The 72,089-nt window shown below is 44.2% G+C and overlaps 2 long non-coding RNA genes across 4 annotated transcripts; both read right to left on the minus strand.

Moving 5' to 3' along the window:
* Nucleotides 1-1,706: 1,706 nt before the first annotated feature.
* LOC135186577 (uncharacterized) lies at nt 1,707-4,321 on the minus strand. Of its 2 annotated transcripts, none has more exons than XR_010307033.1 (3): nt 4,251-4,321; nt 3,704-3,820; nt 1,707-1,893 (listed from the first exon to the last, which is right to left on the minus strand). It is a non-coding gene; the product is annotated as an uncharacterized LOC135186577 (long non-coding RNA). The 2 variants fall into 2 exon arrangements; XR_010307034.1 differs by lacking the exon at nt 1,707-1,893 and adding an exon at nt 1,907-2,054.
* A 511-nt stretch (nt 4,322-4,832) lies between these two features.
* On the minus strand, nt 4,833-59,013 carry LOC135186579 (uncharacterized). 2 transcript variants are annotated; one of them, XR_010307035.1, is made up of 4 exons: nt 58,903-59,013; nt 15,217-15,277; nt 12,804-12,978; nt 4,833-4,870 (listed from the first exon to the last, which is right to left on the minus strand). It is a non-coding gene; the product is annotated as an uncharacterized LOC135186579 (long non-coding RNA). The 2 variants fall into 2 exon arrangements; XR_010307036.1 differs by lacking the exon at nt 15,217-15,277.
* Nucleotides 59,014-72,089: the final 13,076 nt, after the last annotated feature.

Here is a 72,089-nt window from a genome sequence, read left to right on the forward strand (position 1 = left end):
AGAGTGAAAACTGGGGGTGAACAACAGCAAACTAAAATCTGATCTCTTGTCGATTGCTTGCCCACAGCTCCTGCACACATTTATGCAATAAATTCACTCACTGTACTATGTTGAGTCCTGTTAAATCCTGAACGCTCTGGGGCAGAAGTTGTAGCTTTTCCCTGCCAGGTAGGTGTTTACGACCCTGGTAGCACCAGAAGCATTTCTGGAGCCCACAAACATAATTTAGTCTCAGTAATGTGAAATTACTGAGCCTGTCTCGTGCCGACATGTGTTACACCCAATTGTAAAAAGGGGAAAAAAGTTTAACAGCTTAGCCACAAAAGAATGTTTATATCTGATTGCACTAACTGCTAATTTAGTGGTAGTTAATCAGTGGTATGTAACACGAGCCAAGCAGCCCAATGGGTTTATTGATGAATGGCACTTAAAGAAAACTGGAGCAGTAGCTACCTTCAGCGAGCAGGCACGGAGCCCCTGCAAACAGCATCACAGCTGCTAAGGGCAAATTTCTGTTTCAGGTTTACACTGACCCAACAGGCTAGTGTGTGAGCTGAGGGTCCAGTCCTGCACAGTGCAGAAGACATTCCCTGAAGTTGAGACCAGTATGGGCCACTTTGCTGGGAAGAGCTCTGAATGTGCTGGCAGGGAGTCAAGGTTACAGTATCACAGTATCACAGTATTATCAGGGTTGGAAGAGACCTCACAGATCATCAAGTCCAACCCTTTACCACAGAGCTCAAGGCCAGACCATGGCACCAAGTGCCATGTCCAATCCTGCCTTGAACAGCTCCAGGGACGGCGACTCCACCACCTCCCCGGGCAGCCCATTCCAGTGTCCAATGACTCTCTCAGTGAAGAACTTTCTCCTCACCTCCAGCCTAAATCTCCCCTGGCATAGCTTGAGGCTTTGTCCTCTCATTCTGTTGCTGGCCACCTGAGAGAAGAGAGCAACCTCCTCCTGGCCACAACCACCCCTCAGGTAGTTGTATACAGCAATAAGGTCACCCCTGAGCCTCCTCTTCTCCAGGCTAAAGAGTTGAGTGAAGTCTTGAGCAATCACATCTGGTGGAGGGTGTCCCTGCCTATGATGGGAGGGGGTTGGAACTAGGTAATTCTTTAAGGTCCCTTCCAACCTAAACTGTCCTATGAATCTGTGAGTTGCATAGCAAAGCAGGCACTGTCCTAGGGTCTGGATGCTGCCTCTGCCTGCCTACAGCCACAGGAATAAAAATTGCCACAAACAGCAAGTCGCCAGGGTGACAATCTGAGGTTTAAATACTGGAGTGGGATTTTTGTTCTGCCATTTTCAGGTGTGCCCGTGCTGCTTCACACCAGACACAGATATATAAAGTACAAGATACATTTCTTCCTCCTCAGGTCGGCAGGGGCTGAGGAATGGTTGCAGCCTCAGTGCGAATGCAACTCTGGCAGCTACACAACAACATCTCTTCGCAGTGTGTGAGCCTGGGCTGAGGGGGGCTCATTTCAGGGAGAGGGAAGGAAAGGTACAGCCTCCTTATCCCCTCTGGCAGCTATTGATTTGCCTGGATGCACACTTTTCATCTCTCCAAACCTGACCCACACAGCTGCTGCATACCACACAGCTTGTCTTCGTTAGCATGAAACGTGAGAAAAGGGAGCCTGTGAAGCAGTGTTGGGAGCAGATTCCCATCCATGCTGAATATTGAAAAAGCAGAGAGAAGTTTTTTAAAGCAGGAAAACCTGGACACTTTTTATTCACAAAGGGTTCTTCAAGAGGCTGCTGCTCCCTGCATCCCTCCAGAGTGATGCAGCATTTAGCCTCAGCCTCTTGACCCTTTGGCCAACTGAAACCATTGTTTTTTTCTCCTGTCTTGGCTGGGATAATGCCAGTTCCCAAGTGAGAGGCATCTGCAAAGCAGTGAAAAAATTGAAAATTATGTCAGTTGTTTATTAATGGGAGACACTTTACTGAATGCTGCCAAAATCTAAGAGCTTCTGTTTCTTTGTGTGCTTTGGTTCCTTCTTGTGTAAGTGTCAGGAATGTGTCCACGTTTTCTTCTAGCAATTAACTGCAAAATGCCAAAGACACAGGATGGTGAGCTTTCAAGCTCTTATCAACAGACAGAGAGAAAAAAAATGAGCACTTGGAGAGACTTGTCAAATGAGCTGCCTTGTGAACCAGTGTTGTAATGATGGGGTGTTTGAGAAGGGCTCACTTGAAACACAAAACCTGGTCAAAGCCTTGATACTGTATGAGATTCACCCTGGTGATATTATTGAAGGGAAAACAGAAAAACTTGCATGGCATGAATCACAGAAACATAAAATCGACCAGGTTGGAAGAGACCTCCAAGATCATCCAGGCCCACCTAGCACCCAGCCCTATCCAGTCAACTAGACCATGGCACTAAGTGCCTCATCCAGTCTTTTCTTGAACACCTCCAGGGACGGTGCCTCCACCACCTCCCTGGGCAGCCCATTCCAATGCCAATCACTCTCTCTGTGAAGAACTTCCTCCTAACATCCAGCCTAGACCTCCCCCAGCACAACTTGAGACTGTGTCCCCATGAACTTCTGGGTCACATTTCGGTGTGCCAAACCTGAGGGGAGGCCGTTTATGAAATCACCTCTTGGCATGGAAACAGTAAGCTGTGCTAAACCAGCTGCACCCTCCTGGAGCAATCTCTTTATTAGTTAATAAAATCTATTGTTAGCATTATCATTCCTGTTTTATCCTGTATGACACAGGTATAGAAATGCACATCTGGAAGTAAAAAAAACAAAAACAAAACCAACCAACCACCAAACAAACAAAACAACAAAAAAAACAAAAAAAAAAAAAAAAAAAAAAAACAAAAAACCAAACAACCCAACCAACCAATATAACAACAAGACAGGAAAAAGAGGAATTAGATCTGTTAGGCACTGGATCTTGGCCATGGAGCTACCAGATGACCCTCCTGTGGTGGCAGGATTGGGCACATTAAGTCATTATGGGACCGATTAGTTTGGAAGACTCACAAATTCTGCATGCATCTTTGCAAAAGGTGCCTGCAACTCTGGTACTTGGTAACCTCAGGACTAAGAGCTGCCAGATAGGATTCCTCTGCCTTCATCTTAGTCTCTGAGAAGTCAGATACCCAATACAAGCTACTCGTCTAGGCTTCGTCTGTCACTTGTAGTCAAGTGATGACTTGACTACATAGATGAGGTGTGACGGGACACAATGCTCATTTCTGTGTCTAGTTGGAAGAGCTGCCCTTGGGAGACACCACTTCTCTCCAGCAACTCTTAATGGTGCTTAGCTGAATGGCAATAGATTAAATAATCCCCTTCTGGATGGTTGCTGATCAACCTTATGCTCTACCTCATTGCACTTCTCCCTAGGGTCACAGCTGGGAAAGCACAAAGAGAGCTGCCACGGTAGTCAGCGGGGTGCTGAGACTCAAATTATCCTTCACTTTTGGATGAATTTCATAGGGATAGACACTGGCAGCTCAGATCAGCAAGAGGTTGCTAAGAACAAGACAGAAACTCAGATTGTCCCACAGCTTTACAGCAACCTGTGGTGAAGACACTTGTTAGTAGTATTGCAAATGTTTATCGGTGGTTTGGAGGATAAAAATTGCATTGCTCGTCCAGGGTGGGAGACCAGAGCTCTGTACACAGTTGTCACAGCAACCTGTGAGGTAGTTGAGTAAAGAAACACTTGACTTACATGGGAGTCTGTTCATTCCTGGAGCTGGAACCAGCTACGCCCGGAATGAAGTGTGCCTCAAGCCTCTGTCTTCAGCTCAGGGTGCCCAAGTGCTTACAAACGACTCTTCTGCGTTCCCTGTAGGTGGAGACAAACATCAGCTCGGTCCATTCGCTTTCTTCTCAGCTCTTCCCCATCGTTTGCCACTCACGTGGTGCCAGGTTAATTCCCTGTGCTGTGTTTTCGAACACACCATCACTCAGAAGTGAGCCTCTCGCCTGGTCATTTCTCAGGCAAGAGGGAATACTTTGTGCATAGAGGGCTTTGTTGCTTCTCTGTTTCCAAAGCCGAGCTTTGAATTTCTTCCCTGCTCTGCACGTAGGAAAAGGCAGCAGCGGCAAACACAGGCTGTGCTGCAGAGTTCTTTGCTGGTCTGATATAAACAGCCCATTCTGTGTATTGACCTAATGTAAACAGCCAGTAGCCTGTATAAACAACCAGCAGTTGAACTCAGGCTAAACGAAGCCCTAAAGTCTGTTTGAAGCAGCATGAAACCAAACATCAATACCTGCATTTCCTACTTGTAGACTGCTGCTTCTTTGCTTGCCAGGAAGGGTCTCTTTTTCACAAATGGTATCATGCAGTGTGCTAGTTTGAAGCAAGCTGGAATGTTTTGGTAGAAGAACTAGATAACAGGCAGTGAAATGAAAAACAATTGTGTCTACTTCTCTCACAGTCACGCTGAGAACTCTGGGAAGAAGAAGAAAACATTCTCCATTTTGTCTCTCACTCTTGCTTTTGCCTTAGACCTGGTCACATCTCATTAACCCTGCTCCTACTAACCCTGCTCCCTAACCTCTTGGCTGCACCTCTATTCTTCCTGAGAACTGGGGTAAGGTTGAGAGGGCCGGGGGGAGGTGTTGGGGTGGTTTGAGAGCCCCTCCTGGGGACTCAGGTTTCTGGGAGGGGAGTTGTGCTTTTGTATTGTTTATCCTTTGTATATAACTGTATATAACTGTATATATTGTAAATAGCTGCTTGTAAATTCTGCTAGCTGTAAATAAATTGCTTCATCTATATTCCCAGAGGCCGTCTGAGTTAGCTGGGGCAAATACAAAAGTGTGGGAGGGGCGGGGTAACCCCCAAACCATCACATGCAGTTTGCCATTTCCCCCAAAATCCACGTTGCTGCAAGTTAAAAAGCTTCCTTGAGATACAACTCTCTTTGAATATCCCAACCATTCCTAAAGAAATACATGACATAATATTCAGTTGATGGAAGAAAAGCAATCTTTGCTGTTGGTTTGACTGCGTAGCTATTTCATTGCTTTGTTCAAAGGCAAATACTGAACTGAGCTGGAAATAAACGGAAAGTACAAAAGAGAAGGGAGGGGAGGGAAAGGGCAAACAGATAGAAAAGAGGGATAAGTGGGAGACAGGATCACAGGCTCACAGGATGTCAGGGGTTGGAAGGAACCCAAAGAGATCACCAAGTCCAACCCCTCTGCCAGAGCAGGACCATACAATCTAGCTCAGGTCACACAGGAACACATCCAGACAGGCCTTGAAAGTCTCCAGGGAAGGTGACTCCACAACCTCTCTGGGCAGCCTGTGCCAGAGCTCTGGGACCCTTACAGAAAAGAAGTTCCCCCTTGTGTTGAGGTGGAACCTCCTGTGCTGTAGTTTACGTCCACTGCCCCTTGTCCTAACACAGAGTGCAACTGAGCAGAGCCTGTCTCCTTCCTCTTGATCCCCAGCCCTCAGATGTTTATAAACCTTTTAGGCTCTCAACCAGCTCCCTGAGTAACCCATTCCAGGCTCTCACCACTCTCATGCTGAAGAACTTCCTCCTCACATCCAGTCTGAGTCTCCCCACCTCCAGCTTTGCTCCATTTCCCCTAGTTCTGTCACTCCCTGGTAACCTCCCCATCTTTTTTGTAGGCCCCCTTCAGATCCTGGAAGGCCACAAGAAGTTCACCTGGGAGCCTCCTCCAGACTGAACAGTCCCAACTCTTTCAGTCTGTCCTCATAGCAGAGGTGCTCCAGCCCTCTGATCATCCTCCTGGCCCTTCTCTGGACATGCTCCAGCATCTCCAGATCCCTTTTGTAATAGAGGTTCCAGAACTGGATGCAGTAGCATCCAGGATCCAGGATTTGCAGCAGAATGTCATTTTAAAAGGAGAGGCTAATCAGTGTGAAATTAGGAATAACTGAATTGAAAGCTTGAGTAGAAAGTAAAGCTTTTGCCATTAAAGTTGTTTCAGTATGATGGATATTTCTGATTTGCATAGGCAGCTCTGTGAGCATACATCTGGGTAATACCAAACTACTGTCCAGAAAATATGTCAGATGCTTTAGATTAGGGATTATATTTTTAGTCTTGTCTTAGTTCCCTTGTTATACATATCATTTCAAGGCAGTTGATTTGCCAGTTGCAATAAACCATGTATAAATATTCTCCATGTCTAACAATATCACTAAAGGGAAGCTGAGCACTGAAAATCACCCTGCCCCAGTGTGACCTTTTTCCTCTGGAGAGCCTGTAAATCCTGCTCTCACAGCAGCAGACCTGACTCTGCAGTGGGCTTTGCAGGACAGTTATGCTTCCAGCAATTCAGATGCTTCAGATCTAGTCACATATGTATTGGTTCAGAGGTTCCAATGACAGATCCAAATCTCGAAACTCTATACCGAACATGATGCTTATCATATGGCAAAGGAGGAGAGATTCTTGTTTATTATGAATAGTAGCCCATGTAAACACAAGCCAAAGCAGGCAGAGATGCTACTCCCCAGCCAGCATTGCTGTAGATTACATTTGCCTGATGCTTTTTACATTACCATTATTCATGGTCCTTCACTTTGCTTGTCTGAATGATGGACAGAAACGGACAATGCACAAGGGTTTGGAGTGTGGATTTTAAAACATGTGGGAAGAATAGAAATGATATATCTGTGGATACTCCCTCAGAGGTCTCAGCTCTAGCACTATGAAAGAGGGACTCAGAGCAGTCTGTATTTTCTGGCAAGGAGGCTGAGGCAGGGAGAGATTAGAGCACCTGGTTTACACTCTTGGAGACTCGGCAGATTTTCACTTGGCAGACACTTGGGCCATTAATGTAAGTCTGGCCCATGTTGTTTGCCTGGCCAGGTCTTCTGTCTGCCATGAAAGAAAGTAAAGATATGTGTGCAGATGCCATTATACACACACATACATATGATTCAGCCATGGGTCATGGGTTTCCTTATATATAAAATACTGAGTTTCAAGCCTAAGCATGACCCCTATTATTAGACTCTTTGTCCTCTGAGGAGGCCACAGTCTACTCTGGAAGATTTTTCTTCAAAGAACATCATCTGAATGTGCACATATTGTCTCTCCATAGGTATATATATTTATGCCTCTCTCTTTCCATATATATATATATATAAATGATCTTTAGTACTCTGTTGTCAGCTTTTTAGCTGCTGTGCACCACCAGCACAGGCAATGGAAACAAATTCATAATATCTCATAAGGATCAGAGCGTTACATATGTAGCTACAAATTCATCTTACTGGATTTTGGTTTTATAGGCTACTTATCAGCTAATGATGATGTATCTGAACAGATATAATGCTTTGAGATAATAAGGTCAAGCTACCATGCCAAGGAGTACAGCATAAATCTAGATAAGTAGAAAAACTAGGATGGGATTAGTGATGTTTTACAGCTCAGGGAAGACAGGAAAATATACACCAGTAAATTACAAGAAAGTCGTACAAAGTTCCAAGTTCAAAACCTGGTATTCATGCTCAATTGCCTGGCTCCTTTCAGCCTTTTTACTTATACATGCAGTTTTTGTCTGTGTCTTCATTAGTCCAATTTGGGAATAATCTTAAAAGGTTGATGTGTTCCAGAATGTTTATGATATCAATACAGGGTGTTTAAAAATATTAAATGTTCTGCTACCCATGGGAGCAGGTTGGTCTGATGGGTAAACATTTCAAGCAGAGCAGACAGATTAGATTTTGCTAAGCTTGCAAGATGCATCCAAAAATGGGGTGTTTTTAGGAGACAGGCTTGGTGAAGACCACAGAATCACAGAATCACTCAGGGTTGGAAAGGATCACAAGGATCATCCAGCTCCAACCCCCTACCACGGGCAGGGACACTCTACCCTAGATCAGGCTGCCCACAGCCTCATCCAGCCTGGCCTTAAACACCTCCAGGGATGGGGCTTCAACCACCTCCCTGAGCAACCCATTCCAGGCTCTCACCACTCTCATGCTGAACAACTTCCTCCTCCTGTCCAGTCTGAATCTCCCCACCTCCAGCTTTGCTCCATTCCCCCTAGTCCTGTTACTACCTGAAGATTCTGTGCTTTAAAACTCCTTTTATTTAGAACCTGTGATTTGATTAGGCTGTTGGATACCAATCATTCCAGGAGTTCATGAGCTGTGTAATTTTCCATAAAGCAGCAATTTCGTGCAATATGTATTAGTAAAGGAAATACTGTAACTGGGAGGGAAAGGGTGGATTTTGTTTGTTTGTTTTCCATAAAGTAAATAAAATGTCAAAATTTCAAAGTGCCTTTTTTTTTTTTTCTTTTAATGTATAATTTGGTCAATAATCATTAAATAACAATTAATAATTGACTATGTAAAACTGCTGAGCACAAGAGAGATTCTTTAGGTGGTTATAGAGCGAGGAAGAAAAAGTACTAAAAGCTAAACAGAGAGTGAATTACATCCAGGACTCTCCCAGGAAGAGTGAGATGATGCTGTATAAAAATGCTTTCTGTCTTCTCTCCTGACTTTTCAGGCAGCAGGTCTCTAACAGCTGCAGCTCTTTTCTTTCTCTGTTACCTATGTGACAGATCCAGAAGGAAATCAGCCTGGTTGTTGCAAGACATGGGTTTGCTTTGCCCAAGCTGCAATAAGTGTGTCTGAGAGGGGACCTAATAAATGTCTACAAATGTCTGAGGGCTGGGGGTCGACAGGGGAGACAGGCCCTTCTCACTTGCTCCCTGGGATAGGACCAGGAGCAATGGATGGAAGCTGCAGCACAGGAGGTTCCAGCTCAACACAAGGGGGAACTTCTTTTCTGTAAGGGTCCCAGAGCTCTGGCACAGGCTGCCCAGAGAGGTTGTGGAGTCACCTTCCCTGGAGACTTTCAAGGCCTGTCTGGATGTGTTCCTGTGTGACCTGAGCTAGACTGTATGGTCCTGCTCTAGCAGAGAGGTTGGACTCAGTTATCTCTTTGGGTTCCTTCCAACCCCTGACATCCCGTGAGAGTACATTCCCTGTATTATGTCCTACTAAGGGCAGCTCTGCACCTGCTGCCCCACTCTGTGGAGTACATTCCATGGCCTATGCCTGTATCAGAGCCTGGCAGCACTGGAAACAGACCACCTGACACTTTTTCAGAGTACTTAGCTGTGTATCTGGACATTTTTAAGATAGTGAATTATACCCATGACTGACTGAGAGAAAATTCACCAGCTTTCTTCTCCAGATAACTTATGGAAAGGGGTTTGAACTGAAGAGGCTCAGATGACCAGAATGCCTGGCAGGAGTAAAGATAATTTTCCCCTTTCTCTCAAACAGCTCATTATTCCTATGCTGATTTGAAACATTTGCAGATTCTTGAGACCAGACTGAACCTGACATTCTCAACCTTGGCAACCGTATTACGCCTGGCGTGCATGTATGCACGTGTGTGCCTTGGTGGAAAGGCAAGGAAGGTCTGAAAATAACCCAGTAAAGTAAGATTCCTCTTCCACTCCTTCTAGGTATAAGGTGCCAGCAACATCCCAGTCCTTCTGTCTGGGGTCAGCCTCATGTCCACATGCAGTAGGACTCAGTCCACAAGAAGTGTGAAAAACTTGTCTTTCCTTAGAGATAATTTGTGCCATGTCACTCAGGAGGTACTGCCTGCCTTTACCACTACTGGATGACAGATCCAAGCTGAAGCCCATCTGGCTACTACAAGCAGTATTCCTGCATTTCCTTCCCAAACAAAGCAGGTATCTTCTCTAGCAGCATCCTCCTACTTTTCCAAAACCACGTAGAAGCAGCAAAAAAAAATTCAACTGAAACTCCAAATGTTAATAGAGAGCAAGAAAAAAAGGGGGAAAAAACCCCTTATTTCCAACATAATAATTTAAAGCCTTGCAAAAATGAAGGCAGCTCTGAACTAATGACTTGTTTCTGGGTATCATGAAGGCATGCTGTAATGGAGGGGTAATTAATTAATGTGAGATGATATTTTCCCAAAATTAATATAATTAATTTTGATATTCAAAACTCTCACCACCCCTGATCATTATTTTTAATAATAATAGGTTCTTCCCACGGTCATGGAAACATTTTACAGAGCAATAACTAGGTCTAGAAATAACTTGCAAAAAGATATAAACATTAACTGAACTGAAGAGAAGGTTCCTGCAGTCAGACACTGCTTGTCCACTAGATGGACTCAAGGAGATCCTTTCTGCTCATGGCAGAAGGCAACGATGAATTATTAGAGGCTTTAAGTATTTACTCACAAAAATGATGTCCCGACTCGTGGGGCTAGCTACAGCTTCAGACAGTACCCAAATGCTTTCAGGGAATCTGTTACTGTCTTGTCACTGCTGAGCCTTCTCATTCTTCCCAAGCTGCTGAGGAAAGGAGGCAGGCAATCTGTGACCTTGTCCCTGCGTCTCTGTGTATCCAGGGCTTCTCATCTTGGCAGGAGACTTTCAGGTGCGGGCAGGATGTCTTGTGATGTGCAGTCTCAGCTTGATGTCACGCTGGCTATGCAGGCTGATCGCATGGAGGCATTTAGAGCCTGCTCCTGGTAAACTTGTGGCAGGCGGTTTCCAGGCAATTCAGGATGCACTGAGGCAGTAAGCAATGGCAGCAGGCAAGCAGCAAGCATGACTACAACAGCAGAGCGCACCGCGTTACCTGCTCAACTCTTTTTATCAACATGGCCTGTGACTAATGGGCTTTTGGGCACAGAATATCCAATCAGAATGGCAGTTTGCCAAGCCTGACCATATTAGGTAAAGCCAGAGGCTTGCTTTACCCAAATTTGGGAAAAGCATAGGCCTTGCACAAGGCAGGCACAAGCTAAGTGTGTGTACCTTGTTTACCACAGGAGCAAAATAAGTTTGGGCAGGCCAGAGTCCTTAGACTCAGTGGCTCCAGGTTCTTTGTCCTCTTTCCCGTGGTTGCTTCTCCCCAAAACAGAAGGAGGGAGAGCAGAAAAACATGCCTGGGCAAGCCAGGACATATAATGAGCCTATTTTAAGCCATCAGGCCTACCCCAACACATGCCTACTGCCAGGTCTTTGTATAAAAATCCAAAAATCCTTGAGGAGGAGAAGATATATTCTCAGCAAAATAAAACGTCATCAGCTCTTTAAGCCTTAGTGGGAACTGCAAATGTCAAGCTTATACCTATTAAGCATCATTTAAATTGAAATATGGACCTTCTTCAGTCTTCAAAGTAATGCACTTCAGGTGATAATGATGGATTAATGTTGAGAGAAAATTACCTAGCAGCCTGTTAGTTACTTTTTTTCAACTGAATGGGAGCACACCAAATTTTTCATCATCTGCCAATTGAAGACAGCTGAGAAATGACGACTTTGCTTGCTAGAGAGTTCCTACATAAATATTCACTGATGAGCACATTAAAATATGGGAAAGCAGAGGAACAGTTTGTTCAGATTCCGCTGTGTTTAGACTTGTGTTCAAACCGCTCTATGTTTCTAACCAGCGAGGGCTCACGAGTTCAAAGAGCTGCCCTTTTCACAGTCAGGTTTCTTACAACATCACACGAGTGCATTTTACAAGGCAGCTCTGTTACTCACAGGATTAATTCAGTGCCCTTTAAACCGTGGGACTGGTATTCAAATGTGTTTTATATTAAAGTGATTTAACGTCATTCCAACATCCAACAACCTGGATGTATGTTTTTAATGGATGAATCTGAAATCAGCTGTTCGGCGTTGTTAAGCCTCTTACTACAAGCTGTTTGGATTGCTGGCTGCTCAACACCACAAAGGGACAGATTAATCTCTGAACTCTGTGGCTGACTCCTATTTAGAGCTCTCAAGCGTCTGCTGTTCATCTGGGCAGCCCTCCGACAAATAGGACAATTTACAGAAATCAATAGCAAGCAATCCCAGCTCGCAGTGATTTGGAGATAGCTCTCCCCTAGGCAGATGCAGAGGTGATAGCTGTACTCTTTGCTTTGTAAAATCCACCCTTGGAAGGCACCTGGACTACTGAGTCTCCACAGAGGGAGGAGGGGTTTGCCTGAAATGAGGCATGTGCCACGCAGCCTGAGTTGATACTGTGAAGAGCTCATTCACTCGGTAGTGTAGCAAAGAGCCCCTAACTGCAGTCATACACTCCAGCAGCTGCAGCCAGAGCAAAGATACAATGGAAACCCCTTCATAATGTCGCTAGTCATAAGTAATAAAGTAGGAACAAAAGGGAGTTTCTTTCAGAAAGGAACAGTTAGTTTTCCACTTCAGAGAGCAGAGAGAGACAACTTTTGTTACCTGGAGCACTGAAATGTGAAGGAAACCAGGCTCCATGGATCACTCAGGCATTAAGCCTGTGAACCCAAGACCTTTTACAAAGAACAAAGCAAAAAGCAGAAGAAAATAAATGTAATTTGATAACTGTTCAGAGGAGAAAAGCTTTGCCTCTGCTCATCAATGAAACCTAACAGTAATACCAGATGCATGAAATGCAAATCCACTACACACAGCAATATAAAGCAGCAACTCCTTACTAGTATACTTGGGTGAAAATATGAGGGGGACCCTTTTAGATCACTGGTAAGCAAGTTTACCAGTCTGTTGAGAAATACTTCTTCTGGAAATACTTCTTCCCAGAGAGCATTCTCAAACATTGGAATAGTCTGCCCAGGGCAGTGGTGGAGTCACCATCCGTGGAGGTGTTTGAGCAGTGTGTGGATCTGGTGCTTAGGGACACAGTTTAGTATTGACCCTTCAGTGCTGGGTCAAAGGTTGGACTGGATGAGCCTTGAGGCCTCTTCCAGCCAAATGCTTTCCGTGATTCTGTGAAATAGTTTGGATTTAAGATGGCTGTTGTTTCAGACAGTCATATCACTTACTGCTGTTGGCTGCTGAGATGAATTCCTATTTGCAGCTCCTGCAGCTTGGCATTTCTATCTGTTGAGTGTGGAGATTTTGCCAGAAGGATCTTCCAGCACTGTGTACATCACTTCTCAAAGGGTCCTGCTGGCTTTCTTGGTGCTCTGAGTGCCTCACTGAGGGTTTTTGAAAGCTCTGAAATAAAAGTTGGAAACATAAAGCATGAGACTAAAAAATAAACAAAGCAGCTACAGAGAACTACTAAATTTACAAGGCAAACATCAGTCTTTCTTTTTTGAGTACCTATTACTAGCTCAGATGACATTAAAGGTGGTGGAGTAGTGAGGAAAGTTTTCCTGGATGTGAGAGTAAGCAGCTTTCAGTGGGTTAAGCCAATGACTGACCAAATCTGGTCTTTCACTTGCCTGCTGGTGCTTCATGGATTTGCTCCCTGCAGGCAGGCACCAGGCTGATGCAGAGCCAAGCAAAAAGTCAGGTTTTCTGGTGAAGCCTGCAGGGAAACTCAGATGCACTGAAATGATGGGGACATGCTAAACAATACAATGCAAAGGTTCCTTCTGTAGACCTAGTTTGGTCTTTTAATGATCTAATTAATAATGAATGTCAATCAAGTTTCTACTGAATAATACAGAGCGAATAAATAATAAACACAAGCTGTAAGGAAGCAATGAATATGACTTCTTATCAGACATGGGGGAAGTTTGGTACTCTATTGCCCTTTTTTCTCCACAAATGTGGTTTGTGGGGGTGTGGATGGTTTTGTTTGCTTGTTTTTCTGTAGAACAAGCAACTTCTGATCAAGCTAAAGGAAAAGTACTCAAGCCAAAGACAAGGTCCCCAGGACTTCTTTTTTATGAGTGCCCTTTTAAACAGAGTATCAGATTCTAATATCCCACTGATTGTAGAAGAGCAAGGATGAGTAGACAGGACTATGAAACTTCCTTGGGATAGTGAAAACCTTATCCCACAGCCCTGCACTTCTGCTCAGGACATCCTAAACATTAGTCCTTTAAGATATCTTTTACTCGTGCTGCCATTTCTGCTACATCCAGTCACAGCAAGGAGATGTTACGTGACAAGACATGATGCTGCTGTTCTTTATCATGTAGACAACCTGTCATGAAGGGAGCAGAGGCCCCTTGCCCTATTGCAAAATTTTCATTTATACACAAAATTGTGGCTCAGAGGCCTTCTGTCGGAAAAGTCAAACCAATATTTTCTATCTGCTTGCACTGACGTAGCTGCTGTGCCAGCAGACGTCCAGGCCTTGGGAGAATCTCTCCCTCAGAGAAACAAAAGACATAAACATGGCTATGCTTTGGAAAGAAGGTTCGAATATTCAGACATGGTGACCACCTGACAAACAGTATCACAGTGTCACAGTATCATCAGGGTTGGAAGAGACCTCACAGATCATCAAGTCCAACCCTTTACCACAGAGCTCAAGGCCAGACCATGGCACCAAGTGCCACGTCCAATCCTGCCTTGAACAGCCCCAGGGACGGCGACTCCACCACCTCCCCGGGCAGCCCATTCCAGTGTCCAATGACTCTCTCAGTGAAGAACTTTCTCCTCACCTCAAGCCTAAATCTCCCCTGGTGTAGCTTGAGGCTGTGTCCTCTCGTTCTGGTGCTGGCCACCTGAGAGAAGAGAGCAACCTCCTCCTGGCCACAACCACCCCTCAGGTAGTTGTAGACAGCAATAAGGTCACCCCTGAGCCTCCTCTTCTCCAGGCTAACCAATCCCAGCTCCCTCAGCCTCTCCTCGTAGGGCTGTGCTCAAGGCCTCTCCCCAGCCTCATCGCCCTTCTCTGGACACGCTCAAGCATCTCAGTGTCCCTCCTAAACTGGGGGGCCCCCATCTGCTGGGGGCTGACCCCTGGGTGGTTCCATAAGTTGTTTTTGGTGAGAATTAGCCAATTGTATAAGTTGATTCTAACTTTGTACCAATCTGTAAAGCCAACGCAAGTCTGCCCGAGTTGGCAGCTCTGCGTTTTCAAGAGCAATGGCAACTTTGATCACTCCAAGAGAGAATAAAAAAGGGAACCACGACACTTAGTCTATTTTTTTTTTTTAAAGGAGCCATCTAAACTTTCCCAGCATTATTCATTAGTTGTTTGGTCAGCTCAACACTCAGAACCCCGCCTGCCTTTCCTGCAGGGATATGCTGGTGGAAGCATGGGGAGAGGAGCAGCAGCGCCAGGCCTGAACTGATAGCTGTGAGTGTGCATGAAAGGCAACAGCCTTGCTCACTGCTTAAGACAATGCAGATAAGGGGGAGCAGGGTTGTGAAGCTGGCCAAGCACAGCAGAGAGGAACAAGAACCACAAATGCAGCCCATCCTTCTGCCTCCACCACATCCTTCCCCTCAGTTCCCTAGGCTAAATTGCCCCATAGATGTCAGCACACTTACCTGTGACCCTCCCGGGCAAGAAAGAAGCCAAGCTCCAGCTGTGACTGAAACATTAGTTTCTCTAAGAATAACAACGGAAATTGAGAACACAGTTACTCTCTCCTGTCAGAAACTTCCCTCAAATTCAATGCAGTAACATTGCTCTCATACTTCCACTCCCACCACAAGCATCGGGCAAGACCTTCTGGAGTTCATCAAACACTGAGCTTGCACAGTAGATCTTGCAGGCACAGTGTAGGGCAGTCATTTTGATTTGCTGGGAAAAGTCACAGTCTTAAACAGCAATAAAATACGTCTCTGTGGCTCAGCCTGTGTTAGCAATTCTGTTCAGATTTCTTACCATGACTTTCCCCCACAGCACCACCCCTCCCCTCCAGTCACTCCACGAGCAGTCGCAACAGTAGGAGCACTTTTATAGACCACCAAACTGTTTGCAGCTGGTGCCTTATCACAGGAGTGCTTTTCCCACTACTGTAGATGATGCAGCTTATGTATAGAATTGGATCCCTTTGATACACTGGCCTCTGACAAATGTCACAGCTCCCAGGTTTCTAACTGTCTGCTTTCTTTCAGAATTTACCACTTTTGAAAATGTTTGATTTCAGAATGATTGTGAAATATGGCCAGCACAAATGCTACCCTGAGACAATAAATTAGATCCGTGCAGTAATGACAGTCTTGTTCTTCCCAGCTGCGTGAATACTCCTATGGGAGTCAAGCAGACCTAAGTTAGAACTGTCTTAAGGAAACTCTAATATGCACCTAGGAGGTGGATGGGTTGAAAGGCTGGCACAGGAACAGAGAAATTTCATGATTACCATAGTTACTGTTTACTCACCATCCCTGGCCCTACACAAAGCACAGATCATGTGGAATTAGGGATGAAAGCCAGAAACTTTAATACAAAATTAAGTTACAGCTGGCAAGGAACAAGCACCAGAAGTTTGGCAATTAGTTCAGCTTACATAATCTCCTCAAAGTCCAGCTGCTTAGCAGAATTATCCAAAGTAAACTACTGTTGGTATTCCTTCTTTAAAATCCCCAAAAGCAAACCAAAAACAACAAAAAAAACAAACCTAAACCCAACCAACCCCTCTATTTTGTTTAAAGTAACCAAAAATAATCCCTGTCTGCAGACTTTGTGCCTCATTGGACATCCCTGTTTATTTTCATCCCAGCAAAACTTGTCTCGTTGAGAGGTTTCTCTTAGACACAGCATTTCTGTCATACACTTTAACATTATACCACCCATCACAAAATGCATTATTTGTCCTGTACCCTGCCACATCTCAAGCCCTTGATGCAATAACATGATCAATATGTTCTACCAGAGAGAGGATACACAAATAGGAAGGAGAAAGATACTCAGGAAGTTATTTTTTTCCGAAGCAATGAGAAAAGAATTTGAATCGCATTGTTTCCACATAGTGCCCTAAATTGGCTTACATTAGTAAGTGCCTGAGTCCCGGGCTGACAGGGGGCTGGTGAACCTTGGAAGACCCGGGGCTGCTTTGAATTTCAATTTGGAAGTGAAATCTGAAACTGAGCAAGTTTCACCTGGTTTCAAGTTTCACTGAAAATGGGGGAAACGGATGAGGAAACGCAGGTAGCTGTCAGGAGGCAATTACAGTGACAGACGTGAGGCTGTGAGCAGCTGCAGCACGGGAAGCATGTTCGTGTCCCAAGGAGAAGTGCATCGTGAGGTGTGGAGCATCCACATCCCTGAGTGCACCATGCTAGTGCTGCCGCCTCTAAATAAGGACATGCATAAACTGGGCTCAGCAAAGTGGTTTTGGCAGCACGGGAAGCATGTTCGTGTCTCAAGGAGAAGTGCATCGTGAGGTGTGGAGCATCCACATCCCTGAGTGTACCATGCTAGTGCTGCCGCCGCCTCTAAATAAGGACATGCATAAACTGGGCTCAGCAAAGTGGTTTTGGCAGCACAGGAAGCATGTTCGTGTCCCAAGGAGAAGTGCATCGTGAGGTGTGGAGCATCCACATCCCTGAGTGCACCATGCTAGTGCTGCTGCCTCTAAATAAGGACATGCATAAACTGGGCTCAGCAAAGTGGTTTTGGCAGCACGGGAAGCATGTTCGTGTCCAAAGGAGAAGTGCATCGTGAGGTGTGGAGCATCCACATCCCTGAGTGCACCATGCTAGTGCTGCTGCCTCTAAATAAGGACATGCATAAACTGGGCTCAGCGAAGTGGTTTTGGCAGCACGGGAAGCATGTTCGTGTCCCAAAGAGAAGTGCATCGTGAGGTGTGGAGCATCCACATCCCTGAGTGCAACGTGCTAGTGCTGCTGCCGCCGCCTCTAAATAAGGACATGCATAAACTGGGCTCAGCAAAGTGGTTTTGGCGGTCTTTAGCCCAATGTCTGTCTGTCTGTGACCTTTCTAAGTGACAAGGAGACAAACCATTTCAGCCTGTAGCCTATCAGAAGGTGCTGCCAGACTCCACAAAACTTCCCACAAATATTGTCTACCCTGCAGCTCCGTTCCAGAGAAAAAGCTATGGGATGATAAAGTATTTGCCCCATAATAAGATAAATGCACAACAGCTGGGATGTGAGAACTGGCACCAGAGGGCTTTTGCCAGAAAGCCAAGGAAAAGTGTCTAAAAGCAGGGAGGAATGAAATTACATGCTTCATCTGTCCACGTCGCGTCAGGGCGCAGGGCCGGCTAACCCCGAGTGGTAGATTGGTAATTATCATCGGAAGGGAAGCAGCCTACAAAGAGCACCAGAATCCTTGGAAGATGTACAGCACGTTGGTTGAATCCAGCAAATAATATTGTACATATAGCCCACAAAAAAATAAAAATCATTAAGCATTACAGCTGCTTCATTCCACCCCTCCCAGTTGCTGATTTTTATCATCAAGGTACTTCCAGCTGAAAGGCTGATTAACTGATTTAATGTTTTCTGCCTGTCCTGATCACAGGGGAAGTCTACAGCCCAAGGAAAGCACAGTTAGAAGAAACTGGAAGGATTATTGCCTGTGCTGTGTGATTTCCAATGAATTGGAATATGAAGCCTTCAGCTTTCCATCCTCCTGTCTTACATTTGAGCACTCAAAAGCTGCAGTGTCGGTCCCCTAGCTGATAGTGCTTCTTTTTTGCAAGTTCCTCCCTGCTAAACAACTTCTCCCTGCACAGATCTTCTTAGAAGAACTCAGCTGAAAACATGGAAAAGATCAGAACCCCCCTGCTTTTGCAGGTATACGAACACAGCAGGTCATAGTGCAGCCTTTCAGAGAGTGAATGTGTTTATTAGTGCAGCACCAGAGCCTCACCCCATGCTCTCTCTCTAAAATACTAATGGCTCCTATTACACTTTTTACATTTTCCCAACCGCTCTCCAAATATTACTATGGAAATCTGTTAAGAGTTAACCCCTCCTGGGAAACAGTCTGAACCTGACTAGGTCAGGTCCTCCTGGGGGTGGTCTTGAACCTGACCCCAGGTGCAAAGCTTGGCCCACTCACACATCCTGTTTGGACCCCTATAAAAGTAGAGGAGCTTCCTATTTCTCACTCTCTGCCCTGCTTCACCTGACAGTGCCACCGTGTTCCAGCTGCTCCTGCCTTGCCATGTGGCCAGCCAACCATGTGGTGGACCAACCACCTCCTGAATCTACCTCAAATCCATTGCTATCAATCTGGTTTTGTTTATATTTTGTTTCCCTTCCCTATGCTTTTTTGTAACTCCCCTTATCTTAAATACCTTTTGGTTATTGTTAAAGTTTTCCTTTTAACTTCCAGACTGGAGCAAGACTATTCTTTGGGTGCTTTATGCCTGTTCATTCTCTATACCTAATTATTTTCTTTCCAAAGTGGGGAGAAGGGGAGGCATCCTCTCTATATATAATTGTTCCCTCCTTCCCTCCTTCTGCAGAACTGCTGTAGACCTCTGAGCATCTTGGTGGCCTCCTCTGAACTGGCTCCAACAGTTCCATGTCCTTATTGTGTTGGGGGCTCCAGAACTGCACACAGGATTCCAGGTGGGGTCTGAGGAGAGCAGAGCCAAGGGGCAGAATCCCCTCCCTTGCCCCGCTGGCCACACTGCTCTTGCTGCAGCCCAGCACAGGGTTGCTGTCTGGGCTGCACTCACACTGCAGGCTCCTGTTGAGCTTTTCATCAGCCCAGACCCCCAGGTCCTTTTCCTCAGGGCTGCTCTCAGCCATTCCCCACCCAGCTTGGAGTTGTGCTTGGGATTGCACCCACCCAGGTGCAGGAGCTTACACTTGGCCTTGTTGAATGTCATGAGGTTGGCCTGAGCACATCTCTGCAGCCTGTGCTTCTGGATGGATCCCTGCTCTCTAGCAAGTCACTTGTGCCACACAGCTTGCTGGCATCTGCAAACTTGCTGAGGGTGCACTCGATTGCTCTGTACACTTCAAAAGCCCAATACAGGCAGGAACTCACAAAAGTTGTACATTCCCATGGAGAGTTTTGTTTAAAAAATTAGTAGCCTCTTTAGATTTTTTTCTTTCTTTCTTTTGAATGCATTTTGTTGAATTTTGGTTTAAATCTATGAAATGCCTTGATTTCTAGCACTCTAAAGTGGTTGCCCTAGCTTCACAGCCTACTGTAAATTTTCCTGTGTATGGACACTAGCATTTGAAAGAAGAGCCACAGTGCTTCTGCCTAACATATTCATTGCCTCTGCTACTAGAAATTTATCTTTTCCAATGTCTGCATAAAACAAATCACTCACAATGGCAACAGAAATAGCTATCAAATATACAGCACTGTCCCACTCTGTATTACTAAAGCCTCGTTTTAACAACGTGAGTGCAGATCCTGTTGGTCTCACCTGCTCAGCCGTTCGTTTCACTTTGTCTCCCAGTGCTTGCCAACATGCTGGGGTGTGTGAGCAGCCCCAGAAGACCTCTTTGGAAAATCTCACTACATTCTCACACCTCTGACAATATTTCACAATACCTCAGGGTAATGCTAAACAATCTTTGCATTGTCCTGTGCCATCTGTTCAGCATTTTTAAGCATGACTGTTCCATATTGGCAGCTCATGCATTGTAAACAGTTTCTGTTAGACCATACCATTCGTTTTTGTCATACTCTTTCCTTCCAGTTCATTTCTTTTTCATCACTAGCCAGCACTGAGTATCACACAAATGTGCTACATGACGCAGCCAGGAAACTGCAGCAGTGGAGGGAGCATTGCCTTGCTCGTTATTGTTGCTAGAAACAGTACATTCTCAGCTCCCTGCTAAGGGGGGACCAGCCCACATCCCTGCTCTCAGAGCCAGTGAGTACCATGTGGCAAATCCCACAGCTAATTCCACACAAGAAGAATATAGCACAGGCACTGAATCAAATGCAGGTAAGGCACTGCTGCTGAAACTCAACACAGATCATCACCATCTATCCAGTACCTTGCAGCACGGGGAGGGATCACTTCCAGCTGGATGGTGCTTCAATCCAGCAGCTACAAGGTTAAACTGGGCTTTAAAGCTGCTGGAGTCCCAGTGCCTCTGAACAGCCACAGGCATCCCTTCTGCTCGGCAACTCGATTCTCCCCAGACTTGATGCTGTGGAGCACAGAGACCTGCTCTCCTTATCCCTGCTAGCAGCTGGCTCTGGGTCTTTAGCCTTGCACTTAAACATAATTAAGTCATGCTTCCTCGTTTGTGAAATGAGGATGTGCATCCTTATTTGGGAAGTGTTTTGGGGCTGGAAGTGAGGATAGTATATCAATGCTAAAAATATTATTATTGCATTTTCACTGCTTGAATTAGTCTAACACTTTCAATGGAAGTATGTTATTTAAAACCTCCTGGCTTTTAGACTCTTTGGTAGATTATATCAGTGACTATTTAACCTGCCCAGGGAGGTGGTGGAGTCACCATCCCTGGAGATGCTGTGTCCAGTTCTGGGCCCCTCAATTCAAGAAAGATGTTGAGGTGCTGGAACATGTCCAGAGAAGGGCAACAAAGCTGGTGAGGGGCCTGGAACACAAATCCTATGAGGAGAGGTTGAGGGAGCTGGGCCTGTTTAGCCTGGAGAAGAGGAGGCTCAGGGGTGATCTTATTACTGTCTACAACTACCTGAAGGGGCATTGTAGCCAGGTGGGGGTTGGCCTCTTCTCCCAGGCAACCAGCAATAGAACAAGGGGACACAGTCTCAAGTTGTGCCAGGGTAGGTATAGGCTGGATGTTAGGAGGAAGTTCTTCACAGAGAGAGTGATTTCCCATTGGAATGGGCTGCCCAGGGAGGTGGTGGAGGCACCGTCCCTGGGGGTGTTCAAGAAAAGACTGGATGAGACACTTAGTGCCATGGTCTGGTTGACTGGATAGGGCTGGGTGCTAGGTTGGACTTGATGATCTTGAGGTCTCTTCCAACCTTGTTGATTCTATGATTCTATGAAAAGACTGGACGAGGCTCTTAGTGCCATGGTCTGGTTGATTGGATAGGGCTGGGTGCTAGGTTGGACTGGATGATCTTGGAGGTCTCTTCCAACCTGGTTGATTCTATGATTCTAATGATTCAGGTCTTCAAGTGCTCAACTGGTATCCTAAATGAGTATGTTTGCAGTACTTGAGGAATATTAGAAGGACTTGTTACTAAGCTGAGATCAAAAGCTCCTAGAAGAGATGGAAAGCTGTAGCCATATTTGATATCAAGACAGCCTCAATATTAATTTTCCAAAAAGCCCAAGTAGTTCTGAATGCTCATTCATCGTTTATCCAGTTCTGAAGCAAAACATGATTTAAAAGCCTGATGACTTTACCTGATAAACATCTTGAACTGAGATTTTTGAAACCTTCACCACATCCCAAACAAGTTGTTTGTTGGGTTATTTTTTTTAATTGATTTGCCTCCCCATAACACCCTTCACTAACCTAAAGCCTGACCATCACCATTTTCCCCAACAAGTACATGGGATGACATTCATCTCCTGTAACTGCTGATCTCAAGAAGTTAAAAAAACAAACTCTTTCAGAACCACACTGTGCTGTGTTGGCTGCTAATATGGCCAACACATTCTTCTCATTTTTCATTAGCCTCTCCTATAGCTGTCACAGGACAAATCACCCAGCAGGAAACAGCAGATGGGTCTTGATACAGTGTAATCTGGTTAGACTTAGATCTGTAGATAGTCTTTTTCCATAAACCTTTGTGGTAGGAAGTAGTATCTCTTGGGCACATCCAAATCCCAGTGTTCAGAGGAAAGTGAGTGGAGTTGCAACAAGGGCTCCTCATGGAGTCATTATCCCCTTGTGGTCCCAGAGCTGCTCTTTGAGTGAGCCAAGCATCCCACAGAGCTTGTGTCCCCCAAGAAGCCCAGGGAACCGCTTGAGCAATGTCACCTTAGGCTCCTTACCATCCTGAGTTTGAGCACACAGAAAGGGAAGTGGATTTGACAGTTTGGGTTTTTCTGCTCCATTGGTAAGATTCTCTTTCATACATGCCTGTGCCAGTGCAGCTCAGTTTCACTGTGGTGTTTCATGTGAGAGCGAGATGGAAAAAAACTTTGCTGTCTCTCCCTTTCTAGTTCTGCACAGGCATCTGCATTACCACAGCATCAGCTGCCTTGTCTAACACTTTTATTTCCTCCTGTTTCCTGATATTGTGCTGTAGAAATACATGAATTCTTGTGCTGGCCATGATGCTCTGGAACTCTCAGCATGTGCAGGCCACCAAAGGTGGAAGGAATGGCAGCCCTCAGTTTGCAGAAGGCAAAGTGAGATGTCACCATCCCTTGAGGTTTTAAAAAACATCAACACGTGGTGCTTGGCAGTTGGACTCAATGATCTTAAGAGCCTTTTCCAACCTGAATAGTTCTGTGATGCAGTAAGAGGGAAGGAGCAACTTACTTGCCTTTACCCAGGAGTGAGTGTTGCAGCCCTGCCTGAAGGCCAAATCACACAGCCAGGTACTGTTGGGGAACAGATCTGGGGCCAGGATAAATTATTTGGCAAGGATGCTTGCCTGAGAGAGAAGGGACCAGCTCTCCTGCACAGGTGGGGCACTGCAAAGCAACCCCAACAGGCATTAATGGTTTCAACCAAGGGGATACTCAGTATTAGCCATGTAGCTTTGCTCCCAATAACCAAAGATAGCTCTGTTGTAGTGTGAGTCTACCTACTTGTACCTGGAAGCTTGTGTCCTTAAGGCAGAAGCCTTGTATTTGGGCATTTCTCTCTTTTTTTTTGGGGGGGGGGATGGGAGTGGGAAGAATATCCATAGGGAATCTAATGAGGTTTATTGTTTAACTGTTATTTTAATCAGTGACGTTGTAGTTAGGCAACTTCCAGAGGGAATATCCAGACATTGAGGAAGGATGGATCAGAGGAAGCCACTGAGGAAAACAGTGCTTCTCACACCTAGCAAGTGGGAAGCTCACAGACAGAAAGGCTCCAGAAATTGTACCTTTGATCTAGCTCATAGTCTCAAAGTAAGTGCTGAGCAAGCAGGTGTTCAGGTCCATCTGAGGTCATCAGTTTTTCCACAGTCAGAATGACCACATCTTGCACAGAGTAAGGGGCCAGTATTTCTCTAATTGCTTGTGCCAAGAGATGAGAGTCACAGGTCTTGTAATGTCCAGGATTATAAGTGCTGTGCCCACTATGAGTATTCCCAACCAAAGGAGCTAAAGAAAGCCTTATAATGTCTAACCTGAGTAATGTTGTTTCCAAATCAAAGCCCATTTCCATAAACTACTGCTAAGTGTTGGATTGAAGAATGCATTTGAATGTCATTAGGCTGCTCAGGATAGTCCAGTGCCTGCCATTATAATTCATAGCTATGCTTATGAGATATGAAATGCATAAATGTGACTAATTCTGTGCAAACTCCTTGGAAATAAAACACATGTGTTAGCTAACAGCATGTTTCAATAATTAGAGGACAGGAGCCAAGGAACAGCATAGTGGTATTCAAAATGTCTAACAACCACTTTTTGTTTCCCTTTTTCTGCCTAAATCTTCCTCTCTCATTTCTTTTGCTGTCATCTTGCATTTCAGGAGGAAAGGAGAGCCTTTCTAACCATTGGTGCCTGAGGCAAGCTCATCACCAGCTTCCAAACTGTGCTTCTCTCCCCCTAGGTGGGACTAAAGATTCCTGTGAAGCGCAGCAAAACCAGATCGGAGAACAGCACAACAGGCCAAATTCTGCATGCTTATGTGACTTGTCTTTCAAAGGCTTCTCAGAACCAGGCCAGGGAAAAGCCAAAGGATTCAAAAAAATGTTGAATCAGTGTTTAAAAATTCAGAAGAGCTGCCTGAAAATATCAGTGTCTAAAAAGCAAACCACAGCAAAGCAACAGCCCCTTCTAATTCATCATTTGCCTTCTAGTTTCTGAGCAATTTGTACTGACACAGTACATTTTAGATCTTCTCCTTAAGGACTAAATGTGCTCAAGAGTATTAACAAGAAGACACAAAAATAATCCTAGGGGAGTGTCTCACTGTTAAGGGTTAACTCCTCCTGGGGGTGGAGGTGGTCTGAACCTGACCTGAGGTCCTCCTGACTCCACCTGGGGGTGGTCTTTCAGAGAGTAATGTGCTTATTAGCGCAGCAGCAAAGCCCCAGAGGCACCAGAGCCTCACCCCATGCTCTCTCTCTAAAATACTAATGGCTCCTATTACACTTTTTACATTTTCTCAACCACTCTCCAAATGTTACTATGGAAATCTGTTAAGGGTTAACCCCTCTTGGGGGTGCTCTGAACCTGACCCCATGTCCTCCTGACTCCTCCTGGGGGTGGTCTTGAACCTGACCCCAGGTGCAAAGCTTGGCCCACTCACACATCCTGCTTGGACCCCTATAGAAGTAGAGGAGCTTCCTGTTTCTCACTCTCTGCCCTGCTTCACCTGACAGTGCCACCCTGTTCCAGCTGCTCCTGCCTTGCCATGTGGCCAGCCAACCATGTGGTGGACCAACCACCTCCTGAATCTACCTCCACCCATTGCCATCCATTGGGTTTTGTGTATTTTTTGTATTTATTTCCCTTCCCTATACTTTTTTGTAACTTACCATCCATACCTGTTATTATTAAAGTTTTCCTATTCCCTTCTGAATGGGAGCAAGACTATTCTCTGGGTGTTTTACCCATTTTCACTCTCTATGCCTAATTATTTTCTTTCCAAAGTGGGGAGAGGGGGAGGCATCCTGTACATATATCATTATTCTGTTAGGCTTTGGGCCCCTGGGCAGCTTAAAGCAGGACACTCTACATTATCACACATGTCCAGGAAGTAAGACTTTAAAAAACAGGAGAACAATATTACCAGCAATCTCTTTTTGGTGGTACCCAGCAACAGGACAAGGAATAACAGGTATAAGCTGAAGCACAGGAAGCTCCACCTCAGTGTGAGGAGAAGCTTCTTTACCGTGATGGTGATGGAGCACTGGAACAGGCTACCCAGAGAGGTTGTGGAATCTCCCTTCCTTGAAGACTTTCAAAACCTGTCTGGATGCATTCCTGCATGGCCTTTCCTGGGCAATTTGGCTTTGGCAGGGTGCTTGGACTAGATGATCTCTAGGGGTCCCTTCCAACCCCTAACATTCTGTGATTCTGTGATCTGGATACCCTAATAGCATTGCAAGGTGGCAGTAAGCAGCTCATCCTCCCGTTGGTCACGTTTCAGTGCAGATTTTGTTCACACCACTAGCAGGACTCTCTCCTGGCACTTGCACTAACATCTGTATTTTCTGCTAAGACATTCAATGGCATATCAGAATGACATATCCCATCAGCCATACATCTATCTAACAGTAGTTACAGTGCCTTTTGGACTAGCACAATAATCTTAAAACTAGTTGTTTTCACAGTCCACAAATTGTGTCCTTCACAGGGTGGTAGTTTTAATTCAGACCATCTCTTCTTCCCTTAGTGGTTTTAGCCCAAGATGTAGTTGTCCTCTGTATGTTCAGCTCCCTCCTGTTTCACCTTGGTGGCCCATGCCACCTGCATTGGCATAATGGAGCTGGCAGACTCGAGTCTCTACCAGCAAGGCTTGTTTGTCAGTGAGCTACTTCATCTCACAGATCTGGTCCTGCATGGTCTGTGTTTGAGAGCTAGGATCTAACTCACAGGCCTTGATCATAACCCTGCTGCATCTTTGGCAATTTTGCTGTAAGTGTCAGATACCAGACTTCAAGTAGTGTGCAACTGTGATGAACACCAGCATCATTTATTTTTCATGTGGGCTAAGGACCAGCATATAGGCATGACAACAAGATAAATCAGAGTTCTTCTTTCCCTTCTGTTGCAAAGTTAGAAGAAAATCATAGTATCTCTGTTATTCTATCTGGTGTTTTATTTGTCCTGTATTGCAGGCTTTCTTGGGATAAAGACTACCTCACTATCTGCCTTCACTATATTTGCATGCTACAAAATCATTTGAATATGGACATATTACAGTACAAGTCACCAGAATTTGGGAGGAAAAAGAAACCAACACAAAACCCAGCCTACCAACTACAAACCCATCTTTTCCTCAGATGCTCAGATTCCTGGTTGGGAGAAGCTCAAGGATGAGGAGACCTGCACTATGAACTACAGGAAGTTCAAACAGCAAAAGCCTGAAACAAAGCCTTATTTACTGCAGCTCTAATCTATTTCTAATCCACCACTGTACGGAATAACAGAGCTTTCAGATAAGTTACAAAAAAACATTGATTTCTGTGAGTGGCATAAGCTGCCAAATATGCATTCAGCCTCTGTGGAAAAGACCTTCACCTCTGGATAGAGCCTGTCGGTGCACACCCTGTTAGCAATTGCCAGCTCTTAGGAAATTACTTTCATCTGGCTGCAGAAAACTCATATGTAAAAGCAATCCTGGCAGTCCTTCTCAGAGCTTTATTCACTGCAGCTGAAATGAGCTAACCAGCCCTCACTCCACTGTGCTCACCAGCCCTCCACCTTGATTGCAAACAGCATCTGCTGTATGAGGCATGCTTTGTCCTTCCTACTGCCATTTCACTGACTTCCAGGCAAATACTCATGACTGCCACTTATTCTTCCACCCTACAGGTAGAGATGGGAGAGGGGCTTTCAATCTCCCTTGGCATTCCCCTTGATAATTAAAAGGGTTTGATTTTGTTGGCTTGTTTTATTACAAGATGATACACAGTGAGTGGATCCTTAAAGCTATCTGTGACAGCTTTATCACCTGAATCACCTAGTGATTCTTTTCTTTATTAAAGATCACAGAATCACAGCACTTTAGAGGTTGGAAGGGACCACAAAGATCATCTAGTTCCAACCCCACTGCCATGGGCAGGGACACTCTACCCTAAATCAGGCTGGCTAGAGCCTCATCCAGCCTGGCCTTAAACACCTCCAGGGATGTGGTCTAAACCAGTCCCCTGAGCAACCATTCCAGGCTCTCACCACTCTCATGGTTCTGTCACTCACTGTAAAGAAATTTCTTCATATGTTGAGGTGAAACCTTCTCTGTTCTACTTTTTAGCTGTTGCCCCTTGTCTTATTGCTGCACACCACCAAAAAGGGATTGAGTAGTCCAATCCACCTGGCACCCACCCCTCAGATATTTGTACACATTGATCAGATCTCTCAGACTTTTCTTCTCCAGACTAGACATCCTCAGGCCTCTCAGTCTCTCTCCATAGGGGAGATGCTCAAGTCCCCCAGTCATCCTGTGGCTCTCTGCTGGACACTTTTCAGCAGGTCCCTGTCTCTTAAACTGGGAAGCCTAAAACTGGACACAGTATTCCAGGTGTGGTCTCACCACGACAGAGAAGGAGGGGAGAGGAACCTCCCTAGACCTGCTGGACACACTCATCTTAATGCATCCCAGGATGCCATTTGGTCTCTTGGCCACAAGGGCACATTGCTGTCCCATGCAGAACTTACTTTCCACCGGCACTCCAAGGTCTTTCTCCATGGAGCTGCTTTCCAAAAGGCAGTCCCAGCCGGTACTGGTGCCTGTTGTTATTTATTATTTTTATATTTAAATATCAATATTTTCTATTTATTATTACTACTACTACTACTACTACTATCTTCCTCCACACTTTGCCACGCAAAGATTTCTTCACTTGTGATCTATCAGGAAATGGTTTTGACTTTCCATGCACTAATTCACTGGCTGCCATGTTCATTGGCTATAACTAAGTGCAATTTTCACCTGTCTAGAAAGCAAATGGAATCAGTCAGTGAGTATTTGGCTAAGCCATTTCGCAGGTGAACCCACAGAGGAACAGCCTATGATGAGCAATGGTCTAATCCTGCAATGAGCTTTTTCTTCATGTTATGGACTTTGCACTCCCTGCCGTTTTGTATCTTCTTAATCATAGTTTAATCTCATAATCAGTCACAATGATAACTAATCCCTTCAGACTGATAACAGATTTACAGCTCACTTTCCAAGATAGCATTATGGAAAGGAACTAGGGACTAATCTTCAACATCCTATCTCACATTAACAGGGAGAATGGTAAACCTCAGTTATCTGTGCATGTAGTCTTTGTTCCCATGGCTCTCACTGAGCAGTAACACCAACTTCAAAAAAGAATCAAAATATAGTAATCTATCAAGGTACATGACAATTAAGATCAGCATGAGCTGAAGCTGAAAAGTTCAAATCCAGATTGAAATTAATGCAGGTCTTCAAGGTATAGTTACAGCTGGAGCTTATGTGGAACGATATCAGTCCACTCTAATGCAGGATGAGCCAGGCTGTTGCTTGATAACATCTGGTTTAGATATTACATTGCCTAACATGGAAGGGGTCATGGACTTGCTTCCTACCTTTAGGGTGTTATCATAGTCAATGGATTAGGGAACTAAAAAACATGACAAAACAAAGCCCACCAAAACAGAGCTCTGCTGACAACGCTCGGACCCTTTCAAAAACTGGCTCCCCAAGTTTCCCTTTGATCATAATTCTGTTTTCCTTATCTTTTTTGAGGCCTCTGATGTGACAAACCCCTGTTCTGCTGCATGCATCCAGATACAATTTTATGATGAAAAGCTTTGTTCTTCTCCAGTATTGGAAGATTTGTGATTGTTAATTTACTATGTTATTCATCTCTGCAAGCAGTTATCAGATCATTTTCTTTACTGGCTTTCACTGATGTACATCAGGAATCTTTCCAAAGATGTGACACTCTAATACTGAAATAAGTGAAAGAAGGTCCAGACCTTGCATGCTTCCTAGGAGCTACTTCAAGATGAGAAAACTTTGTTCTTCATTTTGTTGTGATTATCCTTCACCAATGAATGTTTAAAACAAAACAAAACAACAAAAAGTTTCTAGGCAATTGTAGCTGGCATTCAGCCACTGCTCTGTAGTGGGTAGGCAAGGTGTGTGTCACCACTGCACACAAAACAGTACAAGCACAGCCATACTTTTTATATTGCTAACTTCAAGATTCAATGTCTTGACATACCAGTGATGCAAAATGTCTTACATGCTGGCATTGCTCACAGTAATGCTCTCTAACTCATTCCTGTTGAACCATACAAAGCAGATGACTGGAAGCAATAAAAGTTCTCATCTGCCCTCCAGCCCCGGCAGTGCTATTCAGGCAAGAGGTTCTGAGCTCTTTCAAGACCACCACACATTCCCCAGCTTGGAGATGTTTTGAGGAATAAACTCTCATTTTTAGCACAAAACCACTGGATGTCAAGAACTGCCATTGTGCAAATGACACGCTCCAAGGTTCATTTTACCATTCAGATCCCAAATCTCCCATTTCCTGTTGGCTCTCATTGCTTAAGCTAATATCATTCCGCCTAGTCTTTCAGATGGATAGGAGGGCTTAGGCAAACCCCACTACAGTCAGAGGAACACAGTGCACATGTGTAACAGAGTAGAAATTGTTGGCTCAAAACATATTCATTTGTTGTGTGTAACTCAGTAATAAGAAACAAATGCAGAGCCTTCATTTTATGTATATAATAAAAAAACTGCAATATTTTATGTGTCTCATTTGAGCAGCCTGTTTTTAAATAACAACCTTTTTTTTTTGTTGTTGTTGTTTTTCAATTGCAAATCTCTGAACAGAGGAACAAAACATTTTAAAGTGTTTTTTAGTTTATGGGCTAAAAGTCCAGTCCAGCAGTTTTATACTAATGTATGTATGTATCTATCTATCCTGATTATTATTATTATGTATACACACACTGATAATAACCACAACTAGTAGGGGGTGCAATGTAGCCCCAGTTATTTCTCTCTGCTCTGCAGAAGCATACTCCTTCTCTTAAGAACTCAAATGTCAGCCAGAATGGCTAACTGTATTGGTTGACACTTCTCTGAAGAGAATGAAAATGGTAGATTGCTCTTTGAAATACTGTTAAGTCTTTCTGCATGCCTGTTATGAATGATGCTAAATTAATAATCTATATTAATTTTGCTATCCAGGTGAAGATTGTTAATAACTAGGAAAATTGTTTATTAACATTAAATCTCACCAGAAAACTTAGAATCATACAATTATAGAACCAACCAGGTGGGAAGAGACCTCCAAGATCATCCAGTCCAACCTAGCACCCAGCCCTGTCCAATCAACTAAACCATGGCACTAAGAGCCTCATCCAGGCTTTTCTTGAACACCTGTTATTTACAATGTTTGAAACACATCGTTTGGATACTTACACACACAGGGAACAGGCAACTTTAAGAAATAACTAGCAAATGCAAACATTAAACTTAGAACAGGAAAGAGGTTCTATCTGGACATGTTTTAGTATACCACTTGGATTGGAGAAGAGTAATGATCATCCTCTAAACAGCATAATTCAGTGCCTACAGAGGCTGATTTGGGAGAACTGTAATTGAATGGCTTCTTTTTGTTTCCCCAGCCAGAGGGTCTGAAGCGAGCATGGTGTATTGTTTTCCTCTGGTCTCTTTGGAGGTGAAGACAAATTAGCCTTTGTTTCTGACAAATTGGCTTCCTGTTTTCAACAATGAAGTCTCCTAATTGAAAATGTAAACCCTGATTTGAAAATCCCTTCTTTTCACACTCTGCTTTTTATCTTCACTTTGAAGAAGCATCAACTTTGAAAAGCTCTATGAAAAGTGAGACAGTCCCAAGTGAAGATAATGATAATTACCACTAATAGTCACCACTGAACAGATGGAGACAAATGAAAGTGTTCAGAATCACAGACAGAAAACAATTTTTACCACCAGCCTGACTCTTTCTCTTCCTGTGTACTTTTTGGAACAGTGAAGTTGTCCTGTGTGTACAGAAAGGAGTGTCCCACAATAAATTATTGGTCAAAGTGGGAAAACACTGATGAATGTCTCACCAGGAATGTACTACAGCATTGTTAGTTTCCTCCACTTAGGTGTTAATACCAACAGAGCCACACACTACAGTGGAGCGTAGCTAGAAAGTGCTACTGAGCTTGGCACACCCAGGCCCTGCTCTTTCTCCTTCTCCTCCCAGTATGATGTCAGCAAGCCAGCTCCTGATCTGATCCTTGGTTCAAAGCAAGGGGCTGAGAGGGCTATGCTGAAGTTTGCTGTGTCAGGTAGTGACAGGACTGGAGGGAATGGAGCAAAACTAGAAGTGGGTAGATTCAGATTGGATATTAGGATGAAGTTCTTCAGCATGAGAGTGGTGAGACATTGCAACAGGTTTCTCAGAGAGATGGTGGAAGCCTCATCCCTGGAAGTTAAGGCCCAGATGGATGTGGCTCTGAACAACCTGATCTGGTGTGAGGTGTCCCTGCCCATGGCAGAGGGGTTGGAGCTGGATGATCCTTGCAGTACTTTCCAGTCCTGACAAATCTATGATTCTAAGATGGTATAAAGCAACTCACTCCTCTTCCAAAAGACAGGATCAAGAGAAAAGTGTTCTCTCCTCACAGTGGTTTGCTTGGTGCAGGGAGAAAGGGTGCTCCTTGAGAGAGAAAGGCAATGCCATGTCTTCCCTTCCTGTTTCCTCTGGGCCCTGGAAAGTGTTCACTGCTCCCAAGAAACAAAGAACAAATGATCCAATTAGCCCCAATTTGTTGTTTAAACTCTAAGCCAACCCACAGCAGCACTTCTCAGAGAAAAGTCCCTCACTGATGACTCTGTTTTGCTACCATATTTGCTGCTGTTTAATTAAAACCACTGATGACTAATTGCTTCATTTATCATCGAGTTTACAGAGCACACACTGCAAAACTAATTAGAGACCAGGCATTGTGTTTCACCCTCGTTTTCAAATACTGCTGGCATTTACATGGAATTCCAATTCATTATGTTTCAAAGAACCTGCAAGGGTGGGAATGAGGAGATTATTTCTAAAAGCCAGAGCTGAGATTAGGCAGGCCCAGGCTGCACTTGAAAGCAACTATTTGAAGCTTATTGGGGAAGAGGGTAGAGGAAGAGTTGCAGTGTTCCCCTCAGTTTCTGACACTACTGAGTGCAAACCCAAAACCTACCTAATGAATCTTGCATAAATGCCAGCAGCAAGCCCTGCTCTGCAGGCGTAGTTCTCCACCTTACTGATTTTGACAGGGAAGTGGCAAATTTTGCACTTGAGGTGAGAAATACTGCCCTAAGGATTTAAATCTGACAAGTGCCAAGGTCTCCTGAAGGTTCTTCTGTTTGGCGTGGAAAGAGGGGAAGGCAGACCTGAGCATTCACTGTTCATTGGTCCAACAATAAATCACCTGAAGCCTGCAGACATTTGGCAAATAATTGTTGTTATTTTAGCTGAAATATGATAGATTTTCTACTTCTAAGGTATTTTCAGATAAATGCTTCTGATTTGGAGCCAGCTTCACTCTTGCCTTGCACAAGTTTCCCCAGTAACTGCACGGGGGCTACTCTGGACTGAGGTATGCAGGACCCACTCCAAGTGAGACTAAAGCTCATTCTCTTTCCTGCTTGTCTTTTGATATTCTCCTCTTGCAACTATTTGTCTTCCTTCCCCTTTTTGGGTCCCCTACATCCTGACGGGTTCATTTCTTCCTAAATAAACCTTAAGCACATAAGCAAAACGCATTTGTTGCCTGGGAAACACTCAATCTGGTATACAAGGTGACCATCCTGAGGGAGCCATAGACCTCCAAGGAAGTTTTTTTACCAATAATTGTACCCAAGCAAGACTATGAGGGGAGTAAAACCTTCGCTGATACTTTCCAAAGAGTTTGACAAGTTCCTCATCACGGCCAATGATTTATTTTGGTTATGTCAAATCTTGGTCTTCATTTCAGAAATGTTTTACTGTAATAGTGAAAGAATTTGACAGAATCTCAGAAGGGAGCAGAAACCACTCTGCCCCAGGATTACTGTTAAACTCCTCATTGTATCATCACTCTATCTCATTAGCTCCCCTTTTTCACTTCCACTCAATAACAGCTTTCTGTAACACACATCCACTTTGAAACAGTCCTACTGCCTCAGACTTTCTAAAGGCCACTAAATGAGTTACAGTATCATACATACAATATCCTGCTTCTGGCACAAACAGCATGCTATCAACAAACAAACCCTCTCTCTGTCTCAAGAAGATATTCAGAACACTACTTTACAATAAGACCTACTCATAGGGGCGACCCACACCCAGCAAGGAGACTGACTGGGTGTGCTCCAAGAAACACCATACACTGCAGTGTTACTTCCTAGTTAGTTTATGATGGTTCCTAAAGATGCCATCAATGACAATTTTGCTTATTGCCAGATGAGGAAGCTATTATTAGCAGGGTAATAATACTGCATATTTGCTCAGATGTGAGTCTCGGGGTATACATTATGTTCAGTCATGCACCAGCCCACTGGAACACAAACTCTGGGAGCATCCTGTATGATGCAGCAAGGAAGCAAGTTGTGTATCAGTACCTTCTTGTGTTTATCAAGTATCTCTTCCAGCTTACTCAATGCTTGCTAATGAAACAAAGCCAGAAAAGGACAACATTCACCACTAAGAGCAAACCACAAACTCTCAGTGAGGACACCAAAATAAACAAATGAAGAGAATCTCCTGCTTGCAGTAAAGAAAATTGCAATAATCAAAGTAAGAAGCCAGAGTAATTGTACCGAGAGCCAAGTCCCAAAATAAAGGCTACCGTGGGTTTCAAAGTTGACACTACTCTGTGATGAAAGGATCACATGTAAGGACTCGTCCTGGTTGCATGGGGAGTTTTCTGGAAGAGAGAACAGGGCTGTCTCCAGCTTTCATTATCAGTGAGCACCCTCTCCTCTGTCTTCAAGAGCCTAGCCAACTTGGTTTTGAACAGCGTGTGTCTGTGTGTGCATTACTGTTACTGCCCCAAGGCCTCAAGAGAGTGTCTTCAAGAGTGTCTATGTCAACTGAAAGCAAGACTGAGGTGGCCTCTACACATTCCAACACAGCCAAATAAACCCCAAAAATGAATATCTTAACTGCTCTGTAGCCCCCCCAGATACATCAGCCACGGCAGGCAATGATAACAGCCTTAAAGTCCTCAGCACTAATCATCACTTTGGGATAGAAAAGAAGTTTTCTGGAACTACCTTAATTTTTGGGACAGCTTCCCAAGCTTCATTTCCCACAACATTTATAAGTAAGTTTATGATAGAAAGAAATTAAAAAAACCCAAAACAAAATAAACCAAACACAAAGCCCCAACCCGGATGGGTTTTATAAAGAAAGCAGAGACCTAACCTCCTCTGCTTCCCCTAGCCTAGAACTGGTTACTGATTTCACATTCCTCTCCAGCACCCAAGCCCTGTCCTGTAACGATCCCCCCAGTGACAATAAGAAAAGCAGTCTATGTTGCTGCAGAAGAAAAACAAACTAGCAATTAACAAGTTCCTATATGCCTTCTGTTTACATAATACAGCTCTTTCACAGGGCAAAAGCTCCAAAGAAACTGATAGGAAAAGATTTACCATAAAGGCTATTTGACTTCTTCATTGATGCAAGTAGACCTGTTGTTTCCTCCATGAAGAGTGTAAAAGGATGGATTTAAATGTAGATTTAGATGCCATCAGGGTTGGCTAGAGTTGGCAGCAGAGAGTTTTCTATAGCTCACCCCAGTGGGAAAGCTATTCCATACTGCTAGGATTGAGTAGGGACATCTCCCATCACAAGTACTTGGTTTATAAAAAGACTATGTGTGTAGTGGGTTAGGAACCTTCCCCACACACACACTACTTGAAATTACCCAGGCAAACTCAGATGATTTTGGAAGTAAGATGGAGATCTATTTACAGCACTGCAAAATTTACAAGCATATATACACACTATATATAGAAGTAGTTACAACTATATACAAGTTGGAAATAATATACAACTCCCAAACCCCAGCAAACTGCCCAGAAAGGCTCAAGGCTAACCCCCACCTCTTCTTTCTTTCCAACTCCATTTTTATCTCAGAATCCACACATAAACAAAGTGGAAACCCATAGCTTGAGTGTTAATTGCTGAAATTAGAGGTGAGGTGTCAGAGCAGGTGGGGCTTAGAATAAAAAGTGGTTAGATCATAGAATCAACCAGCTTGGAAGATACCTCCAAGATCATCCAGTCCAACCTAGCACCCAGCCCTACCCAGTCAACCAGACCATGGCACTAAATGCCTCATCCAGTCTTTTCTTGAACACCTCCAGAGACAGTGACTCCACCACCTCCCTGGGCAGCCCATTCCAATGCCAATCACTCTCTCTATGAAGAACTTCCTTCTAACATCCAGCCTATACTTCCCCCAGCATAGCTTGAGACTGTGTCCCCTTGTTCTATTGCTGGTTGTCTGGGAGAAGAGACCAACCCCCACCTGGCTACAACCTCAAGAACCTAGAGTCCAGACAGAGAGAAGTGCATGGGACAATGTCCCAGGAGAAAAGTGCCCTCATTGTTGATGCTTTGACTTTTTAACCCCCACTCAGCAAACCAATGAATGACATAGACATCATCATCATTGTCTTTTCACAACCAATGATCTAATTTCACTCATTAAAACATTCCAGTTAGCCTCAAACAAGCACAGTCCATCCCTCCATGTCATTCAGTGTTTTGCTGAAAATTATCTGTCTGACCTAAACCAATATTTACAATTATGAATAGTAAAGTCCACATTTTCAGTTCATTCTTCATTTCCTGCTGTCTGAGATGTAGATGATTTGAAAGTTCAGAAAACAGGTTGTTTCTTTACAAATACAGGGACTCCCAGGTGACTTAGGCTTCATGCCCTTGCTCTCTTCCTCCTGTTGTGGGGGCCAGGAGTGGAGTCAGATGAGCAAACAATAAGGGTTTGGCCCCGGCAAAGCCTTGATGGCTCGGGGGCTTAGCACTATGTATCAGGTGTCTTGTGCTGCCCTCCACGTCTGCGTGGTCCAAGGAGGCACAAAGCTTTGAATTCATCGGCCAGAACAATGGTGCTAGTGCCTGTTGGCCACTTTGATTTTCAAAATGAAGTATTTAAAGGGGGATGATTTAGAAAACTACACCTTTCTGCATTCAGCCTCCCTGCATTCAGCCTTCCTGCATTTAGCCTTCCTGCCTCCCACCATTCGCAGCTCACTAAGGCGGCCACATGTATGCAGCTCACACCTGCCAGCTTAGCAGCAACTCAGCTCTCCTTCCCTCTGCCTGGAATATTTTGTGTTTTGCCCTGGGATCATTATTGTGAGTTTGAAAGGGTCTTTGATTCAGGAGATTTACTCAGGGACCACAAGTGTCACGAGTACACATGCTACAGTTAATGCCAAGACTCTATGAGCATAGTTAGAATTCTTCCTCTTCTCATGTTCCTTTTTTCTAAGTTCTGATTGTTTAAATTGTTTAATTCTGTGCAATTACTTCCTGTGGACCAAAAAAATCTAAAGAATCTCAGGGAATTGTCCCAATTTTCAAAATAGTATTATAAAAAATTAACATTCATACAGAAATTAATGTTAATAATTATTAACCAATTATTAATTTCCAATACAATAACCTTTCCATCAAATTGTACCATCTCTCATTCAACAGGAGCTTAGCATTGCCAGCAATTCAAGAGGAAAAAGTCCTGTTGAGCATTCAGGTATCATCTTTTGTAACAATTATATGAATTGGAGATACTGAAAAACTCTACTGCTGGAAGTATAATTAATGCTGCTATTCCTGGCTTCTCATAGTTTGAGTTCAGATAGGAGCAGTCATCAGCAAGGATTGTCATAACTACTTACCCAAACATTTGCAATGCTATTTTTTTCTTCCAGTACAAAGACCAAGAAAAGAACATTCATGGACAGCATCATAGAAAGGTTTAGGTTTCTCCAAAGCTCATCCAGTTCCAACCCCCTGCCATAGGCAGGGACACCTCCCACTAGAACAGGTTGCTCAAGGCCTCATCCAACCTGGCCTTGAATACCTTCAGGGAAGGAGCAGCCACAACCTCCCTGGGCAACCTGTGCCAGTGTCTCACCACCTTCACTATAAAGAACTTCCTCACACCCAGTTTAAATCTCTGCTCTTCCAGTTTCAACACATTACCCCTCGTCCTGTCATTACAAGACCCAGCCTTCCTGTAGCCCCCCTTTGGATACTGGAAGGCGACTCCAGGGTCTCCTTGAAGTCTTCTCCTCTCCAGGCTGAAGGGAGCAACATCTCTACTTTTGTCTGCTGCTGCACAGAATTGTACCTTTCCAATCCAACTGTGTGCAGCAAATAACTTAAAACTTCCCAGGAGTATTTATCTGATCTCATGTCAGTAAGAGTGGCTTTAGAACTTAAACTGCTGACATGTAAAGGGCAACAAACCCTGCAGGAAGGATGAACCAGGAGGAAGAAGTTATAGAAAGTTCCTGTTGAACCATGGACATTAAACTATCTGCTGTTATTTAAGTAATTGAGGTTTGCACATACTGTTGAGCAAGTCTGAAAAGGTCCTCTTGTATTTCTGGGCTTATGATTTCAGACACCCAAGGGTCACCACCAACTCAAGTCACCAATAGGAACTTGCCAGTTCTTGGTTTTCTACAATTAATATTCCACACACACCCTTTTTTTTTTAAGGGAGGAAAAAACACAAGACAACACTGCAAATTAATGACACCAGTAGTCCAAAGCTCAGTAGCCTAATATTTAAATCAGGGACACCTCCAGGGAGGGCTACTCCACCACCTCCCTGGGCAGCCCATTCCAACGCCAATCACTCTCTCTGCCAACAACTTCCTCCTAACATCCAGCCTAGCCCTCCCCCAGCACAACTTGAGACTGTGTCCCCTTGTTCTGTTGCTGGTTGCCTGGCAGAAGAGACCAACCCCACCTGGCTACAACCTCCCTTCAGGTAATTGTAGACAGCAATGAGCTCTGCCCTGAGCCTCCTCTTCTGCAGGCTGCACACCCCCAGCTCCCTCAGCCTCTCCTCATAGGGTTTGTGTTCCAGGCCTTCCACCAGCTTCAGTCTAGTGCATTAGGTCAGGAAAAGAGTCTTAAAGCAGGATGTCAACTATACTATGCAGCTTTTTTGCAACTGGCTTTATGGCAAAGCTGAGATATACCCTATTGGTACAGAGATTTGCACTGTCCATTGCCTTACTTGTGCTATAGTCCCATTCAAATAGGAATTTGCATTGTTTTTACAATGTGTGGAGGATATTCATTTCTCTGCCAAAATAGGGGGGTTGTGTCTGGTGAGGTATCTTCAGGAACTGAACACAACTTTTGTGAGGAGAGAGAAAGCTATGTATTTCTATGATAAATTATTACAAAGCTGGTCAGGTTAACACCACCTGTAAGCCAGTTTTGCACCTCTCACCCAGGGTTTGGAGTATTTACTCCAGCAGTCTTGGGGTGCTTATTCCAGTACCACTGACCATATCCTGCACAACGAATGGGAGGAGGAGGGGTCACAGCAGCCCAGCAGTGGGACAGTGTAAGCATCACTGACCCATGGCTCTTTCCAAAAGGCATTCTGGTGAGATTTTCTCGTCTGGTGCTGTGCTACCTCAGAAAGAACCATAATGCTTCTGATACACATGCAAATATTGGTTGGACTTGATGATCTGTGAGGTCTCCTCCAACCCTGATGATACTGTGATATTGCACATTTTCCCCCCACCAATTGATGTTAGATTTGCCTGGAGCAATGGCTAAGCAGATGTAAATATTTGGCTAGAGATTTGGCATGGTCTTTAATCTTAGGCAACACTTGCTTTTACCACTTTCTTCACTTTGGCAATTGTTGGAAGGAGGAAAGAGTGTCACTCCATATGGTAGCCCCACGAGTAACTAAAACATTGCTTAAATCACTGGCAAAGGAGCGGTCAGTGTTTTCATCTACATAAATCTTGTGCTGCAAAGCCTACTGCTCTCCCCTCACCTTATCCAGCCCCTGGTTTTCTCCTGACAAAACCCCTGACATGACAGGCCTTAAATAAACGGGTCCCTGGTGGTGTTTTATGGTACCATGGTGAGCACAGGCCTGACTCTTAGTAAGCAGCATCTTGACACACTGGGAAGCTTCCTGCATTAACCACTCTAGCAGCCAAGCAAACTTGCCTACACTGCAAAAATGATGTGAATTACCTCACCTCTGTGTATCATAATAACCCTTACCACACATTGTGCCAAACGTTCAGTGCTGAGCTGCGAGGAGCCAAAACGCAGACAAAATCCCCATAATGTCTAAAACAGAGTTCAAGTGAAGCTGGGTCCGTGCCAGGCTGTGGAGATCATTCCTCATGTCAGCCTCAGATCCAACTCTCGTGCACATGAACTAACAAAAGGGGCAGGGAATAAAGCAGCACTTGAGTTATTCTCACAGAGCAGGTACTTAATAACATCCACATTTCCAGCATTTGAACGGTGTGCTTTTATTAAGCAAAAAACGACTCCCACCAAATATCCCTCAGTTGCAGTAAAGGCTGTGAGCATGATTCTATTTCAGCCCGTGAACAAAGCCATATGGATTTCATCTCAGGGATTTGGGGGTTTTGATTTTTATAAAAGTCATGATGTCAAATAAAACTTCAGATCAGTCCCAAAACACATGCGCTGTGACAGCCAACAATGGAGGCTGCACAATGACATTCTTCAGCCCAGCAACATCTTTGGGCTCAGCAAGGAACTGAGCACAAATGTGCTCGGTTTGAATGAAAGGCAGTGTCTGACACTTGAGTTATGCCATCTCACAGCTGGGGGCACATTTGACAAACACATTTCTCATGGCCATAAACCATTCTGAAACTTCTTAGTAGAATCAGTATTCTGAAGAAGCTGTAGCCACATGCCACTTGCCACACAGTCTTTCCTTCTGACTGTCTCTCCATTCATCTCCTCAACTGTAACCTGCAATAAGCTCTTCCTAATACTCACCATGTTTTTTCTCGTGGTGCACAGCTCAAAGTATGGCAATATTAGCAGGGAGGAGTTGGACTTGTAATCAGTGAGCACCTGTGCTGGTTTGAGGTGCGGCGGCAGGATGGTCGCCATCACATTCCACAGGGTGTGATAAAGTCTCCACCATGGCAGTTCCCACAAATAGAAAGGACACTCTACCTTTCTTGGGTGCAGTGGGATTTTGGAGACTACACATTCCTGGATTCAGTCAAATTGTCAAACCTCTGCACGATGTGACTCATAAGAGAAACGATTTTGAGTGGGGACCTGAACAACAAGCAGCCTTGTTGGGTAATACAGAAGGATGGATTGTGCTGGATTGAGGTTAGGTGCAATATTTTAATGAGAGAAACTAGATCATTGGCTGTGAAAAGTAAATAATACTTATGTTAACATTACTCATTGGTTTTGCTTAGAGATATAAAAACAAGAAACAATTTAAAAGTTTCTCAGTCTTTGGCTGCTGCTTGCCATATTAACTGTCTCTGCTGGAATCTGTGTAACCTGATCTAATCATTCCCCTTCTAACCTCTTGTTGTTGGCTTTTTGCATCTCACCCCTGCATCTAAGCCTTCACAGATAAGGGAGGGAGTGGGAAGAACCCAGTTCTGGGCTCCTCAATTCAAGAGAGATGTTGAGGTACTGGAAGGTGTCCACAGGAGGGCACCAAAGCTGGTGAGGGGCCTGGAGCACAGCCCTGTGAGGAGAGGCTGAGGGAGCTGGGGGTGTGCAGCCTGCAGAAGAGGAGGCTCAGGGCAGAGCTCATTGCTGTCTACAGCTACCCGAAGGGAGGTTGTTGCCAGCTGGGGTTGGTCTCTTCTGCCAGGCACCCAGCAACAGAACAAGGGGACACAGTCTCAAGTTGTGCCAGGGGAGGTCTAGGCTGGATGTTAGGAGGAAGTTGTTGTCAGAGAGAGTGATTGGCATTGGAATGGGCTGCCCAGGGATGTGGTGGAGTCACTGTGCCTGGAGGTGTTCAAAAAAAGCCTGGCTGAGGCACTTAGTGCCATGGTCTGGTTGATTGGCTAGGGTTGGGTGATAGGTTGGACTGGATGATCTTGGAGTTCTCTTCCAACCTGGTTAATTGTACTTTGGAGCCCTCCAAAGGGCTCAGGAGGGTTTTTTTGAATTTCTGTATTACTTTTAACTTGTATTTAATTGTATATATCAATATATATTGCATACCTATGCTTGTAAAATATAGCTTCATCCTTAACCTCCAGCTCTCTGAGCTAGTCTGGTGAATCTTGTGGCAGGGGGGGATGGGACTCCCAATCTACTACTTCCTTGGTATCAATCCAGAGGGAAAAGAGGCCCTACTCCAAAACTGCATGTCAGATTCTTCAAAAACCACGTCTAAAAGGGTGTATCTTTTAAGCTGTAGCTGCAGTCACTGGGAGGATAACTGGCAACGGGACATATAACATCAAAGGAATTTCTAAACATAACAAAATAACTACCTATTTCTGTATCACGTGAAAACCATCTTAGGAACACAGCAAAACACTTAGGGTTATCATACATTCAAACCAGATTTCTGGGTATTAAACAAGATCCAGGTTTTGTGGTCACATGCTTTCAGCTCAGTCAAAGACAAAAAAAAAAAAGATCTGTTTACTTTCAGTACCAGAAAAAATTGCTAAAATATTTATAACAGCTGGTCATACTACTGAACAAACCACTCAATTAATCAGCTAACTACCATATGTTTGAAAAAGACAACACAAGTTTCCATTCCTAATAAAGTGCAAAATACTGATTAGTTCTGCCATAACACGTGAATAAATTACTCCTGTTTGTAATTAGGCTTTGCAGTACCCAGAAATTCCAGGTACTTTTCACACATCATTTATCAGTATTCTTTCCTTGGTTTCTCTTTGCCTCTACCTTGGGTTTTTTAGAGTGGTAGCCAAAACAAACAGAGTTTTTCCGTATAGTTCCCTCTCTCGCTTCCTGCATGTGAAAGAATTTTCACTTGTGGCCTCTTGCACTTCTTGGAAGCAAATTTCTTCCAGAGATCTGCAGCACTGTTTTCCCCAGCAGCTAGAATGTACATTTTAATTATGAGTATTATTACAATCTCCTGTTCACTCCCCCATCCCACATTCCTCCTTCTCTGCTCCAAAGGCTGGTCCCTCTCAAACCAGCTGTTAGAGGTAAACCTACAAATGTACTGCTTGCTGGCTTAGTGCATTGCCCTCTGAACACTGCTTTCTGAATGCTGGTCTCTCAAAAATTACAAAGAAAGCTATGCCTTTGCAATTCGTGGCATAGCTCTTCTGTATGGCCTATTTTTAGGTGCAGTTTATAGGTTGTGAAAGGCTTCATCTACCTGGGGGCACTGGAGTGCCACAGCTTGCAGCAGTGGCTTCCCCCAACACCAGTAATGAATGTGAGGACTCTGAGATGTCCAAGTTTGCTGCAGGTTTAGACTGCAGCATCCCATCAGTGACAGCCATGTGGGTGGCAGAATACACACAGGTCCTCTGGACAGAGATTATGTTGTTAGTGCCTATAGTAAACAAGTAATTCTATAACTGACATTCAGAACTGCTTGTAATAGTTGAAAGAGATCTCATGGTCAACTGTGATGTTTTCCAAATGATGAGAAAGTACAAAGGGTTGGGCAAGGAGAATTCCTTACAAGAACAATGGAGGCCTGCTTCCAGAGGCACTGCAAACTAAGCTGCTGAAACCATCTGAGAACTGTCTTCAGATTGAATTTCTTGCCAAGGAAAGACTCAGATAACACTGTCTATATGAGAAAATATTCCAGGCAATATCTCATCACATTTTAAAACCATAGATTTTTTTTCATAGTGCTGACAACAGATGTATTTTAGTTAACAGGACCATCCAGGATGGAATGGAAGGAGACCACAGGCATAATGTTTGCTTTAAATTCTAGCAATGCATAGGAAAAAAAAACAAGTCTATCTCTTGTGATTATTTAATTGCCTGGATTTTCTTTCCATAGTATGAGCACATGTGTGAGCTGATATTTATCTACACAGACATAGCGAAATAAATAAACGTATCCCAAGCACAAATCCAGGCTGGGCAGTGAGTGGCTGGAGAGCAGACCTGAGGAGAGGGACCTGGGGGTGCTGGTGGATGAGAAGCTCAACATGAGCAAGCAGTGTGCACTTGCAGCCCACTGCCTGGGCTGCATCACGAGAAGTGTGGTCAGCAGGCCGAGGGAGGTGATTCTCCCTCTCTACTCCGCTCTGCTGAGACCCCACCTGGAGTACTACATCCAGTTCTGGAGCCACTATTACAAGAGGGATGTGAAGATGCTGGAGCATGTCCAGAGAAGGGCCACGAGGATGTCCAGAGGGCTGCAGCAGCTCTGCTGTGAGGACAGATTGAAAGAGTTGGGGCTGTTCAGTTGCAGAAGAGGAGGCTCCCAGGTGATGGATGATCTTAGAGATCTCTTCCAGGTTGGTTGATTCTATGATTCTATTTAATATTTTTCACAGTATCACAGTATCATCAGGGCTGGAAGAGACCTCACAGATCATCAAGTCCAACCCTTTACCACAGAGCTCAAGGCCAGACCATGGCACCAAGTGCCACGTCCAATCCTGCCTTGAACAGCTCCAGGGACGGTGACTCCACCACCTCCCCGGGCAGCCCATTCCAGTGTCCAATGACTCTCTCAGTGAAGAACTTTCTCCTCACCTCCAGCCTAAATCTCCCCTGGCGCAGCCTGAGGCTGTGTTTGCAGTGCCTGAACACTGTGAGGGAAAAAAAAACCCAACAAACAGACTTGGGGGAATTCTAACTGCTTTTCACCACCTGTACATTCATAAAGAAACTTCTCATCTGTAAAGATCTGTAGAACATGGGCCAGTAGCAGAAGTTGGCTTAATAAGAAAATTGAAGTGAATGCATAGGAAGCAAAGATACTTTATAAACACATAAATCATCCAACCAAGCAAGGGAAATGGAGCTATGATCAATCTCAAATCGTGCATCAGTGAATTCGAAGTAGCAAGTACAAACTGTGTACGTGCAGTTCCCAGATCAAATGTTTGCAAACCTTACAAACTGAAGAATTACAACTGTCAGCAGCAGGATTATAAAGAAACTGTTCAAGAAACAAGAAAAGGGCCTCATTGAATGAACAGTCTGCAGTGATTATTATAACCAGCTTTAGCCCAAAATATGATCATCCTTTCCAGAGAGAGAAATCCTGCTAGATGGTTTTGTCACATTCCTGGTATTGCTGAATAAATGAGCACACTTCTGAGCACAAGATCCCTTCTTGAAGTTCAAAAAGAGAGGAAAAAAAGGTAGGTTAAATATGTCTTAGGAATAATTGCTCCAAGCTTTGTTTCTGTTGCTTACTTGGAAAAAAAGTGTATCCTCTTCCCCATCTACACATGTGCTACTTCTTCCTGTGAGGTTTACTAGTCCTGTGTACTCGGCCCATGAAAGAGCTACAACTGCCTACTATTGCTTTAATGCCAGTCAACAGCAAGAAAGAAGCTCAGTATTTGAAACGGCTGCAAATGCTTTCCATGAGCACTTGTCTTTCAAGGCTTCAGTTTGAGTCGTTTTGTTTCATGATGAAAGAACTTCAGCCCAGGGAGCAGAACTATCCAGATTGATGAAATAAATCAGAGTCACTGAAAGAAAATCTTGAAGCAGTCCTAAGAAGATCATACACGTCCGTGGTGGTTTGGCCCTGGCTGAGGGTCAAATGCCCACCAAAGCCATTCTATCACTCCCCTTCTTATGTATATAAGACAGGGAGAAGGGAAAACATAACAAGAGGCCCATGAGTCAAGACAGAAGCAGTTTGATAGGAAGAAAAGCAAAAGCAAATGCCACACATGGAAGCAAAAGCAAACAAAGACAGTATTCTTGACTTCCCATCAGCAGATGCTGCTAGGTCGCTTCTGGGAGACAGGGCTTCAACACATCTAGCAGTTGCTCTCATGTCACCACGCCTCCTCCTTTCACTTAGCTTTCATACCTAAGCTGAGGTCATGTGGCATGGAATACTCCTTTGCTCAGTTTGGATCAGCTGGCCCAGCTATGTCCCCTCCCAAGACCTTGCCCATCTCTCAGGATAGTGGTGGGGGAAATGCTGGACAGCACAGCCGTGGTGCTTGGCTCAGCAGTAGCCAAAAGGCTGCTGTGTTATCAACATCCATATACAGCACTGCAAAGCACAGCACTAGAAAGACGCTCTGAGGAGAATCAACTCCAGCTCAGCCAAACCCAGTACAACCTCTAAGTGAAACCATAGTACAAATGATGAGAGAAGATTAATATGGTAAAAAAAAATGAAGTTGGCAGCACATGACTGCGGCGTGATTAAACCCAGCCCTTGTGTCCTACCTGTGCAACCAGCCGATAGCTGAGACTCAAAGAGAAGGCAATCCACTCCTCATCAAGCTGTCTGCACAGCTCCTCAAGGCTAGGAAAGGCATGCACTGGCTGCAAAGGTAACATGCATTGCCTTCCTTTTGATTTACTCTTCTGGAGAAAAACTCTGGCTTCATTAGAGGACTTTGTCCTCCAGCAACTTTTCCAACACTGTTTTACCAAGGCTGACAGAATCAGTAGCTACTCCATAATATGTAGATAGATTGCTGAACTAAAGAAGACAATCTCTTTTTAAGAGGTGCTTCTGCATATTCTCAGTGCCTTCCATACGTTCTCACCCTTTGTCTTTCTATTTCATTGCGCCCCCCTGGCATTGCAGTCATCTATTCCGTGCTGATTTCTCTTCCTGGTGGTCAATCTCACAAATGCTTTCTCACAGAAGGCCTCCAAGGGAGCCTTCTTATAAACAAGTTTTTTTTAGTATTGGGCCCTAAGATGGACATTTTTTTGAAGCAGGAAATTGTCTTTATCTGTTTTATAAAAGATCCCCCAAGGGATAGAAATCACAACAAGTAGATGGCTTAACAAAACTTATATCTGTCATATGCATATAATTAAGTTTCTTATGACTCCATCCTTTTTGCCAGTTTTTGCAGGGGATGGAGGAAGAATGAAGTTTTGGGGTTGGAAAGTTAAAAATGACATGCCATGAAAAATACTTTCCTAAGGTAGATTTTTTTTCCTTATAGGTTTCTTTCCCTCATCAGGAAGTGACTGAGTTTTAGATACTTTTCTTTAACACTATGACCACACCAAACCATTCCCTTTATTTTATCACAGTATCATCAGGGTTGGAAGAGACCTCACAGATCATCAAGTCCAACCCTTTACCACAGAGCTCAAGGCTAGACCATGGCACCAAGTGCCACGTCCAATCCTGCCTTGAACAGCCCCAGGGACAGCGACTCCACCACCTCCCCGGGCAGCCCATTCCAGTGCCCAATGACTCTCTCAGTGAAGAACTTTCTCCTCACCTCGAGCCTAAATTTCCCCTGGTGCAGCCTGAGGCTGTGTCCTCTCATTCTGGTGCTGGCCACCTGAGAGAAGAGAGCAACCTCCTCCTGGCCATAACCACCCCTCAGGTAGTTGTAGACAGCAATAAGGTCACCCCTGAGCCTCCTCTTCTCCAGGCTAACCAATCCCAGCTCCCTCAGCCTCTCCTCATAGGGCTGTGCTCAAGGCCTCTCCCCAGCCTCGTCGCCCTTCTCTGGACATGCTCAAGCATCTCAATGTCCCTCCTAAACTGGGGGGCCCAGAACTGAACACAGCACTCAAGGTGTGGTCTAAGCAGTGCAGAGTACAGGGGCAGAATGACCTCCCTGCTCCTGCTGACCACACCATTCCTGATGCAGGTACAATGGTACAACACAAATTGTCTCAACGTAGAGATCCTGAGGACAGGCTCTACAAATGATTTCTTGACCTCCTGCTGCAGCCCCAGACAGCGTGACAGAGTTCTTTCAAGGGCATCTCTGTGCTAGTTTGAGGCCAACTGGAATGCTTTAGTGAGAGAAATTAGATTATAAGGTGTGAAAAGTCCAACTTATCAAACCAAGATCATCCAGTCCAGCCCTAGCCAATCAACTAGACCATGGCACTAAGTGCCCCAGCCAGGCTTTTCCTGAACAACTCCCGAGACAGCAACTCCACCGCCTTCCTGGGCAGCCCATTCCAATGCCAATCACTCTCTCTGCCAACAGCTTCCTCCTAACATCCAGCCTAGACCTCCCCTGGCACAACTTGACACTGTGTCCTCTTGTTCTGTTGCTGGTTGCCTGGCAGAAGGGACCAAACCCCACCTGGCTACAACCTCCCTTCAGGTAGACAGCAATGAGGTCTGCCCTGAGCCTCCTCTTCTGCAGGCTCCCTCAGCCTCTCCTCACAGGGCTGTGCTCCAGGCCCCTCATCAGCTTTGTCACCCTTCTCTGGACATGTTCCAGTATCTCAGCATTCTCCTTTTATTCAGTTAAGGTTATTTGCATATCTGAGGTTAATCTTTTTTCCTGTAATTCTAGCAGTAAATGCACACCAAGAGACCTGCTGATACACTGAGTAGAAAATCAAATGCTTGCATATGCCCATCACTGAAGTCAATAAAAATAAAAGATAAGACAAATTAAGTGATTCCTTCTCAAAACTGAATCCTGTGGTGTTTATGCAGAGCCTAAGGATGCTTATGCCTTCAATACAACAAGCCTGCTTTATATTTCCATAGATGAGTGAAACATTGCCCTGACATTACAGAGAGTAAACCACGCAAATTCTAAACCTTTCCCTAGTCCCTGGATGTAAGAGTGCGTTCATATGTTTGTGTTTAACATGAACAAATTTATGATCTGATGTGGATTCCTCTGAGTACAGATGTATTCCAACTATTTGCTGAGTCCTAATTTTGAAGGAACAAATGTGAGTGCTTTGGGGAGGGAGGAAGGGGCAGGGGGGAAAAAAAGTAAAAGAAAAAGTAGTTATTTTGCTGTTTATTTTAAGGGTTTTCAGTGCAGTGCATTTTTTTATGAATGAGTGGGTTGAGGGATTGTCTGGGGCAGGCTAAAGGACAGGTAGTAGCAGTACATTAGTAGAAAATCAAGCCTGGGAAAGTAAATCACATGCATTTAGATCTATTTGTTCATTTGTGTAACCACAGATAGTTTGGGTTTTATGAACGCTGTCAGTAGAAAGCTGCACCAAAAGGTCAGCTTTTGCTGTCGACACTGCCAACAGCTGCTTAAAGCAATCTGCATAAATCTGTACTTTTACCCTCAAAATAGTTTCAGGGGGAAAAAACAGTATGTTTTGTGAATGTGTTTTCTGTAGAAGGCAAAGAGGAAGAAACAAGAAGTGATCACATCTCTTTCATGTAGCCATGTGTCTGGCTACACGGAAGGGCATGAAGGGTTTGCCTGTGCTGTGAGGAATCCCTCAGCATACTACTTCTGCTCCTGTTGTCAGTTACATATAGATGCTCACTGTCCAAAAAGGATGTGAACCTAGCAGGGGCTGTTGCCTTACTGTGCTTGGGGTCCCTTTTATTACAGAACCATAGGATGGCAGAGGTTGGAAGGGAACTCTGAAGATCATGGAGTCCAACCTCCCTGCCATAGCAGGATCACCTACGGCAGGCTGCACAGGGACACGGTTGTTTTGCTTGGTGTTTTGGGGAGGTCAGAGGCACCCCAGATTTCCCCTGTGCTTAGTCAAGTCAAGTTTAGGGCATTTCTGTGCTGACAGAGCGACTTAGAGTGCTTGCTGCAGATTCCTGAGCATATTAACCAGTACAGTGGTTGTGGTTCAGGTTAAAGACAACTATGTTAGAATAGGATCTGTTTTAGTCTCAGGATCAAAGTTTACCTTTGAGGCCAAATCAAGGGAAACATCTGATTTGTTAGCAACCACAGCAGGTGTCCTAATGATACTGATATGCTCACAGTTTCTGCACTGATGGTAATCTCACAGATTAATCTCATTTTCCTGAAGCTTTTGCTATCTCGAGAAGTTGGAAATAGAGGAAGTACCCTGGAAAAAGACCCACTAGAACAGATTTGAAAAATAAATTCAAACACTTCTTTAAATCTAATGGAGTTTGCTTCCTGGCTTTTATTTTGTCCTATTTCTCATTCATGTTGTGGTGGGTTGGAAACTTTTCCCCCTCACACTGTTGAAATTCACCAGACTAGCTCAGATGGCTTGGAAGTAAGATGAAGCTGTAATCACAGCAAAGCAAAATACCTAAGCATGCACACACAACACATTTAGAGGTATTTCTAATTACATACAAATCAGAAATAATACAGAAATTTAAACTCCCTCCTGGACAAAGAAACTGCCTCTCTTTCTCCCTCTACTTTCCCAGACAGACAAACAAAAGAAGCAGAAAAGCTTAGGTGGTTTTCTGCTAGCTGAGGTTAATGGAAAGATACTAGAGCAGGGTTCTGAGGAAGCAAACAGATCCAGCCACACAGACCCAAGTGCTAGAGATTATTACATTTTGGCTTTGTAATCCCTCTCAGCAAACCAATGAATGATACAGATTTCACCACTATTTTATTTCCACAACCAATGATCTCATTTGTCTCATTAAAATATTCCAATTAGCCTCCAACCAGCACACACACATATTTTTCAGTAATCAGTCATCTGCACCAAACTTATGTGTCCCAGTGTTGTTTCCTTTGACATAGCTGGCCAAATTCCCCTTGATTCCACCTAGGGAAGGGTCAGAACAAATGTGTATTGCTGAAAACATGCAAACCTGGCTGGCAGTTATTTAAAGAGATATGGAACTTTTAACAATTCAAAGCATATAACCTGTCTTTGATATGACTTTGTTTGCCTGCATGTCAGAGGGAATATGCAGCTCATATCTCCTATCTTCCTGAAATACCCTTCTGATGTAACAGTTCTGTCTAATTAGGAGTTGCATCCTTTCATTAGGAGATATTCTTCTTAAAGTACTGTTTTGAAAGAAAATGCTTCAGGTCAGCTAACTGAACCAGTCTTGAATTAAGTTTTTGCTGATTATTGTTCTTACTGAAACCAGCCCACACTTCCAGTGCTGTGTCCAGTTCTGGGCTCCTCAATTCAAGAGAGCTGTTGAAGTACTGGAAGGTGTCCACAGGAGGGCGCCAAAGCTGTTGAGGGGCCTGGAGCACAGCCCTGTGAGGAGAGGCTGAGGGAGCTGGGGGTGTGCAGCCTGCAGAAGAGGAGGCTCAGGGCAGACCTCATTGCTGTCTACAACTGCCTGAAGGGAGGCTGTAGCCAGGTGGGGTAGGTTCCTCTTCATGTTTACGTGAAACATCCTATGCCTCAGTTTCCACCCATTACCCCTTGTCCTGTCATGAGACACTGCAAGCCACTGACTCTCTCAGCCACTTAAAAAGGAAACTTCTAGACACTGCTTTAACACTGACCAAGAAAAAGAACCACTAGGACGTTGGTGTGGCAGTGAAAGATGGCTAAGACCTGTTCTGCAGAGCCTTTAATATTAACTAAATTAAAAGTAAGATGAATGCAAGTTAGGAAAGTCCAGGAAAACAGCTCCCAGGAGGTAATGGTGACATTTTCTAGGGATTTTTAGGCTGTGTCTCTGATTGCCATGGAGAGCAATAGGAGATGTAATGCACACCTAGGCTACAGGTATGCATATATTTTTCACAAAGAAAAGAGGTTGATCTCTGTTTGAGGACTGAACTCCCATCATCTGGAAGACAGGACTTTTCTTTTTAGAGGTAACAAACTTTATGTTTCTGGCAGCAGATCCAAGGTAAGCAATTTTCCAGCTCCTTTGTGTTTCAACTTTTTGACTCCAATTCACTTTGCTAGTCTCAGAACACAGCATTTATACGTACCACGAAATCTCAAGTTACCTACAGCTTTGATGCATATGATACCAGATAAATCATTGCAAATACACATATATATTTGTGTATTACTCTTCCCTAAGGAAATGAGTCCATGCAATCACATACTTTATCTCCTTCTAACTTTTGAAATCTTTCCCAGATGTCAACCACATTTGATGAAGGCTTACGGGTCACAGATAGCTAAGTTCCTAGAAATACAGTGATAATCAGCAGCTGAAACAGGAGGGCAGGGTGACTTTTGCAATGAAACCCTCTGTGTAGCAGTAGGAAACTGGCCAAAGAGCATGCAGGAGCTAACTGGACAGTTGTGCTAGAAGCAGTTCTTAAAAGACATGACAAGTATCTGCCTCATTAATTGTCAAAAGCTTTTACAGCTCAAGAAATGTAATGAATAGAAGGAAATAACTCTGAAGGCAGTTGTGTGTGGCTTGACCCACTGCTTACAGATCAGCCCATTCAGGAAATGCTAGTTGCTTTCCCCTGGAGCTTGCTAGTGCACAGGAGAATTGACTTTATGCATGTTCCTTTGTCACAGTTCTGTCTGTGCCATGGAAAGCAATTTCATACGTGGCAGAAAGAAGCATAATGTGCCACCAATTCACGTTCAGTTGCACAAGTGGCAGACCTCTTCTTTGAGCTGTTAGCCTTTTAATGCTTCATCTGGGGGAAGGACAAAACTCTAAGGCATGTTCTCCGCAAAGAAACAAGGTCTGTATTTGTAATTAGTTAAAAACTAAATGAGGGAATAACAAAAACAGATTAGCACCTTTCCTTAGCCTCTGGGTTCCTGTCAAAGGTCATCAGCGAGAACCTCTAATGGATTTGACTCTAATTAGCCAAGGTAGAGCACTTGTGTACCAGAATAAATCACATATATCCTTAAAAAGAGCACCAATAACAAAACTTCATGAAATCACCTTATCCTTGATTTCCCAAATCAAAGGCACCTAAATGCCCATTTCCAGTTAACACAACAAAATAATTATTTTAGACCTTGTCCTGAAATTTACAGCTGTGACATTTATTAATTAGATATCCTTTTCTAATTGCTACAAAACATGAACTAGAAGAAATAATTTTCATTTGTAACTTTTTGGGTTTTGTTTTGTTTTTGTTTTTAAAGATGCAAGGTGGATTTAAGAACCTGTCTACATTTTATTGCACTACAAACCACACAGCCAAAACAAACAGCGCAGAGGGATTGGTACTGGGTCTCCAAGTTTCCTTAGAACTAGAAAAAGTAATTGCAACAAGATTGGTGTATTTGTCCACAGAATAATACTACATGAATGTCTGCCTTACTGTCATTTTCAAAAGGAGTGAAAACAAGCTGATTTATGGTGCATAAAAAGCCTAATATTATTGTAACATGTATTTGGGTTGCTTTTGCTTTGTATCGTAGAATCATAGCATCAACTAGGCTGAAAGAGACCTCCAAGCTCAGCCAGTCCAACCTAGCACCCAACCCTATCCAATCAACCAGACCATGGCACTAAGTGCCCCAGCCAGGCTTTGCTTCAACACCTCCAGGGATGGTGACTCCACCACCTCCCTGGGCAGCCCATTCCAATGCCAATCACTCTCTCTGCCAACAACTTCCTCCTAACATCCAGCCTAGACCTCCCCTGGCACAACTTGAGACTGTGTCCCCTTGTTCTGTTGCTGGGTGCCTGGCAGAAGAGACCAAAACCCACCTGGCCACAGCCTCCCTTCAGGTAATTGTAGACAGCAATGAGCTCTGCCCTGAGCCTCCTCTTCTCCAGGCTGCACACTCCCAGCTCCCTCAGCCTCTCCTCATAGGGCTGTGTTCCAGGCTCCTAGGTGGTGCAGGAAGCTGTCTTGAGTGCCCCTGGAGAACATTCACAGTATCACAGTATTATCAAGGTTGGAAGAGACCTCACAGATCATCAAGTCCAACCCTTTACCACAGAGCTCAAGGCTAGACCATGGCACCAAGTGCCACGTCCAATCCTGCCTTGAACAGCTCCAGGGACGGCGACTCCACCACCTCCCTGGGCAGCCAATTCCAGTGTTGTTGATGTTTTAGTTTGGTTTGGATTATGTTTGTTTGTTTTTAATATATATATCCAATCAACTAGACCATGGCACTAAGTGCCTCATTCGGCCTTTTCCTGAACACCTCCAGGGACAGGACTCCAACCCCCCTGCCAGTGCAGGTCACACAAGAACACATCCAGGGCTGAAAAGTCTTCAGTAAAGGAGACTCCACAACCTCGCTGGGCAGCCCGTGCCAGTGACATACCTCTAAGAGCAAAAGAGTTGGGTTTGGTCTAGTAAAAACTATCTTACTGCTTATCCTGATTTGTGTAGGAAAGCATTTTTGCCCTGTATTTACTGGCTCTTCCTGCTGATGTTTATTCCTGGCTATTATTATTATTCCTGTTCCATAGGTGATATAGCATCATATATAAGAAGAACAGCATGTCTATCTTATTTTGAAAGGGACTGCTTGTAGAGTTTTTGTTGGCCAAAATCAGCTTTTGTATTTCTCCCAGGAAAGAATGTGCTACCCCCACTTGACACAGTGCATTATGAATATACAGTAAGCCTTTGAAGATTTCAGGCAATCCACTCAGTTTCCCCTAACCTTCCTTTATTCAGCATCCCTGGTCTCTCAAACCATTTCTACAAGGCATAGTGTATTACATTTTTTCTGTGTGGAAAAATGGATTCTTTGTCATTCAAGACGTGGTTTTAGGCCTATAATTTCCTTCAAGTGAGCACAATTCCGCTAACAGCAGTATATTATTTTGACAGTAAGTCAGTTGGCATAAGACTTCATTGTGTATGCCTTTTGTTTATATAATCCTTCCTAACAGTAACAAGGTGTTTACTGTTCAGCAAACACATTTTATTTTAACTGCCAACAGTAAAACTGTCTGATAAAGTTTGATTTAGCTAAAGAAAGCAAGTTTTCATTTAGCCCAAATAAATCTATGGTGCTATAGACAGCTGTTTGGAATACATAATCCCCCAAGCTCTTATAGCAAGGCAACTCCTGCTATTGAATGAGCGAGAGAGAGCAGGCTCAGCTGTTCAGGATGTGCTCCATTACAACTGTAATCTATAGCATCGCCCTGCCATATTGTGAAAGCATTACTCACATTCATCAGCAGTGAAGCAAATACTCCTCTGACAGATGCTCTGCAGACTGACAGCTGACACCCTAAGCTGAGCTCTATAGATTTTTCACTGAACACGTCCCACAGCCCCAATCTGGCTGTCTGCTTCTCCCTGCTCTCCTGTAAAGAGATCAACATCTAATACCCACTCTGTGAGATTCTCAGGCAGCTAACTGTCTCCGAGCGGAACAAGGTCACATCTTAGAGAGACGACCAACACAGACACTTCTCAAAACAACAGCATTTTGCTGCTTGAAAGCAAGAAAAAGTCATAAGCCTAAAGATATTTTTCTTCCATTTTATGGCTGATTTTATCCTGGAGAAGTTTGCTAAAGAAACACTATTTTAAGGCTGACATTATAAAGATTTTTTGACAGCAACAGGGGAGAAATTGCTGCTCTGTCACAGGGCAGCATGGGAATTCTCAACAGAGAAAAACTCGAAAGAGTTGCCTGTAGCAAATGCAAGGAAAAGAAGACTCAAATACTTCCTGCTAAAATCAGAGCATAGAGTGAGTGTGTGTACACAGGCAGAGGTCAGGGCACGCATGATGAGCCAGTGCTGCACTTCCACTTCAAATAAAAAGCTGCAGACTTAATCATTTTATGGTAACAGCTACAGCAATCTTCTAACCTTAACCTCAAAGCACTGGTAGTTTACCTCCTTTTTCCCCCCTTCCTTTCTCATTTTGCAGGACTGCTTCCTCAACCCTGCTTCTGCTCCCACTGAAGGCAGTAGCAGAACTCCTGCAATTCACTGAGAACAGGAGCTGGCCCATAAAGTGGTTGTGGTTTGGAAAATGCTTTCAGGAATGGTAATGAGTTCAAAGCTGAAAACCAGTTAGTTACCTACAAGAAACAGAAGGAACAAGAACAGAAAAGAACACAAGCTGGGTTTGAAGTGTAGCAAGGGAAGTTTAGATGTGATTTCTGTACTGGAATTCAGGGGAAGCTGGGTGGGGTTTTGTTCTCTGTTATTATTTGTGCTATCTTCAAACGGTCCAGATACCAAGACTATAATCTTACATTAGATCTGGGAGTCCCTGGAAGAGCAGCTAGCTCTGCTTCTTATTTTCATTCTGCCACAGCACACATTAGGTGGAAAGACAAACAGATGTGCATGCCTTCTTGCAGAAGGATTACCAGAGTAGGGTTAATTGAAAAGAATTCCTGCTTCTGACTGGGCAGCTTTACATTTTGAAAGCACATCTTGTGGCCACTTTGCGACTTTCAGTGTGTTTGGTTGGACTTTGCCTTTAAACTCACATTGCATTAGAGTTTTGTAAATGATTATGTGATAATCAAATGAAAGCTACTCATTAAAATGTGGTGAGTTGACCTTGGCTGGATACAAGGTGCCCATCAAGCCACTCCATCACTCCCCTTTAGCAGGACAGACAAGGGGAGAAAAACTCATGGGTCAAGATAAAGGCAGTGCAATAAAGCAAAAGCAAAGGCTATGTGGAAGCAAAAGAAAACAAAAACCTATTCTCTACTTCAGATCAGCAGGAAATGTCCAGCCAGGTCACAAGAAACAGGATTTCAGTATTTGTAGCTGCTGCTCCAGAACACAAAAGTCATAATAACAAATGCTCCCTCTTTCCCCCCTTTCTCTTAGCTTTAGTTGCTGAGCAGACATAGCATGGTATATCTCTTTGGTCAGTTTGGCTCACCTGTCCTGGCTATGTCCTCTCTCAAGATCTTGCCCACCCCTAACCTCTTAGGGAGGGAGGAATGTTGAAGAGACAGCCTCGATGCTGTCCAAGCACTGCTCAGCAGCAGCCAAAACACTGGTGTGTTATCAACACCTTTCTAGCTGCCAATACAAAGCACAGCATTATGAGGGCAGCTATGGGGAAATTAACTCCATCTCATCCAGGCCCATTAAATGCCTTGCAGGAGAGGGAGGCAAACAGCTATGTGCCGGTAACTTGGCTGTGAAGATAGGTAATGTCATGGCAAATATTTTGGATCATCTGTTAAATTGATTTTCTCTGTCTTCCACAAACTGCTGAGTGCTCTAACTGTTGAGTACACCATGATGTGCAAGAGAGCAGACTCCCTGTGTCTCTGCATGCTCACACTAGAAATTCCAGTCATCTCTGCAATGCCAGTCCTGGTAACAATGAAAATTCTTCTAGAAAACACTTCTCTTCAGCAATAGTTACTAAAAATTGCAACGTGATTTTCCTTCCTTCCTCTTTCTTTCTTTTTCCAGCCAAGTTGGAAGAAATACAACAGCCAAGTGGATGTAACTGAATTTGCACTGCACATCTCAGTGTACAGTGTCACGGAACTGTTTGGACACTTGCATCAGAATCAGGCCAGCAATGTTCTTGGTTCATTTCAGCTTAGCTACTGCTACACCTGAATATGTATAGTGTATCTAACTTATAAATGAGGAAGATATTTTACAGGATCACACTGTTGTTATGTAAATGTATGCCAATATTCAATCAATAAAGCCATTAAAATGTGCTGCTTTGTACAAGAGGATATCCAAATCTCTTCAGTGTATATTGCTTAAAGTGAATGATAGTGCAACCCCAAAGAAAGAACAGACAAAGAGCAAATCTGTCCCTCAAGGAGGTGTGAGACACAGGTGGCCCACAGTCAGATTGCCCAAGCCATGGACCTCATCGTAAAATCAACCCAACAGTTCAGAGATTATGTCTCATTTTATCGGTCCTCTTGGAGCCAGAACAAACAGTTTTTACAGGGCCCTGCTTCACCTTTCAAGCCCTTAGACACTGTTACTGAAGAGCAATTACCTATTTGATAGTAAACATCACCTTCAATGATCATTCTCCTGCTGACACTGACATTAAGCTCCAAACAAAAAATTCTGACCATAAATGGTTTAACAGCTGCAGTTAGGTTGATAACACAGCCTGCTCCAAGTAGAGGAGATGAAACAGTTTGAAGTAAATCTAGTAAGCCTCTAGCGTGATTTATGCCTTGAGAAACACTGTACCCATGAATCTGTCTAAATACAGGCTGATGCAGGCCACCTTCTAGGAATAAATACACATGAGTAAAAGTACAGGGCAGCTTGTTTTTATCTAGTTCCACAGCAACCTAATAACAATGTTTGATTTTTCAAAGAAGCTTTCCAATGAGGATTTCAAGGCTTTTCTCTCTGTGATGATGCCATTTCACAAAGGGTAAACAAGGATTTTAAATAGCTGACTGCTTAGAGTCAGCTTTGTCCAGCTCTTGACCTTAACACAACTGCAGCAAAGGTTCTTGTTAATTCTGAGAAGACAGCTCTGTGTTCATATTTGCCAGAGTATGCAGGCATCTTAGGGACTTTGTGCCAAGGCCACTATTGGCATCTGGCCTGCAGCCTCTAGAGTTCCCTGCTGAATCAGAGATTGCTGCATGGCCCTGGAATGCTCCATTTTGCCTGGAAAAGTAAGCATAGGGTGGCAGAGAGGAGAAGGAATTCATAGTCGATGCTGAGACTCATCATCATCCTACCAGGAAGCACTGGAGACAGTGCATATGCTCCCTTGGTCCCTCCATCAGAGCAGAGAGTTTGATATAGGATGTTCCCAAAACGCTGCTTCTTTTTCAACCCCCTGTAGCAGGAAGCTAGCAAGAGAACCAGAAAGGGTACAGACAGCCAACAGCACCAGCACCCAGTATCAGCACACCAGTTATGAAACAAAGCACTTGAGGATGCAGTTGGAGAGCATACATGCACCAGCAAACCCAAACACAAATGACCTTCTCAGCAATGTTGTTCCTCAGGCTTGCAGATGATGAGGGCCCCAAATAAGCCAGTGAACGTTATCAGCTTCCTATTAGACACAAGGACTTCAATAACAATGTGCCTATTGCTCTAAGCATCCTGAATGCTTGGGTCAGGCTGAGCTTGGCTGGCTACGACTGGCTGTACAACAGATGTCGTGGAAAACATCCACACAGGCACGCAGCATGGCTGCAACAACAACAGTCCAAGAAAACTCTCAGCTCCTTGATGATTTCAAGCATACAAAAAGAAGCAAAGTTTGAAGGCCTGGCACCAACCTTCAGGAAAACTACCTTGGGACCTAAAGTACATGAAAGATTTTGACTGATGCTGTGTAGGAGGGTGAGTTTTCATTCTGTTGTAGTGAAATACACAATCATTAGCACCTGAGAAGTAGACAAATGTCTCCAAATACCTCATTTGGGGGTTATTTTTCCCATAGACAAGACATACTCAGAAATTTCTCAGAAGAATGTAGCCTTCATTATATCTACCTCTACCATTTTATGGATTATATAGAGAGAGACATTCTTTGGATTTTCAGTCAGCAGGAAGTAGTTGCATAGAATTAAACAGTTTAAACAACCAGAACTTGGAAAATAGGTGTTTTAAAAGAGGATGGATGAGGTACTTAATGCTAAGGCTCCATAAGCAGAGTTATAATTTCCCTGTTTTAACAGAATCAGAGAATTAATCAGGCTGGAAAAGACCTTCAAGATCATCAAGCCCAACCCATCACATAACATCTCCCAATTAACTAAACCATGGCACTAACTGCAGCAGATGTACTCACCACGTTTGATCCCTGAGCAAGTCTCCTTTACAAAGACGCTTCCAAAACTCACGATAATGATCCCGGGGTAAAATATGACATATTCCCGGCAGAGGTGAGGAGAGAACTGAGTTGCTGCTGCTGAGCTAGGGCAAGCTGCACACACGTGGCCGCGGTGATTCCCAGTTAATGAGCTGCAAATGGGTGCTGCTGCAGGTGCAGGCTCGGTGCAGAAATGCTCCGTGCAGAAAGGTGGTTTCTAAATCACCCCCCATGAAATACATCATTCTGAAAATGAAACTGGCCAACAGGCACTAGCACCAACGTTCTGGCCAAAGAATTCAAAGCTTCCTGCCTCCTGTGACCATGCAGGCACCTTGAGGGGCAGCACAAGACACCTGACGTGGTGCTAAGCCCTTAGCTCGCAAGGCTTTACTGGGGTCAGACTCTTACTGTTTGCTCATCTATTCAACTTCCCGGACCCACAACAGGAGGACAGCAAGGGTTCAACCAGTCTGGCAGGATTTGTGCCCTACCGGGACAGTATTAGATGCAGCATTTGTTGATTCTTTGAAAGTGGAAGATACCTATCATGGCAAACACTGAGACAAGGTCAAGCTGGATGATACTTCACAGTCAAGTACCTTTAAACCGCTTGACATCATGCGGTAGTTTCCTCAGTGACTTAGGAAATTAATTCATTGCTCAGAAGAGCAGGGGGGAATTTTCACCTGAAAGTTCACCTAGGTTTTCACTGTGCAAACTGAACTGTTTCATCTGCACGGAGCTGCCAGTCGATAGCCCAGCTCTCATGTGCAAGCACTGCAGCAGAGAAGATTGGTAGAACAACAGCCAAGCATGTTCTGCTTATTCTGTTGCCAGTGCTTCAGCTGTGCAGCTTCCAGTGTGATCTTTACATGTACTCTCTCAGGAACCCACAGCTGGTACAAGAAAATAAATGTTTTTTCTCACCAAAAGCTGCTATACTTGTGTTTTATATCTTTTGCATGTGCATGCACATGAAGAGTCATAAACCAAATTAGACCAAAGAGGGCATATGAACATGCTTTGAGAGAGAAAACTCAGTCCCGACGATATTAGACATTTTGGCTACAACTGTGTATATGTTTATAGAGACATGTACATGTGTGTTCTGTCATCATATAGTACCACTGCATTCACAGAGCTGTAAGGTTATCCTTTCTGCACACTTACATGACAGAAACATGGAAGCTCTCCTCGGATTAAACACAAGTTTCACAATATTCACCATTTCTCTCCCACCCAAAGAGAAACGTTCTCTGCACTTCACAATCAGAACATCTTCATTTACAACTGTATCATCTCTCCCTCTCTCAGGACTGGGATTTCTGAGCCTATATTTGAAGTGCAATGCATGCATCAGTTTCTCCTGGCCAGGAAGAGTGAGCTTCGATCTTTCCTAAGCTTGTATGCACTCCTCTCAGAACTCCTGTGTACCTGAGAAGTCTTTGCATTGCCCTAGAGCTCTTTTCCTTTTTTCCCAGAAGCTGTTGGTTCAAACATACTTTTCATTTACAGTCTGCACTGGAGCAAAGCAGGGAGAAGAGAATCTGCTCTTGTGTTTTGTGCACTAACATTTGCAGTGAAAAGGTAAATGCACAGGCATGAGTCCACTTCCAGGGGAATATGATTCGTTTGTACCTTGTACAAATTGCCAATCTTCACATCGTCAGAAAATAGGAAACTAGAGCAGTCCTTTTTTTTTCTCCATTCCTGCCTCCCCTTCCTTTTTTTTTTTTTTTTTTTAATTATTATTATTTTTCTTTTAAAAAAATAAACTAAAATGCCAATAAAATAGAACTGGGGCAACTTCTCTGCAGTGGAAGAAAGAGATCATCTGCGTAGCCTTTGGGGGACAGCGTTTGCCTTTGTAACGTTAAGCAATGTGTCTGAATGATTTGTGCTCACTCTTTTTGAACGTGTTTATTTGATTTTATTTTGCCAGCACATTTATGCAAGTATGATTTATATATAATAATCCCCATCTTTTTTTAATTACTTTGCCATAAAACCTGAATAACTCCCCCTTACTTTGATCTCCAACACATTCTGGAGAGTACTGCAGCCGGCATGCCTAAATCAGTTAAGCCATGCACAGAGCTGTTCCTGGAGGGAAGCTTTCCCACATCAGAAGATTATATAATAAAACTTAACACAGCTCATTAATTTTCTCTCTTAACCAATGCATCTGACAAGAAGTGACTTTGAAAATCTAAAGGAATGACACAGCTCATGCTTTGTGCGAAACATCTGTTTCTAGCTCCTTTTCTATTAAATTGACATCTTTTTATTTGAAAAGTTCCTTTTATTTCCCAACTTCCTGCAATTGGTAATGTATATATCCCAAAGAGCTTGAATTCACAGCTTTAAAAACTTGATTAACTAAATGCTGGGTTATTTCTGTCCCAAAGGAAAAATGCCTCTCTTGCACAGACAGATTAAGTGGTACAACTACACTTTTTAATCAATTATTCAGAATTTGTTTATTCAAGCAATGTCAGATTTCATAAAGCAGGAAAACAGATTTCAAATTCCCAAATGATGTAAACAGCAGTGTGATTGCACATGAAAAATATTAGCATTCTTGGGTCTGGAAAATCAATAGAACTTGAGTGTGTCATACTCACTCTCTAGTCTGTGAAGACCACAGGCAGTATTGTGTTTCCAGCTATGGAAACCTACAAAGCTAGTCACAAAAGCAGAAGTCTTGCATGAGGAATCATAGAATCACAGGGGCTGGAAGGGACCTCAAAAATCATCTGGTCCAGCTCTGTTGCCAGGGCAGGATCACCTGGAGCAGATCACACTGGAATGTGGCAAGGAATTAACGTGGCCAAGTCAGGAATTATAAAAAATAGAATTATTTTGTTTTCCTGGGACCCTGTCCCCAAACTATATACAAATATTAGTTGAGTTTATTGACAGATTAAGTTCACTTGGGAATTTCTACCAAAAGGATATTATAGATAAATGTAGATATTTAGGAAGTCAGGAAATTGAAAAGGCTAAGCAATAAACACAGCTTTACCCCACTATCAATCACTCTGAGCAGAAGGTTAAGGGAACAACAGGCTTTACTCACAGAGGTGGAGTAGGCATTCAGCAGTGATCCCTTACTGGATTCCTCTGCAGGAGCAGCCTTCTGACATTGCAGGCAATATCCAATAATAGAGATCTGCACCACAGAAGCCCGAGGTGAGTGACAGAGCTGCCAAACTCAGAAATGTCTCGAACACAAGGTAACAAAAACCCACTGACAACTTTTCCCAACCATCTTATGTAACATGCAGTTATCATAAGAACAAGATCATAGAATCACCCAGGTTAGAAGAGACCTCCAAGATCATCCAGGCCAACCTAGCACCCAGCCCAAGCCAATCAACCAGACCATGGCACTAAGTGCCCCAGCCATGCTTTGCTTGAACATCCCTAGGAATGGTGACTCCACCACCTCCCTGGGCAGGCCATTCCAATGCCAATCACTCTCTCTGTGAAGAACTTTCTCCTAACATTCAGCCTAGACCTCCCCTGGCACAACTTGAGACTGTGTCCGCATGTTCTGTTGCTGGTTGCCTGTCAGAAGACACCAACCCCACCTGGCTACAATCTCCCTTCAGGTAGTTGCAGACAGCAATGAGGTCACCCCTGAGCCTCCTCTTCTCCTCTTGAGGAGCCCAGAACTGGACACAGATGAGCACACAAATTGCTTATTAAATCAGAAAACCAGGTTGTCCCAGTTTTGTTTCTTAAGAAGCAGGACAAATGCGCTCTGTGATTATTTTCTTTTCTCATAAGGGCAAGCTTAGTAGTGAGAAACTGTAATAAAAAGGGATCCTCAATCTCTAATATCAGACAAAGTGGGGGAAAACCATGACTTTCATTCTAGTATCATGATTGATTTGAGAAGCTGAGTTTTTTTCTGAATGATGCCAGGATTGTCATCAAAGACCCAGTCCTGGGAGTCACTGAACCTTCAGACATGGTTTTAAATAAGATTGATTGGTCTTCTCCCTGAAATCACAACTGCCTCAGTGGAGCTATTTAAGTGTATAAGGTCCACAAAGGAACTTTTGCTGAATGGGAATCTAAACCAGAAGCAAAGAGGGAGTATCTTAGAGATTATCAATAAGGAACTTTCCCTCCTCTTCTGGTTTCTTATGCTGTGTCATAAGCTTTGCGTGGCGTGCAAATCTGAGCTCAATGCTCAGCTTCTGTTTGTGAGCCTGGAAGCTGCTTACTGTCTCCATCCAGTTTCTTGGGGAAGAATGTGAAGTTCTGCCAGGTTCTTAACCCCTGTCAGTCCCAAGTATGGGCCTTTTTCTTTACACATACCATACCGATGAACAGTGCTCAAAGCAGTGAGTTAGCATGTCTTTTAAAGTACCTTTACACTTTGGTGTAAGGGGTGCACACTATCAAATACAGCATGGAGCCATGTACAAGACTAGCAATTAATGCTTTTGTATTACAGTCCCAGTTAAGTAAAATGCTCAACAGGGAGACAGAAAGAAGGAAGAGGGGTCAGGAAAGATATATCTCTTCTAACATTGCCAAGCTATGCAGTAAGTGGGAAAATAAGGCAGTATGAGTCCAAGAGGAATACAGTTTGCAAAATTTTTAGGATCAGGGGGACTGAGCAGAGCGAGCCAGAGATTTTTGGCATGTGTAGGAAGGAATGATCTCCTTAACCCATGCAGTTTGTTTATTCTGGGGAGCAAGCTGTCTGAAATGTACATTAAAGTATGAATTAATCCTAATATTTGCACTTTGGTACCAGTTTTGTGCATCACTGGCACTTTTTAAAGCACAGCATAAAGAGACACACAGGAACAAACCTGCAGCTGGCAGGGAGTGGACCACCTGCTCTCTCCCAGCTCTCTTTGCTGTGGTTCTGATGTCCCTTTCTCCAGAGCTCAGCATATTTTTGTTTCCTCTTATTTTCATGTAACAGACATAGCCAACCTTGCTAATCCTATGTGTTCCATACCAAAGTCTCAGCAGGGTGGAGTATGGCTCATTTGAAGATCTGTTGAAGAGAAGATCTGAGCTGCCTTGCAGCTGAGTCTCAGGTTGTCTGGGTGGTATGAGCATCAGCAACTCTAGCCACTTGCTGTAGCACAAATAAGCTGCAGGGTGACTAGAAGCCTCTGTGCTACCCAAACACATGACAGAGACCCACTCTGAGAGACCTGTCCTAACTGCATAAATACTTCACAGATCAGCCACACTTGCCCCATGAAGTAAGTGATTAACATCACCATATTATCAGTGCAGAAATAACTAAGTTACCCATGTTCACACAGGAAGACTACAGCCAAACTGGTAATAAGATCCAGATTTGCTGCCTCCCATTCTGCTGAACCACAGAAATGTGCTGTATTTCCACAAGTTGTGCCCTAGAAGGCAGGGGAAAGAGATACAGGAAAGTCAGAAAGAAAAATTTCCACCACAGCAGTACAAATGTCTCTTCTGTGGTGGTGGTTTGATGTATGCAAGTACTAAAGAAAATGAAGCAACTGTCCAAACTTTCCAGATCCAAGTCAAGAGGTTCAAGAATTTATATGGCAAAGGTTTTCGTCTGGGTTGTTTTTTCCTACTGCATGAAAAAGAAGATAGAAATTGCAATTCAGAGAACTAGCAGAGGGAAGAAGGAAGCAAAGACAAGCCCAATCATGTTTAATAACAAGGTTTATAGTAATTCCTAGCAGGATCCTATCCAGCTGGCACATCACATCCCTATCACAAGCTGCACTCAGTGAATTAGGGGGTGTGTTACTGCTCCAGCAAAATCACCTCCAGACCTACTTAACCTCACTGTAGGGACAGCAGTTTTTCCTATTAGAGCCAGGCTACCAGAAAGTACTGTGTTATGAGTAAACTTTGGTTTATGTGTCCTGCTTCTCCCTGATATTACAGCCTGAACTGGACCCAGACTCTTCATTTATAAGAGAAGTAAACTGAACTGTTACTACAGGCTAACACTGGTGATGTTGAGGACAATAAAGAGGAGAGAACAGCAGTGAAACATGCACCATGCAGAAAGTCAGCCTGAAATATATGCATCACTAATGCAGAAAGTCAGCCTGAAATATATGCATCACTAATATGCTGAAAGTTACTCACTGTGGTGCATAGAACTGAGCATGAGTCTTCTGCAGGGGGTCAAGAGAAAAGAAAATGCTGCCCCAGGCTCTTTAATAACTCATCTTCACGTTTCTCTGACCACTAAATATTTTCTTTCTCTCTTATTTCATCATTTTTCCTTCTCCACTAGGGCAGAAATTCGAAGCTCCAAAGACAGTGTTCCTTTTAATGTGTTTTTAAACTCCCATAGTAGGAAACTTTCAGCATTATTCAAAAAGCCTTATTTATTGAGCCTTTGGATTTCATTCATATCCAAGATACGAAGAAAACAGCGCAGGCAGAGATTCCAAGATGAAGAAATTGTAGATGACAAAATGCACAATTTGGGTGACTTAATGAAAACCCACATCACTATACAATATGGCTATGCAGAATACACAAAATCAGTTCAATTGGCAGTTCAGGAGTTCTAATACAAGACAAGCATATGCAAATTATAACTCACTCCTCAGTGGATGTCAGGAAGCATAATTAGTTCCAGCACAAAGTTGTCCAACAGGTCTGAGCTTACTGGAGAAATAACTTTATTACATGGCATCATGCATGACTTAAGCAAGTAACTGCACTTACAAATTAAGTGAGACCAGCTTTGAGATCCACACAAATGGAAAGGTTTGAAAAACTGCCAGTAGCATGTACAGATGATGCCAAGTTCTTCTCAAGTCTGTCTGTCTGCCAAATCAGTTGCATATACTGCGTATCAGCCCAGTGATACAGGAAGAGAGGCAGCAAAGCTGTGCCTAAGATGTGGGCGCTGTTGGAATTCTGCAGCTGTGCTTGAGCTGTAATTAGAACCAGCACTGCCCTGAATCAGCTAACCCTAGAAATGAAAAGAGAGATGATCTCTTAGGGCATCTGTGCCATCCCCTTATGGTTCCATGTTGTTTTCCTGAGAGGAGCTTTGGACCTTCTGGTGTGTTGCAGTACATCCCAACATGCAGCACTGCCTCTTTCGCAGGAGCAGAGGCACCTCTCTGTAGCCCACGCAGGGCATTGAAAGGCACCGTGGAAGCACAAGGGCCTTTAGGCTCAGGTTCTACAACTACCTGAAGGGAAGTTGTGGAGAGGCTGCTGCTGGGCTCTTCTCACCGGGAAGTGGAGACAGAATAAGGGGGAATGGCCTCAAGCTAAGACTGGGAAGGTTTAGACTGGACATTAGGAAAAGTCACAGAGAGAGTGGTCAGGGACTGGAATGAGCTGCCCAGGGAGGTGGTGGAGTCACCCACCCTGGATGTGTTTAAGGGTCGTTTGGATGTGGTGCTCAGGCATATGTTTTAAGGTGAATCTTGTAGAGTAGGATTATAGGTTGGACTTGGAGATGCTGAGAGAATTTGTGAATCTGTGAATCTGAGAGTGCACAGCACCAGACTATCAAATTCCAGCTTATGATCCAATAGAAAAGAAATAACTGCATTCACTCTGGTATGGGGCAAGAAGTGGCTGGAGGGCCGGGCCCAGAGGGTGGTGGTGAATGGTGCCGCAACCAGTTGGCAGCTGTCACCAGTGGTGTCCCCCTGGCATCAATGCTGGGCCCGGTTCTGTTCAGTATTTTTATTGCTGAATTGAACCAGGGGATGGAGTCCAGCATCAGTAAGTTTGCAAATGACACCAAGCTAGGAGCAGGTGTGGATCTGCTGGAGGTTGGGAGAGCCCTGCAGAGAGACCTGGACAGGCTGGATGGGTGGGCAGAGGCCAATGGGATGAGACAGAATAAGGCCAAGTGCAAACTTTGGCCAAAACAACCCCAAGCAGCACTACAAGTTTGGGACAGAGTGGCTGGAGAGCAGCCAGGAAGAAAGGGACCTGGGGGTGCTGGTAGATAATAGATGAACATGAGGCAGCAGTGTGCCCAGGTGGCCAGGAGAGCCAGTGGCATCCTGGCCTGGATCAGGAGCAGTGTGGCCAGCAGGACAAGGGAGGTTATTCTGCCCCTGTACTCAGCACTGCTCAGGCCACACCTTGAGTGCTGTGTCCAGTTCTGGGCTCCTCAAGTCCTAAGAGATGTTGAGGTACTGGAAGGTGTCCACAGGAGGGCGCCAAAGCTGGTGAGGGGCCTGGAGCACAGCCCTGTGAGGAGAGGCTGAGGGAGCTGGGGGTGTGCAGCCTGCAGAAGAGGAGGCTCAGGGCAGAGCTCATTGCTGTCTACAGCTACCTGAAGGGAGGCTGTAGCCAGGTGGGGTTGGGCTCTTCTGGCAGGCAAGCAGCAACAGAACAAGGGGACACAGTCTCAAGTTGTGCTACTGAAACCATTCTATGAATTCTCTAGGTGTATACACTGCCCTAATAGGAAAATAAACTCTTACATCATAGCAGAGTCATGCTCTGCTACTTGCTTAATATTTCATTTTAGACTTCCCATAACTAGATAGAAAAGTCACAAGAGAAATACAGCTTTCATTAAACAAACTCCAGAACGGTCATCCTTGAGAGCCTGCTGGGGTGTATTTGTAATCCAACAATGCTCCACAGCACTAATGTATACTTCTGGCTTTCTTACTTTTCTTAGAAGGAAACTGCCCACTACTGAAATACAGCTTTTAATTTGTGGAGGGCAAAAATTTAGTGCCTAATAAGCATACTTACCCGAGACTTTTAAAAAATTAATAGAGATCAAATAAATCTTGGCCATTAAAAGCAAAATCTTCTGACACACAGGTTGAGTTATACCAGCGAGCACGAGTACACTGTAAGATTCCAGATGTGCTATTTTCCTGTACACTGACAGCTATCAAACCCACCCCTGCAATAAAAAAAAACTCCTGAAACAGCTTTTTAATCAGGTCTAGATTTCCATTAGCCCATGAGGACTGATGTCTGCGTGTTGTGGGGTTTATGCTTTACAACACATGCCACTGCTCTTAATATGTGGGGAATGCATATTAAGCTGAAGCTTTTCTCAGGCACTCTCTGAAATGGATTTTTTTTTCCCCCCACATCTAAATTTAAGCCAAATAAATGTTACTAACAGCTGTATTTTCACAAAGCATTTAAAGGAGGGGTTATACCAAGCTGTGTGGCACAGGTGACTTGCTAGAGGGCAGGGATCCATCCAGAGGCACCTGGATGGAGGCACAGGCTGCAGAGGTGTGCTCAGGCCAACCTCATGACATTCAACAAGGCCAGCTGTAAGGTCCTGCACCTGGGTGGGTGCAATCCCAAGCACAACTCCAAGGCAGGGTGGAGAATGGCTGAGAGCAGCCCTGAGAAAAAGGACCTGGAGATCTGGGCTCATGAAAAGCTCAACATGAGTTGGACTTGATGATCTGTGAGGTCTCTTCCAACCCTGATGATACTGTGATATGAGCCTGCAGTGTGAGTGCAGCCCAGACAGCAACCCTGTGCTGGGATGCAGCAAGAGCAGTGTGGCCAGCAGGGCAAGGGAGGGGATTCTGCCCCTTTGCTCTGCTCTCCTCAGACCCCACCTGGAGTCCTGTGTGCAGTTCTGGAGCCCCCAGCACAAGCAGGACATGGAACTGTTGGAGCCACTCCAGAAGAGGCCACAAAGATGCTCAGAGGGCTGCAGCAGCTCTGCTATGAGGGCAGGCTGAGAGAGTTGGGGCTCTGCAGCCTGGAGAAGAGAAGGCTTCAAGGAGACCTTGGAGTGGCCTTCCAGTATCTACAGGAAGGCTTGGGAGGGACTATTGACAAGGTCTTGTAATGACAGGATGAGGAGGAATGGGTTTAAACTGGCAGAGGGGAGATCCAAACTAGATGTTAGGAAAAGATTTTTTTTCAGTGAGGGTGGAGAGACACTGGCACAGGTTGCCCAGGGAGGTTGTGGCTGCTCCCTCCATGGAGGTGTTGAAGGCCAGGTTGGATGAGGCCTTGAGCAACCTGTTCTAATGGGAGGTGTCCCTGCCTATGGCAGGGGTTGGAACTGGCTGAGCTTTGAGGTCCCTTCCAACCTAAACCATTCTATGATTCTATACTCAGGATTGTTCAGTTCACATTTCCCAGGCACCACCTAAGACCAGCATGTTCAATGGAAGGACAGTGTTTAAAAAAGGCCCTGAAGTATAAAAACAAAAGTCAGTGGAGTTCAAATAGAATCACAAGTTTCAATATAAATAAAAGAAACCCCCAATCTTTCCCTTCAAAAACATTCAGAGGTTGGCTTTGCCTTGATTCATGTGTCCTGCTGGAAACTGTTAGATAGCTGTCAATTCATTCTTATATAGAATCATAGCATCATAGAATGGTTTGGCTTGGAAGGGACCTCCAAAGGTGATCTACTTCAACCCCCTCTGCAGTCATCAGGGACATCCTCAACTAGATCAAGCTGGCCACAGCCCTATCGAGCCTCACTTTGAATATCTCCAGGGATGGGGCCCCAACCACCTCTCTGGGCAACCTGTTCCAGTGTTCCACCACCCTCATAGTAAAGGGCCTGTTCCTAACAGCCAATCTAAATTTGTTCTTCTCTAGTTTGAACCATTGCCCCCTGTTCTATCACCACAGGCTTTTGTAAACAGTCTCTCTTTACCCTTCTTGTAAGCCCCCTCCAGCTACTGGCAGCTGCTACTAGGCTTTCCCAGAGCTTCCTCCAGACTGAACAGTCCCAGGTCCCTCAGCCTGGCATCACAGCAGAGCTGCTCCAAACCCCTTGCTGGTGGTGCACTTGATCCCACTGTCTGTATCACTGCTAAGAATAGTAAACAGCACAGGTCCCAGTGTAGCCCCTGAGGGACACCACTTGTCACTGCTCTCCATCTGGGCTTCCAGCCATTGAGCACCACCATCTGCATGTCACCATCCAGCCAACTCCTTACCCACTCAACAGTCCACCAAGCAAATCTATATCTCTCCAACTTGGCAAGTAGGATGTTGTGAGGGATGGTGTCAAAGGCCTTACAGAAATCTGGATAGATCACATCCATAGCTCATCCCTCACCCACTGACAGTCACTTGATCATAGAACCGTAAGTTGGTCAGGTAGGATTTGCCCCTAGAAAAGCCCTGCTGGCTGTCTTGAACTGCCTCCCTGTCCTCCTTGTGCCTCAGCAGGCATCTCGGAGGATCTGCTCCATGACCTTCCCAGGCACAGAGCTGAGGCTGGCAGCTCAGTAGTTCCCAGGCTCCTCCTTTCTACCTTTTGAAAAATGGGTGCAATGTTTCCTTTCCTCCAAGCCCCAGGGACTTCACCTGCCTGCCAGGGCTTTCCAAATATATTTACTGTAAACATTAGTACAAGATGTTCTGATTGCTTCCAGGAAAATCCTAGTGGCTACAGTTGTACAGAATCAATTTCACATAAAAATCATACAGCACAGTTACAGGAGAAAAAACAAACCTGTAGGCAAGTAGGGCAATGAACAAACTGCTGCAGTTTACATCCAGTGTGAAACTCCAGCAGGCCAATTGGTACCAGTAAAAATATTGTAAGTTAAAGGTATTAAACGAAGCTGTCTAGGAAAAAAAAACAACAACATTCACCCACAGTTAAAAGGCAAACAGAGAAAATTGAATTATTACTGTTGTTTATGTTCTAAAAGGATGTAATTGACCTCAATCACATAAAATAATCTTGCAGAGCAATACTTGGACTGGTTAAAAAGCTGACATATGCCTTTGCTTTCACTAGAGGTTGAGAAATTGACATTTTTTACATTTTCATATTTATCATTTGCAATTACTGCCAAAATAATAGCCCACTGTATGAAAAAAAACCTGACCAGTAGCGTGGAGTTTATAAACCATTCTCCCTTTCACTTCCCCTGCCTCAATGTAAACAGCTAATCCTCAGAAATGCTAAGCCAAAATGTGTCAGAAAAACCTGACTTAAATTTTCAGTGCTGTGTCAATCAGTAGCAAAGCTTAAACTGCCCTTCAGGCTTTATTTTTGGTGTGATCATGGGCAGATGTGTCTGCTCAGTAATGCTAAAGAGCAAGGTTTCTATTTTTCCATGGTAAATGCATTCATTATTAATCATTATTAATTATGATTAGTAATTAAGGGAGGCTATTCTGCCCCTCTACTCAGCACTGGTCAGGCCACACCTTGAGTACTGTGTCCAGTTCTGAGGTCCTCAATTCAAGAGAGATGTTGAGATACTGGAATGTGTCCAGAGAAGGGCAACGAAGCAGGTGAGGGGCCTGGAGCACAGCCCTGTGCATGGCCTGTCTTTCCCCAGATTTGGGTAAAGCAAGCCCCTGGCTTCACCTAATAGTTAGTTTTGGCAGAGTGCCATTCTGATTGGCTAATCTCTGTGGACAAATGGAGCCGTCAGACTTGCTCTGACTTGCCATGCTGTTGGCATGCTTCATTCTGCTTCAGACCAGCTTTGCTGTGTAACAAGTTTGATGCTTCAAGCTTGTTTGCCTGGAAACTTTGCCATGCCTCAGTTTACCAGGGAGAGCTAACTTAGAGGGATTTCACCACAGCCTGTATGGTGAGAGAGAGAAGGTTACTGCCACCAGCAAGACACCATTTTTGCCTGCACATCTGCAAACATCCATGCCAAGTCTGGAGCCCTGGGAAGGACACCATCCACCCAAAGAGGGACCAAGACCAGGTCAGAGACTGTGCCAACCCCAGCACCCTGCCAGAGTCCTGGGGAAACTCCAAAAGCCTTTAATGGGTACCATACCACTGATAGCAACCCCTCCACATGTTTTGGTACTGTCTGGAACTATAATGCAGCCCTGGGAATCTGGAGATACCAGTTTGTGAGTAAATATTCTAAAAAGCCTCTTTGTAATCAAAGCTCTCTGCTTTGCTTGGCTCTGTTCTATAACTGTAACAGATTGTGCCTTCTGCTTTGGCAGAAAGGAGCCTCTTACAGAATCACAGAACCACCAGGGTGGAAGAGACTTCCAAGATCATCCAGTCCAAACTAGCACCCAACCCTAGCCAATCAAATACACCATGGCATTAAGTGCCTCATCCAGGCTTTGCTTCAACACCTCCAGGGACAGCAACTCCACCACCTCCCTGGGCAGCCCATTCCAATGCCAATCACTCTCTCTGCCAACAACTTCCTCCTAACATCCAGCCTAGACCTCCCCTGGCACAATTGAGACTG

Source organism: Pogoniulus pusillus, chromosome 25, assembly GCF_015220805.1.
Source record: "Pogoniulus pusillus isolate bPogPus1 chromosome 25, bPogPus1.pri, whole genome shotgun sequence".
Classification (NCBI taxonomy): Eukaryota; Metazoa; Chordata; class Aves; order Piciformes; family Lybiidae; genus Pogoniulus; species Pogoniulus pusillus.